Below are 60,948 nucleotides of genomic sequence, written 5' to 3'. Positions count from 1 at the left end.
GGCTGTTATCACATCAAATGTCTGTTACGTTAGTTCCTGTAAAGATTTTGGGAAATACAAGCATTCCGGCAGCTAATATGGCAAGGAACCTCCTTGCACGCTCCAAGAAGTGGACTGATTATTTTTTGGAATGTCCTGCAACTGGGAACATGTTTAAGACACTGGTATCTTCCGAATCTAGAACGAAAAAGGTATCACCAAGTAAAGGTTGTTTGAACACTTTCTGATTACGCCTTTACAGGAGAATCATATCTACAAGATAATTAAATTAATTTGCTAATAATAGTTGTTTGATTTGATGAGCTTACATATTATATTCACAAATTGTTTTGGAGTCTATTGGTTTAATTTACAGAAGCAATTACATTTACATTTACATTTAAGTCATTTAGCAGACGCTCTTATCCAGAGCGACTTACAGATTGGTGCTTTCACCTTATGACATCCAGTGGAACAGCCACTTTACAATAGTGCATCTAGGTCTTTTAAGGGGGGTGAGAAGGATTACTTTATCCTATCCTAGGTATTCCTTAAAGAGGTGGGGTTTCAGGTGTCTCCGGAAGGTGGTGATTGACTCCGCTGTCCTGGCGTCGTGAGGGAGTTTGTTCCACCATTGGGGGCCAGAGCAGCGAACAGTTTTGACTGGGCTGAGCGGGAACTGTACTTCCTCAGTGGTAGGGAGGCGAGCAGGCCAGAGGTGGATGAACGCAGTGCCCTTGTTTGGGTGTAGGGCCTGATCAGAGCCTGGAGGTACTGAGGTGCCGTTCCCCTCACAGCTCCGTAGGCAAGCACCATGGTCTTGTAGCGGATGCGAGCTTCAACTGGAAGCCAGTGGAGAGAGCGGAGGAGCGGGGTGACGTGAGAGAACTTGGGAAGGTTGAACACCAGACGGGCTGCGGCGTTCTGGATGAGTTGTAGGGGTTTAATGGCACAGGCAGGGAGCCCAGCCAACAGCGAGTTGCAGTAATCCAGACGGGAGATGACAAGTGCCTGGATTAGGACCTGCGCCGCTTCCTGTGTGAGGCAGGGTCGTACTCTGCGGATGTTGTAGAGCATGAACCTACAGGAACGGGCCACCGCCTTGATGTTATTTGAGAACGACAGGGTGTTGTCCAGGATCACGCCAAGGTTCTTAGCGCTCTGGGACGAGGACACAATGGAGTTGTCAACCGTGATGGCGAGATCATGGAACGGGCAGTCCTTCCCCGGGAGGAAGAGCAGCTCCGTCTTGCCGAGGTTCAGCTTGAGGTGATGATCCGTCATCCACACTGATATGTCTGCCAGACATGCAGAGATGCGATTCGCCACCTGGTCGTCAGAAGGGGGAAAGGAGAAGATTAATTGTGTGTCGGCTGCATAGCAATGATAGGAGAGACCATGTGAGGTTATGACAGAGCCAAGTGACTTGGTGTATAGCGAGAATAGGAGAGGGCCTAGAACAGAGCCCTGGGGACACCAGTGGTGAGAGCACGTGGTGAGGAGACGGATTCTCGCCACGCCACCTGGTAGGAGCGACCTGTCAGGTAGGACGCAATCCAAGCGTGGGCCGCGCCGGAGATGCCCAACTCGGAGAGGGTGGAGAGGAGGATCTGATGGTTCACAGTATCGAAGGCAGCCGATAGGTCTAGAAGGATGAGAGCAGAGGAGAGAGAGTTAGCTTTAGCAGTGCGGAGCGCCTCCGTGATACAGAGAAGAGCAGTCTCAGTTGAATGACTAGTCTTGAAACCTGACTGATTTGGATCAAGAAGGTCATTCTGAGAGAGATAGCGGGAGAGCTGGCCAAGGACGGCACGTTCAAGAGTTTTGGAGAGAAAAGAAAGAAGGGATACTGGTCTGTAGTTGTTGACATCGGAGGGATCGAGTGTAGGTTTTTTCAGAAGGGGTGCAACTCTCGCTCTCTTGAAGACGGGAGGGACGTAGCCAGCGGTCAGGGATGAGTTGATGAGCGAGGTGAGGTAAGGGAGAAGGTCACCGGAGATGGTCTGGAGAAGAGAGGAGGGGATAGGGTCAAGCGGGCAGGTTGTTGGGCGGCCGGCCGTCACAAGACGCGAGATGTCATCTGGAGAGAGGGGGAGAAAGAGGTCAGAGCACAGGGTAGGGCAGTGTGAGCAGAACCAGCGGTGTCGTTTGACTTAGCAAACGAGGATCGGATGTCGTCGACCTTCTTTTCAAAATGGTTGACGAAGTCATCTGCAGAGAGGGAGGAGGGGGGAGGGGGAGGAGGATTCAAGAGGGAGGAGAAGGTGGCAAAGAGCTTCCTAGGGTTAGAGGCAGATGCTTGGAATTTAGAGTGGTAGAAAGTGGCTTTAGCAGCAGAGACAGAGGAGGAAAATGTAGAGAGGAGGGAGTGAAAGGATGCCAGGTCCGCAGGGAGGCGAGTTTTCCTCCATTTCCGCTCGGCTGCCCGGAGCCCTGTTCTGTGAGCTCGCAATGAGTCGTCGAGCCACGGAGCGGGAGGGGAGGACCGAGCCGGCCTGGAGGATAGGGGACATAGAGAGTCAAAGGATGCAGAAAGGGAGGAGAGGAGGGTTGAGGAGGCAGAATCAGGAGATAGGTTGGAGAAGGTTTGAGCAGAGGGAAGAGATGATAGGATGGAAGAGGAGAGAGTAGCGGGGGAGAGAGAGCGAAGGTTGGGACGGCGCGATACCATCCGAGTAGGGGCAGTGTGGGAAGTGTTGGATGAGAGCGAGAGGGAAAAGGATACAAGGTAGTGGTCGGAGACTTGGAGGGGAGTTGCAATGAGGTTAGTGGAGGAACAGCATCTAGTAAAGATGAGGTTGAGCGTATTGCCTGCCTTGTGAGTAGGGGGAAGGTGAGAGGGTGAGGTCAAAAGAGGAGAGGAGTGGAAAGAAGGAGGCAGAGAGGAATGAGTCAAAGGTAGACGTGGGGAGGTTAAAGTCGCCCAGAACTGTGAGAGGTGAGCCGTCCTCAGGAAAGGAGCTTATCAAGGCATCAAGCTCATTGATGAACTCTCCGAGGGAACCTGGAGGGCGATAAATGATAAGGATGTTAAGCTTGAAAGGGCTGGTAACTGTGACAGCATGGAATTCAAAGGAGGCGATAGACAGATGGGTAAGGGGAGAAAGAGAGAATGACCACTTGGGAGAGATGAGGATCCCGGTGCCACCACCCCGCTGACCAGAAGCTCTCGGGGTGTGCGAGAGCACGTGGGCGGACGAAGAGAGAGCAGTAGGAGTAGCGGTGTTGTCTGTGGTGATCCATGTTTCCGTCAGAGCCAAGAAGTCGAGGGACTGGAGGGAGGCATAGGCTGAGATGAACTCTGCCTTGTTGGCCGCAGATCGGCAGTTCCAGAGGCTACCGGAGACCTGGAACTCCACGTGGGTCGTGCGCGCTGGGACCACCAGATTAGGGTGGCCGCGGCCATGCGGTGTGGAGCGTTTGTATGGTCTGTGCAGAGAGGAGAGAACAGGGATAGACAGACACATAGTTGACAGGCTAGAGAAGAGGCTACGCTAATGCAGAGGAGATTGGAATGACAAGTGGACTACACGTCTCGAATGTTCTGAAAGTTAAGCTTACGTAGCAAGAATCTAATTGACTAAAATGATTCAAATGATACAGTACTGCTGGGGTAGGCTAGCTGCGTTGTTGACACTACCCTAATCAAGTCGTACCGTTGAGTGTGAAGTTTCTACAATGCTGCTTTTCGGGAGCTAGCTGGCTAGCTAGCAGTGTTGGTTACGTTACGTTGCGTTAGGAGAACGACAATAGCTGGCTAGCTAACCTAGAAAATCGCTCTAGACTACACAATTATCTTTGAAACAAAGACGGCTATGTAGCTAGCTATGTAGCTAGCTACGATCAAACAAATCACACCGTCGGGACTGTAATGAAATGAAATGAAAATGTGATACTACCTGTGGAGCGAAGCGGAATGCGACCGGAATGCGAAAGTTCTATTCAGTAGACGTTGGCTGGCTATTGGCTAGCTAGGAGTGTCTCCTACGTTAAGGACGACAAAATAGCTGGCTAGCTAACCTCGGTGAATTAAGATAATCACTCTAAGACTACACACTCTAAACTACACAATTATCTTGGATACGAAGACAGCAAAGACAACTATGTAGCTAGCTAATACTACACTAATCAAGTCGTTCAGTTGAGTGTGATAGTTACTACAGTGCTACGGTAGCAGGTGAACGTATGCTAGCTGGCTAGCTGCTAGGCAGATAGGAGGACGACGAAATACGATAACAATGGCGGTTCTAGCTTGTATGCCTCCATGGGCGATTATCTAATTCATTAGATAATTCTGTAGTCAAGGTATCAATTTAACCATAAATTCTTACTGATCATAAAGTTATATTCTTATCTTTAAATATGAATGGATCTGAAGTTAAACCGAATCGGAGTTATTGGAAACTCAATAGAAGCCTGTTGGAAGATGATAATTTCAAGATGGATGCCAAAGATATTATACAAGACAATTGGAGGAAAGCCCAACTATGTAAGTCTTATGGGAAACATTGGGAATTAATGAAGCATGAAATAAGACAAAGAGCCGTGATCATAACAACATACAGGTACTCAAGTCCTTCTGTTCACCTGATTTAGAATTCCTCACAATCAAATGTCAACCGCATTATCTACCAAGGGAATTCTCTTCGATTATAATCACAGCCGTATATATTCCCCCCCAAGCAGACACATCGATGGCTCTGAACGAACTTTATTTGACTCTTTGCAAACTGGAATCCATTTATCCGGAGGCTGAATACATTGTAGCTGGGGATTTTAACAAGGCTCATCTGAAAACAAGACTCCCTCAATTTTATCAGCATATCGATTGCGCAACCAGGGCTGGAAACACCTTGGATCACTGCTATTCTAACTTCCGCGACGCATATAAGGCCCTGTCCCGCCCTCCTTTCGGAAAAGCTGACCACGACTCCATTTTGTTGATCCCTGCCTACAGACAGAAACTAAAACAAGAAGCTCCCGCGCTGAGGTCTGTTCAACGCTGGTCCGACCAATCTGATTCCACACTCCAAGACTGCTTCCATCACGTGGACTGCGTCAGACAACAACATCGACGAATACGCTGATTCGGTGAGCGAGTTCATTAGAAGTGCGTTGAAGATGTCGTTCCCATAGCAACGATTAAAACATTCCCAAACCAGAAACCGTGGATTGATGGCAGCATTCGCGTGAAACTGAAAGCCCGAACCACTGCTTTTAATCAGGGCAAGGTGACCAGAAACATGACCGAATACAAACAGTGTAACTATTCCCTCCGCAAGGCAATCAAACAAGCTAAGCATCAGTATAGAGACAAAGTAGAATCTCAATTCAACGGCTCAGACACAAGAGGTATGTGGCAGGGTCTACAGTCAATCACGGATTACAAAAAGAAAACCAGCCCAGTCACGGACCAGGATGTCTTGCTCCCAGGCAGACTAAATAACTTTTTTGCCCGCTTTGAGGACAATACAGTGCCACTGACACGGCCCGCAACTAAAACATGCGGACTCTCCTTCACTGCAGCCAACGTGAGGAAAACAGTTAAACGTGTCAACCCTCGCAAGGCTGCAGGCCCAGACGGCATCCCCAGCCGCGCCCTCAGAGCATGCGCAGACCAGCTGGCTGGTGTGTTTACGGACATATTCAATCATTCCCTATCCCAGTCTGATGTTCCCACATGCTTCAAGAGGGCCACCATTGTTCCTGTTCCCAAGAAAGCTAAGGTAACTGAGCTAAACGACTACCGCCCCGTAGCACTCACTTCCGTCATCATGAAGTGCTTTGAGAGACTAGCCAAGGACCATATCACCTCCACCCTACCTGACACCCTAGACCCACTCCAATTTGCTTACCGCCCAAATAGGTCCACAGACGATGCAATCTCAACCACACTGCACACTGCCCTAACCCATCTGGACAAGAGGAATACCTATGTGAGAATGCTGTTCATCGACTACAGCTTGGCATTTAACACCATAGTGCCCTCCAAGCTCGAGACCCTTGGTCTCGACCCCGCCCTGTGCAACTGGGCACTGGACTTCCTGACGGGCCGCCCCCAGGTGGTGAGGGTAGGCAACAACATTTCCACCCTGCTGATCCTCAACACTGGGGCCCCACAAGGGTGCGTTCTGAGCCCTCTCCTGTACTCCCTGTTCACCCACGACTGCGTGGCCACGCACGCCTCCAACTCAATCATCAAGTTTGCGGACGACACAACAGTGGTAGGCTTGATTACCAACAACGACGAGACGGCCTACAGGGAGGAGGTGAGGGCCCTCGGAGTGTGGTGTCAGGAAAATAACCTCACACTCAACGTCAACAAAACTAAGGAGATGATTGTGGACTTCAGGAAACACTAGAGGGAACACCCCCCTATCCACATTGATGGAACAGTAGTGGAGAGGGTAGTAAGTTTTAAGTTCCTCGGCGTACACATCACAGACAAACTGAATTGGTCCACCCACACAGACAGCATCGTTAAGAAGGCGCAGCAGCGCCTCTTCAACCTCAGGAGGCTGAAGAAATTTGGCTTGTCACCAAAAGCACTCACAAACTTCTACAGATGCACAATCGAGAGCATCCTGTCAGGCTGTATCACCGCCTGGTACGGCAACTGCTCCGCTCACAAACGTAAGGCTCTCCAGAGGGTAGTGAGGTCTGCACAACGCATCACCGGGGGCAAACTACCTGCCCTCCAGGACACCTACACCACCCGATGTCACAGGAAGGCCATAAAGATCATCAAGGACAACAACCACCCGAGCCACTGCCTGTTCACCCCGCTATCATCCAGAAGGCAAGGTCAGTACAGGTGCATCAAAGCTGGGACCGAGAGACTGAAAAACAGCTTCTATCTCAAGGCCATCAGACTGTTAAACAGCCACCACTAACATTGAGTGGCTGCTGCCAACACACTGACTCAACTCCAGCCACTTTAATAATGGGAATTGATGGGAAATGATGTAAAATATATCACTAGCCACTTTAAACAATGCTACCTAATATAATGTTTACATACCCTACATTATTCATCTCATATGTATATGTATATACTGTACTCTATATCATCTACTGCATCTTTATGTAATACATGTATCACTAGCCACTTTGTTTACATGCTCATCTCATATGTATATACTGCACTCAATACCATCTACTGTATCTTGCCTATGCCGCTCTGTACCATCACTCACTCATATATCTTTATGTACATATTCTTATCCCCTTACACTTGTGTCTATAAGGTAGTAGTTTTGGAATTGTTAGCTAGATTACTTGTTGGTTATTACTGCATTGTCGGAACTAGAAGCACAAGCATTTCGCTACACTCGCATTAACATCTGCTAACCATGTGTATGTGACAAATACAATTTGATTTGATTTGAAAAGAGGTAAAGAAATTGCTGAACATAAAAGATTGAGGGAAGATAAACTTGTTAAGGAAATACTTTCTCTAATCTCTATTGAAGACCTTGATGAAGAAGAAAGGGTCAGTTATTCTCTTTACAACTAGACATGGACCGGATGTATGAAGAGAAGGCAAAAGGAACATTTGTAAGATCAAGGAGATGGTTGGAGGAAGGTGGAAAAAATACTAAATACTTTTACAATTTAGAAAGAAAGAATTCTGAATTCACACCAATTCATAAGCTCAATATAGATAGCAAAGAAAATGAAAACCCCAAAGATATTTCAAAACATGTTTCAGAATTCTATGGTAATCTTTATACCAGTAATGCCTGTCCTACTAGTGACATATCTACCTTTCTAGACTGTCAGAGACAGTGCAACATTTATAGATGAAGACTTCCAAAAGTCTTGTGATGAAATTATTTATATTAATGAAATAAAAAAATGTATCAGCAAGTTAAGAGACCAAAATCTCCAGGGAATGATGGCATTATCAGTAAATTCTATAAATATTTTCAGGAGGATATTATTGAATTTATATTTAATGCTTTTAAAGAGGCAATTGATTTAGGGATCCTGTCTGTTTCTATGACACATTGCCTAATTTCTGTAATACCCAAATCAAACAAAGATTATATTATGTTAGAAAATTGGAGACCAATCACATTAATGAACAATGATTGATACTGATGCAGGTACCCTTTGCAGATGGTCGCATGCGGTTGGACACATGGAATCATTTTCGCAGTATCCTCAAAACCGTGTCTTTTTGAAAACTGCTACAGGGACATAAACACAAAAAATGCTGCTTGGAGACAAGTGTCCACGAGAGTAGGATTGCCAGGTCAGTTTGGTAATGAGCTTGTGCTAGATGTGGCTAGTTAGCTAACCTAGCTTGCTAACCTAGCCAATGAGGTGTGTGTGAAAGAAATAGTCAAATAAATTATGCTAGTTACTACCCCTGATAACTTTAGCAAATAATCATGTTTGAAAGAGTGTGAATGCTAGATAAATAGTAATAGAAATGGTAGATACTACTGTACCCCTGATAATTTGGTCAGATAGCCATGTGTGTGTCTATGTGTACAGTAGGTGACATGTCCATGATAGCTATCTAATAACTATAGTTATGCTAGGTAATAGTTTGGCTTATCATGTTCATGTCTATGTAGAAGAAGACTAGGAGGAAGTGGAGAGGACTCAGGGAAAGGTATCAGAGAGAGAAGGGCAGAGAATGAGAAGAAGAGGTCAGCAGCTTCAGGTCAGCAGCCTTGCTGCTTCTGCCACATTCTTTCTTTTCTGGATCCATTTATTGTGCCTATGGCAACGAGTGGCAATTTTACAGCCAGACCCTCTACTACGTCATCCACAAGTGTTGTCGCCACCGGTGCATCAAGACCCTCAATGTCACCTACAAGTGCAACCATCGCCTCCACCGGTGCAGCGAGACCCTCTACAACGTCTACATCATCCACGAGTATGACTACCACCGGTGCAGCCATGGAAGATGATGAAATGTAGGAAGCACCTCTGGATCTAGGACCACATGAGATTATTATGAACCTCACGGAAGTGACCACTGAGGACCTCGTTGAACAGGATGTAGCCATGGAGAGAAACGAAGAGGAACAGGCGTCACCAGGTGTCATCGGAGGTACCAGCCCCCAGATCCACTCAACTCATTTCAGCAGAGGCTCCTCCAAGCCGTCGAGAGGGATGCAGCCCAACCTGATGCTCACAGGAAGGAGGATGAAGAGACCCTCTTTGCCATGAGCCTGTTGCCAACACCAAAGAGGCTGCCTCAGCAAAGAAAAGCAGCAGCCAAGGTTCAAATGTATTAGCTGCTTTTCGAAGCCGAGTTCAAGGGTACTTCTTTTTTTCTCTCCACATCACAGGTAGTGTCATAAGTGTTGCGACAGTGAAGTTAAGTAGGTCCTTTGGTATTTCAGAACAAAGTATTAATGAGGCAAATGTATAGTTGTTGTTTCTGGGTTAGAAAATATCCTAAAACAACAACAGTTTACTGTCTAAATATTTGCCTGTCATATTCATCTTTTGATCTGAAATAAATTCCATGAGTAAACAGCAAGTATTACCAACTTTACCACACTGTTCCTATATTTATGCCACTAACTACACTATACAAGCAGTATTTAGTTAACATAAATCTCACATTTTATGGTCTCATATTATGTTAAGCTTGTATGTGTTGTTTTTCTCTCCCCTTTCAGAAATGAAGTCAATTTAGCCGACCAGCTCACAGGAAGGACAGGACGAGGAGGAGTTGTCTGGTTGTTTTGACCTCACTCATTGTACCTTTCTTTTCACACACGTCAGTTCTGTTTGAATTCAGTCAATTCATAAAATCATTTGTTTATAAAGTCTTAGGATAGCATTCATTAGTGTTACATAGATTTCTAAATTGAAACTCATACAACGGAGAATACACAGATGCTCTTGTTGGTCTCTTACGAGACTAAAGTTGAATATATTTCTTTCATTTAAAACCACTTGAAAACCAGGGTGTTGAAACTGTTTGTGAAATTATGTTCCATCGATTGGTCCATGACGTCCAGGAGCCATTTGTTTGTTCAGCTGTGTTATGGCTACACATTATTTACATTTTTCCAGAGACACACACCTCTTCTCCACTCCTCTCTGTCCCTCAGATCTCCAGTGCCCTGCCCTCTCTCTTTATGGCCATGTCTGAAGTTCCCCTACTACGTCTAGGCTTTGAGTAGTCCCTGTATCGGTCTGCAGATGTGCCAAAAATATATGCTCTTGTTGTTCTCTTACAGATTACAGGCTACACATTCATAATTTTTTTATACACATACCTCTTTCAATAGTTCTATTAAAAAAACAAAAAACGTTTTTACAACACACATACCTGTCATGTTCTTTCCTGTACTTGAATACTTATTAAATTGTTGTTTTCATAGTCAGTTGTTTATTAATATCTCATTTAGACTTAATCTGCTTATTTCTTCCCTACACCTTTGCAGATCTAAGACAAGATGAAAGTAAAAACACATTCTCTTTCTAATTATTATTATTATTTTTTCCACCTGTATTTTGTCAGGCCAGTGAACATGGTGGTAAACTGTACTATTTGTATGGACCCTAGGTTACCCTTTCCAATTTATCATACTAACTGTATGTCGTATAACCTTAATTAGTGCTCCCGCTCACCTGGTGTACCATGCCAGGTGTGTATAATACTTACGTTAATGGGAGAGGGAAGGGGTTAAGGTGTGGTCTTTACTCCCAAATTTCACTTAAATATAACTTCTAAATGAAGAGAGACGATGATACATAAATCTGGGGGAAAAATGCAACTTTATGGACAACGGCGGATGGTTCTTAAAATAACCTGTGTGTTAGGGGGCTCTTAAAAGAGCCGTTTCACTCCACGGCATACTGCCATTGGACTTCACCTGCCGGCGATGAAAAGTAGGTGGTCAGCTTCTCCCTCACCTGGAGTGCCTGTCTGGGGGCGTTGTTGGCACCTGCCCTGGTGACATCAGGTAGGTGACCACTTGGCGTGCCCATCTCCATCCGGAGCGGCTCCTGGAATGACCTTATAGTTATAGAGAACACATGTGGCCTTCACGCAGGCATCAACATTTGAGGGGCTGAGACCAAGCACTCTCCAATACATTATCCATCGGGCTGCCAGGATCCCAAAGGCGCATTCAAAAACTAACCTTGCCCTGAACAATCGTTTGTTAAAGTTCCTTACAGGCTTTGGCAATGGCAGCTGGCGTCCAGTGTAGGGCCTCACGAGGTTGGGCCTAAAAGGGAAGGCCTCGTCACCGACGAAGACGTGGGGAACAGGTCCCAGGTCTTCAGCTCCAGGGAGTGATGCAGGTGGTGGAATCTCCAGGGTGCCATCCTGAAGTGCCTGGCCGAAGGCAAGAGTCCCGGAGGGTCACGCCATCACTTCCCTTGCCGTAAGCACCAACATCGACAACATGGAAACAGTAGATGGCATCTACTACTGAATATGTAACCTTGTAGTTGTAGAACTGTGAACCTGAGCACGGTGGAACCTGGATTACTACATGTCTCCCGTCAATGGAGCCAAGACAGTTGGGGAAATTCCACCTCTCCAGGAACTCTGCAGCGATGGCCCTCCAGTCTTCCTCCTTTGGGACAGGCATGTATTCACCAACCAGACCAGACAGTCCCAAATGGCTTGAGCCACAGAGGGGACAATGTCCGCCACCGTGGACCGTCCAACTCGGAAGCGGAATCCAATGGTCCTGTAGGAGTACCAAGAATCTAAAATATAATTCAAAATAATTATCAATATTGTGTGTAACTTGAATTCCACCCACATATTATATACCTCATTACTGTTTATTATGCTCTACTAATTATATTGTAATAACAATGCCTTCAGTCAATAAACTGTAGCCCTGGCCAACTCCACATTTAGAAAGAATGGTACTATCTAGTTGGGTACTGGAGAAGACTAGCCTACCTTCATCAGGGCAGAAGGCACCTCAACTTTCTTTTCATTTGGTAACATTGCATAATTAAAAAAGGATTATAAACCAGCTTTGGGAAAAGTTATAGTCCTAATGAACATTCTGTAAAAGTACATCTGATATCAAATATGGGCTATTAACTAGAGAGCCCTCTAGGTTGCACATAAAAAAACAATGTTTCAATCAATTATGATATCAAAGGCTTTAAAAATTTACTAGAATGTAGCTTACCGGAGACAAATCGTCAGGCGTTCAACTGGGCTGATGGACTCCCGGTAGTTGGTATTCATCCGGGAGATCCTGGCTCCAACCATCTGGAGCAGGAGATCGAACTGGCTTTGGTCCAGACGACAGTAACTTCGGAATTCCTCTCCAAACATTCGAAGCTCTTGAATGAGACGGTAGAACTCCCCTGCCTGCTTTTGAGACTTCAACCATCTCTGGAACCACACAGACCTGCGCTTTCTGCGGGGCTGGTCCCGGCCCAACAGCGCGATCAAGACCACCTTCCTCTGATTGTTGAAAGAGCCTACGCTGCTATCTTGACTATTTATTATTGCATTTCGCTCCAAAACTGCATTTGAGGGAAATTATATTATATAAATAAATAAATGAATAAAACATGTAAAGAAATTCTCCAGTCAAACTGTTTTTATTATGTAATCCCACTTTTTTTTACTGGATATGTGTTCAACAAAAATTCAATATTCACATTTTGCTACTTTCTGTCAAGTCTACGCATACAATTTGATGCATATGTTCGACCAATAAATTCTTATGGCTGCAGGGGCAGTATTGGGTAGCTTGGATGAAAAGGTGCCCAGAGTCAACTGCCTGCTCCTCAGCCCCAGTTGCTAATATATGCATATTATTATTGGTATTGGATAGAAAACACCCTGAAGTTTCTAAAACTGTTTGAATGATGTCTGTGAGTATAACAGAACTCATATGGCAGGCAAAAACCTGAGAAGAAATCCAAACAGGAAGTGGAAAATCTGAGGTTGGTCGATTTTCAACCCAGCCCTTATTGAATACAGTGGGATATGGATAAAGTTGCACTTCCTATGGCTTCCACTAGATGTCAACTGTCTTTAGAAACTTGAATGAGGCTTCTACTGTGTTGTGGAGCCGGATGGGAGCTCTTTGAGTCAGTGTTCTGGCAGAGAACCAGGTCCTGGTCACGCGCATTTCACATGACAGCGACCTGCGTTCCATGGCTTCTCTACAGACATAGGAATTCTCCGGTTGGAACTTTATTGAAGATTTATGATAACAACATCCTAAAGATTGATTCTATACTTAGTTTGACAAGTTTCTTCGACCAGTAATGTAACTTTTTGAAGTTTTCATCCGACGTTCGTATGGACCTGCACGAGCGTTTGGATTTGTGTACTAAACGCGCTAACAAAAGTAGCTACTTGGACATAAATAATGGACATTATCGAACAAATAAAGCATTTATTGTGGAACTAGGATTCCTGGGAGTGTATTCTGTCAAACATGGCAAATAATTGTATTTATTTTCTGAGCGCCGTCTCAGATTATTGCATGGTTTGCTTTTTCTGTAAAAAAATGTTTTAATCTGACAGAGGTTGCATTAAGGAGAGGTATATCTATATTTCCATGTCTAACAATTGTATTTATCTGCATTTATAATGAGTATTTCTGTAATTGTGCTTTTTGTGACTCCTCTCTTTGGCTGGAAAAATGGCTGATTTATTCTGTGAGTTTGTGGTGCTTTCGCTGTAAAGCCTATTTGAAATCAGACACTGTGGTGGGATTAACAACAAGGTTACCTTTAAAACGGTATAAGATACCTGTATGTTTGAGGAATTTTAATTATGAGATTTCTGTTGTTTTGAATTTGGCGCCCTACACTTTCACTGGCTGTTGTCATATCGATCCCGTTAACGGGATTGCAGCCCTAAGATAATGCAGTCGGTGTGTTCGAAGCGTAATGCCCCGAAAGCCCGGCTCTGGTGACATCAATGCTAGAAAAATCAATTCCAGTCGAGTGACCGTTTGGTAAATATTGGTGCGTAAGCAGTTTATAAGCCTACAGAAGAAGGTTCCCTGAAGTGCCACCAACAAATGCTGAGCTGCTACAACGTCGAGGTGCCATGCAACACAGGATGCAGTTAGCAAACCTTGGAGCAGGGACGGATCTGGGCTTTCCATGTTGTCAGTCTTTGTTGCTCACAAAAGTGTACATGTAAAACATGTAAATAAGGGAAGTTTGTGTGGGCAACAAACCTGTGAGAAACTGAAATTTCTGCATTTCTGACCAAGCATATAGGCATCATAATTGTACATTTGGAATGGTTTTAGTACATCCTGAACATCTATGCTCCTGAAAATACAGTCTGGTCTATAGACTGGACGTAACCTAGTAAATGTAAATCGGAGACACTCAAATTAGTATGATTTGGTATGGTTACAGAAGACTGATGGTTACTTATGGCAAAAACTAAAGTAGGGTGGTTGGGTGGGCGTATAACACGAATGTGTTGCAAGTTTGATTCTCATCACGGAAAACTTTAGCATATTAGCAACTTTTCAACTACTTAGCATGTTCGCTAACCATTCCCCTAACTCGAACCTTAACCCAACTCCTAAATTTAACTCTAACCCCTAGGCAAAGTTAGCTGGATAAAGTTAACTCACGTTAGCCACCTACTGTAGCTAGCATTCGTAACAGATCATGTTTTGCAAATTCATAACAGTGCGTTTTGCAAATTTGTAACATAATACTAATTGTAATTCGTAACATATTACATCAAATAGGTGTTGACATTGACAAATAAATACATACCATAGGAAACGTAACCTATCATTCTAAATGTTAACCCACTGTTACCCGGGCGCCGAAGACGGGATTATGGCATCCCCCCACACCTCTGATTCAGAGGGGTTGGGTTAAATGCGTACATTTCAGTTGAATGCATTCAGTTGTACAACTGACTAGGTATCCCTCTTTCCTTTCCCTTTAAATGGAGGTTCTTGGATTTAAGAGAATAATATTAAATGCTGAGACCAAGTTGGAAAACATAGTGCAGTACTGAACTGATCACACAGACCATGGAGAGAAGAAAAAAAACAGTACTTAAAAAAGATACCTTTTTCCCCCTTATTGGAATCCAAATGAATAAAGTAGTCTAGTCGAGGAAAGAGTTATAAACATACAGGACCAGTCAAAAGTTTGGACACACCTACTAATTTAACCTTTTTTTATTTATTTAACTAGGCAAATCAGCCAAGAACATATAATTACTTACAATGACGGCCAAACCCGGACAACGCTGGGCCAATTGTGCGCCGCCCTATGGGACTTCCAGCCTGGATCCGAACCAGGTACTATAGAGATGCCTCTTGCACTGAGATGCAGTGCCTTCGACCGCTGCGCCACTCGGTGCTCATTTAAAGGGTTTCTTTATTTTTTAAACTATTTTCTACATCGTAGAATAATAGTGAAGACATCAAAAACTATGAAATAACACACATGTAGTAACCAAAGTATTAAACAAATCAAAATATATTTTAGATTCTTCAAAGCACCCACCCTTTGCCTTGACAGCTTTGCACACTCTTGGCATTCTCTCAAACAGTTTCATGAGGAATGATTTTTCAACAGTCTTGAACGGGTACCCACATATGCTCAGCACTTGTTGCCTGCTTTTCCTTCACTCTGCAGTCCAACTCATCCCAAACCATCTCAATTGGGTTGAGATGAGGTGATTGTGGAAGCCAGGTTATCTGATGCAGAACATCACTTTTTTTGGTTAAATAGCCCTTACACAGCCTGGAGATGTGTTTTGAGTCATTGTCCTGTTGAAAAACAAATCATTGTCCCACTAAGTGCAAACCAGATGGGATGGCATATCGCTGCAGAATGCTGGGGTAGCCATGCTGGCTAAGAAAGAGTGCCTTGAATTCTAAATAAATCAGTGTCACCAGCATCACACCATCAGACCAAAGGACAGATTACCACCGGTCTAATGTCCATTGCTCATGTTTCTTGGCCCAAGCAAGTCACTTCTTATTTGTATCCTTTAGTAGAGGTTTCTTTAAAGCAATTCGACCACGAAGGCCTGATTCGCGCAGTCTCCTCTGAATAGATGTTGAGATGTGTCTGTTACTTGAACTCTGTGAAGCATTTATTTGGGCTGCAATTTCTGAGCTTATCTTCTGCAGCAGAGGAAACTCCGGGTCTTCCTTTCCTATGGCGGTCCTCACGAGAGCCAGTTTCATCATAGCGCTTGATGGTTTTTGCAACAGCACTTGAAACTTTTAAAGTTCTTCATTTTCCAGTCTGACTGACCATGTCTTAAAGTAACGGAATGTTGTTTCTCTTTGCTTATTTGAGCTGTTCTTGCCATAGCCCTATTTGGTAAAAGACCAAGTCCATGTTATCTTCTGTATACCACCCCTACCTTGTCACAATACAACTGGTTGGCTCAAATGCATTAAGGAAAGAAATACAACTAACAGGGAATCCTGATAATTGTAATTTATTCCGGTTGACTACCTCGTGAATCTAGTTGAGAGAATGCCAAGAGTGCAAAGCTGTCAAGGCAAAGGGTGGCTACTTTGAAGAACCTCAAATATAATGGCAGCACTTGTGTTTTAAGGTGCAGGAGTCTGCATTAAAGTATGTAGCAGTCTGAATTCAGAACTGTCTGCTGGTACTGCTGGACTATAAATAGTAGAACAGTTGCCCATGTTATAGGCTTTGTGACAGTGTCTCCTTCCATCCTGCTCACTCATCTGTACAGTCCCTGACTGCAGCACTACCTGTCAAGGTCACTGGCCATCTCCGGGCAATTGCACTTGGGAGATGTCTTCAATCTGGAATGGCTGGAGTTCCTAGGATAGCTTTATGCAAGTATCTACAGATAATACACCAGATATTGTGAAATAAGCATAGCTTCTTGGTGTCCATTACTGGACGGTACAGGAAAACTCCATACAAACTACCGCCATAGATAAAAAATAAATTTTTTAAAATTACTGTAAAATGATATTTAAAATTAGCATTATGATGCATTTACATGACACTACAACATTCTATGGCAGCCATGTTAACATTACATTGGGAATATTTAAACAATGCTTTAACTGAATTTCTAGAATTAGAACAATTATAGAAAATTCTAAAAGTTAGCCTATATGGCTCTGGATGTGGCAGGGTTAGTGGTTAGAGTGTTGGACTAGTAACCAAAAGGTTGCAAGTTCAAATCCCCGAGCTGACAAGGTACAAATCTGTCGTTCTGCCCCTGAACATACAGTTAACCCACTGTTCCTAGGCCGTCATTGAAAATAAGAATTTGTTCTTAACTGACTTGCCTAGTTAAAGAGAGGTAAAATAAAAATCTACCGAACATTAAAATAACAAAAATCATAACTATACCCATAATCACATTTCACCTGTTCTGAAGACATTGTAAATGGAATTGATTCATCTCCTTTTCAATCACATCCACTTTATCTGGCCTATTCTCATTTGGGTAAAAGTCTGTTGTCCGCCCCTCTCCATTGCCTCGCTCCTCCGTGACCCGGAAACTGATGTGGTCGAGTAGTGTCAATTCGTTAGTAATCCACCCTGTTAACATAATTTTCCTTGATGACGCATTGCGTCTAGTTTCCTTCTCCTCGTCGTCGCCACCTCTCCTCAATTACCTTTGAGGCCAGAGAGGAAGGAGGAGAGATGATTCAGGAGAGGAGCAAATCCAATTCAGTAAAAGACCTGTCTCAAATCTCCCACAGCCAGAGCAGATGTTGATGCTATGTCGTCCCAGCGTTGACTACCAATGAGAACTGGGGTTTCTGGTAAATTGTGTAAAAAATTAAATAAAAAGCATTCAAGGCCAAAGAGGTCTCCAAAAACACAAGTATACACTAGAGGAATGGTCGATTAATTAGGGACGATTTCAAGTTTATAACAATCGGTAAATCGGTATTTTTGGACACCGATTTGGCCAATTTTCTTCTTACACCTTTATTTCATCTTTATTTAACTTGGCAAGTCAGTTAAGAATATATTCTTATTTTCAATGACGGCCTAGGAATGGTGGGTTACCTGCTCGTAACCTACTCGTTCAGGGGCAGAACAACAGATTTTTACCTTGTCAGCTCGGGTGATTCAATCTTGCAACCTTACAGTTAACTAGTCCAACGCTCTAACCACCTGATTACATTGCACTCCACGAGGAGCCTGCCTGTTATGCGAATGCAGTAAGCCAAGGTAAGTTGCTAGCTAGCATTAAACTTATCTTATAAAAATCAATCATAATCACTAGTTAACTACACATGTTTGATGATATTACTAGTTTATCTAGCGTGTCCTGCATTACATATAATCGATGCGGTGCGTATCGTTGCTCCAGTGTACCGAACTGTAAACATCAATGCCTTTAAAAAAAATCAATACACAGAAGTATATAATTTTAAACCTGCATATTTAGCTAAAAGAAATCCAGGTTAGCAGGCAATATTAACCAGGTGAAATTGTGTCACTTCTCTTGCGTTCAGTGTATATGCAACAGTTTGGGACGCCTAATTTGCCAGAATTTTACGTAATTATGACATAACATTGAAGGTTGTGCAATGTAACAGGAATATTTAATTTATGGATGCCACCCGTTAGATATAATACGTAACGATTCCGTATTTCACTGAAATAATAAACGTCTTGTTTGAGATATGGTTGAATCCGGAAACTATTACTGACCTAAGGCTAGTATTTCTGTGTGTTATGTTATAACTAAGTCTATGATTTTATAGAGCAGTCTGACTGAGCGATGGTAGGCACCAGCAGGCCCGTAAGCATTAATTCAAACAGCACTTTCATGCGTATTGCCAGCAGCCCTTCGTGTGCTTCAAGCATTAAGTTGTTTATGACTTCAAGCCTATCAACTCCCGAGATTAGGCTCGTGTAACCGATGTGAGATGGCTAGCTAGTTAGCGGGGTGTGCGCTAATAGCGTTTCAAACGTCACTCGCTCTGAGACTTTTGTGGAGCAATGGGTAATGCTGCTTTGAGGGTGGCTGTTGTCGATGTGTTCCTGGTTTGAGCCCAGGTAGGAGCGAGGAGAGGGATGGAAGCTATAGTGTCACACTGGCAATACTAAAGTGCCTATAAGAACATTCAATAGTCAAAAGGTTAATGAAATACAAATGGTATAGAGAGAAATAGTGCTGTAATAACTACAACCTAAAACTTCTTACCTGGGAATATTGAAGACTTATGTTAAAAGGAACCACCAGCTTTCATATGTTCTCATGTTCTGAGCAAGGAACTTAAACGTTAGCTTTCTTACATGGCACATATTGCACTTTTACTTTCTTCTCCAACACTTTGTTTTTGCATTATTTAAACCAAATTGAACTTGTTTCATTATTTATGAGGCTAAATTTTATTGATGTATTATATTAAGTTAAAATAATCATCATTCATCATTGTTGTAATTGTCATTATTACAAATAAATCAATTGGCCGATTAATTGGTATCGTCTTTTTTGGGTCCTTCAATAATCGGTATTGAAAAATCATAATCGATTGACCTCTAGTATACACATCACTCCACAGTGCGCTTTTAACAGTTATTGGCATGGCCAGTTCTGAGGTTTTGCGTCCGGAGGCAAGTATCTGGTGCCAAAAAGGGTACCCTGTAGCCAGAAGTAATAAATGCCAACAAGTTACCTCATTGGAAAGAAAGAGATTTAGCTAACTCTAACCATATGAAACCTTAAAGGTGTATACTACAAAGTAGGATCAATGAGTTAGCCAGCTAACATTAATAAACAACCAGAAATAACTTGATTTTACGATTATACATTGTGTTTTGGATTGTTGAATCAGTTAGGCCATGCCCATTTCAAGCTTTAGCTTATATATATTTTTTTGAAACAAATATTTCAGAAAATGTGGACGTTGGCTGGCTAACTCATTGAATCTGCTTTGTCGATTACCCCTCAGCACTAGCTGGAGAGGTGAAATTGTTTACTTCTTACTGCGATGAGAGTATGGCCATATATGGTCAGATTCTCCTCAGACAGACAGCTGCTACCTATCTTGCGTCTACAATAAAGAGCCCAGCAAGTCAGAATGTTGAACAAAATCCAATTTCAACTTTGCTGGTTCATCGAGGTGTTGGAAATATAATTTAGTTCATTATTCTAAATTGCAATGCTTTTTATCTTAGGTTGAGGTATACAGTCAAAGCATACAAAAGCCAGAGCATTCGTACATTTGGGCGATTCCATGCCAGCATAGCACAAAAATAGTTTTGGTACCTCAGATTGTTCTGGCAATTCTCACATAGGAATTTTACTGGGAGGAAGGATGTTTCACATGCTTGTTAAATTTTTACAAACCATTTTTTTTTATCATGATGAAAGTGACAATCTTTAGACCACTTTTAACAAAATACATTTCACCACATATTTAGTTTAAAAAGTACAATTTCCCTCTATACATCTACAATATATAAACTCAGCATAAACAATGAACATGCACCTGTAGAAAGGTCATTAAGACACTAACAGCTTACAGACAGTAGGCAATTAAGGTCACAGTTATGAAAACTTAGGACACTAAAGAGGCCTTTCTACTGACTCTGAAAAACACCAAAAGAAAGATGCCCAGAGTCCCCGCTCATCTGCTTGAACATGCTGCAAGGAGGCATGAGAACTGTAGATGTGGCCAGGGCAATAAATTGCAATGTCCGTACTGTGAGATGCCTAAGACAGCGCTACAGGGAGACAGGACGGACAGCTGATCGTCCTCGCAGTGGCAGACCACGTGTAACAACACCTGCACAGGATCGATATATCCGAACATCACACCTGTGGGACAGGTACAGGATGGCAATAACTGCCCGAGTTACACCAGGAACGCACAATCCCTGCATCAGTGATCAGACTGTCCGCAATAGGCGGAGAGAGGCTGGACTGAGGGCTTGTAGGCCTGTTGTAAGGCAGGTCCTCACCAGACGTCACCGGCAACATCATCACCTATGGGCACAAAGCCACCGTAACTGGATCAGACAGGACTGGCAAAAAGTGCTCTTCACTGACGAGTCGTGGTTTCGTCTCACCAGGGGTGATGGTCGGATTCGCGTTTATCGTCGAAGGAATGAGCGTTACACCGAGGCCTGTACTCTGGAGCGGGATCGATTTGGAGGTGGAGGGTCCGTCATGGTCTGGGACAGTGTGTCACAGCTTCATCGGACTGAGCTTGTCGTGATTGCAGGCAATCTCAATGCTGTGTGTTACAGGGAAGACATCCTCATCCCTCATGAGGAACCCTTCCTGCAGGCTCATCCTGACATGACCATACAGCATGACAATTCCACCAGCCATACTGCTCGTTCTGTGCGTGATTTCCTGAGCACGTCTGGGACCTGTTGGATCAGAAGGTAAGGGCTAGGGCCATTCCCCCCGGAAATGTCCGGGAATTTGCAGGTGCCTTGGTGGAAGAATGGGGTAACATCTCACAGCATTGGCCAATCTGGTGCAGTCCATGAGGAGGAGATGCACTGCAGTACTTAACACAGCTGGTGGCCACACCAGATACTGACTGTTACTTTTGATTTTGACCCCCCTTTGTTCAGGGACACATTATTCCATTTCTGTTAGTCACTTGTCTGTGGAACTTATTCAGTTTATGTCCCAGTTGTTGAATCTTATGTTCATACAAATATTTACACGTTACTTTTGCTGAAAATAAACGCAGTTGACAGTGAGAGGTCATTTAATTTTTTTGCTGAGTTTAGAAAGAGGAAGTCAGCGCGTCAGTGACCCAAACAACAATTTCTCACTCGGTGCAAAAAGTAGATTTAATATGATTCTGAATATTTCTTTGTTATCGTCATCCATGCTACAACTAGAAGAAGTTAAGACACCGGTTCCTTCCAAATCGAGAATGAAGAAAGTATTGTCATGTAAAGGTGTGTCGAAATATTAGAACCAAATGCATGACCTTAGAGACCAACTTTAGATTTGCCGCTGAGGTTCCAGTTCACATGGCTACTAATATGTCATTTAAATAAATATTAGATTTGACCTAATCTAGATCTAGGTTTCTAATTGAACTGCTTAATTATAAAAACTAGATTAGTTAATCTAAGGTTAAATCTCTATGACTGTGATTAGTGACACGTGTCATAATGGATTCACCATTGCAATATGTTCTAAACAAACCAGCACTGGTCATTGCTAGTTAGCAAAGTGAGTTTTCACTTCATGCTAAGGATGAAATTAATTGCACTTTGCTGTCAAATAAGTTAGCTGGCTAGCTGAGTTTAACAAACATAAACCACAGGAGATAAAATTGTTAAATAACACCAAAAATAAAAGCACATACACTAATATTTGCTGAATTTAAACCTCCTCCAGTGGTAGTTTAGATTATACTAATTTAACATTAGTAAAATTGTTTTTAAAACAATGGAGCAACAATATTAGATTTTATCCTGGTTTAAAGTCAAAATGTAATCTAATTCTTCTAAAGTAAGTTTAAGTGGGAGTAATTTAAAAATATGATTAATGTTTGGTGCAACAAGATTAATAAATAAACCTTTATTAAACCCAGTTTAAGAGTTAATCCATGTTGGTACAACCCACCCTCAGTCTTGATATGTAAATGCTGATATACGTTATTGCACATCATGCCTACCACTAGGGGATGTTGCAAATAAGGTTGACGATATTGACTGAACAGAACTAAATAAAAACACCCCGTTTTAGATGACCTTTTATTTTTCATATATCTGAAAATGCAAAGTTCATTGCCGTCGTCAGGCTGTCTGAGAGTTTGGTAGCAATTTTGTCTGAAAAGAAAATAGTGAGAAAGGAGAAATTGTATAAACTCACAGATCAACATATCAATTACAGAAGTAATGGTAGAATAAAAACACCAAAACCATATTGAAGTTAAAAACCTCAAGGTAACAAAAGATGGTTGTCAAGTGATCTACAAACCAAGGATTTATACAACAAATTGTTTGTTTTAAAACGTGAGACATACCAGCTCTTTTCTGTTGCTTCTTCCTCTTCTTCCCAGCAGCCACGAGTGCTTGGCCCTGCTGAAGAGGGTCTACATTCCAGATATCCTTTAAATCGAGGGTCCTGGGGGCAGCAGCATCAACTGAACCACCAGTCTTTGCCCTTGGTGCTTTTATCTCCACAGTCATAGGTCCAAACTAATGTTAAATAAAAAAAAAGACAAGATGTACAAAACACTGATACCACCTTCCTAATATCGGATTCACCTGTTCAGTATGTCATGGAATGAGCAGGTGTTCTCAAATGTTTTGTACACTTAAGATGAAAGTCCTTAAGATGCATTTAAGTGGAACTCAGCAAAAGTCATAACACTGTAAAACTGGTATCATCTGGGTTGTAAGCATGAAAATGGGGAGTTGCTTCAGGGACATTGGCAACTAAGTTTAAAGCTTACATTTTTTTTTTTTCTCCCTGCTTTGGAATGGATGTGTCAATGTGTAGTCGTGGCCAAAAAGTTTTGAGAATGACAAATATACATTTTCAAAGTCTGCTGCCTCAGTTTGTATGATGGCAATTTGCATATACTCCAGAATGTTATGAAGAGTGATCGGATGAATTGTAAAGTCCCTCTTTGCCATGCAAATTAACTGAATCTCAAAAAAACATCCCCACTGCATTTCAGCCCTGCCACAAAAGGACCAGCTGACATCATGTCAGTGATTCTCTCATTAACACAGGTGTGAGTGTTGACCAGGAGAAGGCTGTAGATCACTCTGTCATGCTAATTGAGTTTGAATAACAGACTGGAAGCTTCAAAAGGAGGGTGGTGCTTGGAATCATTGTTCTTCCTCTGTCAACCATGCTTACTTGCAAGGGGAACTGTGCCATCATCATTGCTTTGCACAAAAAGGGCTTCACAGGCAAGGATATTGCTGCCAGTAAGATTGCACCGAAAATCAACCATCAACTATTGAAAAAGCGACAGTCCCGGGTGATATATTATCGATTATATATTCTAAAAACAACCTGAGGATTGAAAATGTTTGACATGTTTGTGGACATCACGGATACTATTTGGAATTTGTCTGTGATGTGGTGACCGCTCGAGCCTGTGGATTTCTGAAGATAACGTGCCAACCAAATGGGGGTATTTTGGATATAAAAATAATCTTTATGGAACAAAATAAACATTTGTGTAACTGGGAGTCTCGTGAGATGTTTTGTTCCCCGAGCCACGTAGTTATCACTTTTGCCTTATGGCAAAGTGCTCCATCATGCTGGAAAAGGTCTTGTTAGTCACCAAACTGTTCCTGGATGGTTGGGAGAAGCTGCTCTCGGAAGATGTGTTGGTACCAGTCTTTATTCATGGCTGTGTTCTTAGGCAAAATTGTGAGTGAGCCCACACCCTTGGCTGAGAAGCAACCCCACACATGAATGTTCTCAGGATGCTTTACTGTTGGCATGACACAGGACTGATGGTAGCGCTCACCTTGTCTTTTCCGGACAAGCTTTTTTCCGGATGCCCCAAACAATCTGAAAGAAAATGACTTTACCCCAGTCCTCAGCAGTCCAATCCCTGTACCTTTTGCAGAATATCAGTCTGTCCCTGAAAAGAAGTGGCTTCTTTGCTGCACTTATTGACACCAGGCCATCCTCTAAAAGTCTTCACCTCACTGTGCGTGCAGATGCTCTCACACCTGTCTGCTGCCATTCCTGAGCAAGCTCATTCTCAAAACTTTTGGCCACCACTGTAGCATTCAGCTGAGTTCTACGTAGATGTAGCATTTCACCTAAACACACCAGCAGATGGCTTTGTTCAGTTAGTCTGTCCTCAATTGAACGGTGTACCACCACGGTGGTCAAAACACTAAAGACACACCCTATCCCCCCAGCCCTCAAATTAAGTGGACACTTCTGATGATTCTTCTGAATTTTTATTAACAACAAATCAATACAGGAAGTACATGTGGGAACACAAGTATATACACTGCTCAAAAAATAAAGGGAACACTAAAATAACACATCCTAGATCTAAATGAATGAAATATTCTTATTAAATACTTTTTTCTTTACATAGTTGATTGTGCCGACAAAAATCACACAAAAATTATCAATGGAAATCAAATGTATCACCCCATGGAGGTCTGGATTTGGAGTCACACTCAAAATTAAAGTGGAAAACCACACTACAGGCTGATCCAACTTTGATGTAATGTCCTTAAAACAAGTCAAAATGAGGCTCAGTAGTGTGTGTGGCCTCCACGTGCCTGTATGACCTCCCTACAACGCCTGGGCATGCTCCTGATGAGGTGGCGGATGGTCTCCTGAGGGATCTCCTCCCAGACCTGGACTAAAGCATCCGCCAACTACTGGGAAGTCTGTGGTGCAACGGATGGAGCGAGACATGATGTCCCAGATGTGCTCAATTGGATTCAGGTCTGGGGGAACGGGCAGGCCAGTCCATAGCATCAATGCCTTCCTCTTGCAGGAACTGCTGACACACTCCAGCCACATGAGGTCTAGCATTGTCTTGCATTAGGAGGAACCCAGGGCCAACCGCACCAGCATATGGTCTCACAAGGGGTCTGAGAATCTCATCTCGGTACCTAATGGCAGTCAGGCTACCTCTGGCGAGTACATGGAGGGCTGTGCGGCCCCCAAAAGAAATACCACCCCACACCATGACTGACCCACCGCCAAACCGGTCATGCTGGAGGATGTTGCAGGCAGTAGAACGTTCTCCACGGCGTCTCCAGACTGTCACGTCTGTCCACACGTGCCATTTCTACCTTTATTTAACCAGGCAAGTCAGTTAAGAACAAATTCTTATTTTCAATGACTGCCTAGGAACAGTGGGTTAACTGCCTGTTCAAGGACAGAACGACAGATTTGTACCTTGTCAGCTCGGGGTTTTGAACTTGCAACCTTCCGGTTACTAGTCCAACGCTTTAACCACTAGGCTACCCCGCCGCTCAGTGTGAACCTGCTTTCATCAGTGAAGAGCACAGGGCGCCAGTGGCGAATTTGCCAATCTTGGTGTTTTCTGGCAAATGCCAAACGTCCTGCACGGTGTTGGGCTGTAAGCACAACCCCCACCTGTGGACGTCGGGCCCTCATACCACCCTCATGGAGTCGGTTTCTGACCATTTGAGCAGACACATGCACATTTGTGGCCTGCTGGAGGTCATTTTGCAGGGCTCTGGCAGTGCTCCACCTGCTCCTCCTTGCACAAAGGCGGAGGTAACGGTCCTGCTGCTGGGTTGTTGCCCTCCTACAGTGGGAACACAAGTATATACGTCTCCTGATGTACTGGCCTGTCTCCTGGTAGCGCCTCCATGCTCTGGACACTACGCTGACAGACACAGCAAACCTTCTTGCCACAGCTCGCATTGATGTGCCATCCTGGATGAGCTGCACTACCTGAGCCACTTGTGTGGGTTGTAGACTCCGTCTCATGCTACCACTAGAGTGAAAGCGCCGCCAGCATTCAAAAGTGACCAAAACATCAGGCAGTTAACCCACTGTTCCTAGGCAGTCATTGAAAATAAGAATTTGTTCTTAACTGACTTGCCTAGTTAAAGTTTTTTAATTTTTTTTTACTAAAAAATAAAAATAGGAACTGAGAAGTGGACTGTGGTTATCACCTGCAGAACCATTCCTTTATTGGGGGTGTCTTGCTAAATGCCTATAATTTCCACCTGTTGTCTATTCCATTTGCACAACAGCATGTGAAATGTATTGTCAGTGTTGCTTCCTAAGTGGACAGTTTGATTTCACAGAAGTGTGATTGACTTGGAGTTGCATTGTGTTGCTTAAGTGTTCTTTTTTTTTGAGCAGTGTATATTTTGATTTGTTGAACACTTTTGGTTCCTACATGATTCCATGTGTTATTTCATAGTTTTTGATGTCTTCACTATTATCCTACAATGTAGAAAATAGTAAAAATGTAAGATAAACCCTTGAATGAGTAGGCGTGTCCAAACTTTTGACTAGTACTGTATGTGGTGTTGAGTCCACTGGACCAGAGGGTTATAAAAAAGTATGGAAAAGTGTGTGTTGGTGAAAACAAGTAAAAATGATTCAAAAAGGTTTGTGGTTTGCCTTCCTCCTCCCTGGGCCTGCTGTTTCAACATAGCACCAATAACCTGTCTGTCTCCCGCTTTTCTCGCACTCTTGACCCTGTGTAGTGTGTGAAACTAATGTCTTGCGGGAACATGCAAAATGGTATTTCAACACATTGTAAAAATGCTGTATTTTACCACACCCTACCCCATCTAGGTATAAATTAGGGAAGGGAGAAAACAAATAAATAGCTTTGCATGTGTGGCTCCTTACCACAATCAATCAGTATGGCAAAAATAATATCTGCTCAGAGAGCCTTAGAAATAGTTTTTGCAGAGAGAGAAGAGACTTCGGAAAACAAAGAATTTTCAGAATTTGAGGATCATGTCACTGTCAATTCAGAGTCTGACAGTAATTTGAAAGAAGAGGTTGAGCTTGACCCAGTAGGAGAAATATGGATGTCAAAAACTTGTGAAATTGAATGGTCTTCTTGCCCAAGTAATGAGACACCCCCGCATGGCTGCCAATGTGATAAGGATGCAACCAGGGCTGACGCAGCGGTTACTTATGTGCAGGACATAAAGTCTTTTGAACTGGTCATCCCAGACACCATCCAGAAAACCATTCTGGACTGCACTAATTTGGAGAGAAGGTGTGTTTTTGGAGAGAGATGGAAGTAGATGGACCCAACTCATTTAAATTAATACTTTGGGGTTCTTATCTTTGCTGGTGTTGTCAGATTAGAGGTCTACCGATTAAGTAGGGCTGATTTCAAGTTTTCGAACTGTGCGAACTGTGTGAAGTCCATTTATTCCTAACAAAGGCTGTAGTTAATTAGCCAGAATTGTACATGATGACATAACATTGACAACATAACAGCAATATTTAGACATAGGGATGCCATCCGTTAGATAAAGTACAGAACGGTTCCGTATCTCACTGTTTTCGAAATGATAGTTTCCGGATTCTACCATTTAAATGACCAAAGGCTTGTATTTCTGCGTGTTATGTTATAATTAAGTCTGATTTGATAGAGCAGTCTGACTGAGCAATGGTAGGCACCAGCAGACTCGTAAGCATTCATTCAAACAGCACTTGTGTGTTTTGCCAGCAGCTCTTCGCTGTGCTACAAACATTGAGTTGTTTATGACTTCAAGCCGATCAACTCCTGAGATTAGGCTGGTGTAACCGATGTGAGATGGCTAGCTAGTTAGCGGGGTGACCGCTAATAGCATTTCAAACGTCACTCGCTCCGAGACTTGGAGTAGTTGTTCCCCTTGCTCTGCAAAGGTAACGCTGCTTCGAGGGTGGCTGTTTTCGTGTTCCAGGTTCGAGCCCAGGGAGGAGCGAGGAGAGGGACAAAAGCTATACTGTTACACTGGCAATACTAAAGTGCATATAAGAACATCCAATAGTCAAAGGTTAATGAAATACAAATGACAGAGAAATAGTCCTATAATAACTACAACCTAAAACTTCTTACCTGGGAATATTGACGACTAATGTTAAAAGGAACCACCAGCTTTCATATGTTCTCATGTTCTGAGTGTTGGATCCTGAGTTTTACATTATAGCCATTACCATATATATGATTGAATATTATCTGCTGTTGGCTTGTGTGGATGTATGTATGTGTTATGCAACATAGCTGACTTGAAACATTGTTAAAAGCTTCAGGGCCATGGGCCTTTCTCATGATGGAAAAAAGACAGGAACTGTGCAATGAGTTGGGGGTAGGCACATTCAGAGCGTGGTGTTGTGAGAACAAGCGGTCTTATGTTAGATAACAGGTTAAAATAAGTGTTCATTCAGTATTGTTGTAATTGTCATTAGTATAAATACATTTGAAAAAAAAATGGGGGAAAAGAATTGACCGATTAATTGGTATCGGCTTTTTTTGGTCCTCCAATAATCGGTATCTGCGTTGAAAAATCAGTCGGTCGACCTCTATTTCAGATCTAATGGAGAATCCCTGTGGGATGCAGAAACTGGCAGAGAGCTTTTCAGTGCAACAATGTCTCTGGAAAACATCCACATTATTTCCAGGATTATCCGCTTATTATCAGAGACATCAGACCAGCCCGGCGGCAGAGAGACAAGCTAGCTGCAATTAGGTGAGTGTGGGAGAAGTGAGTGGACCGCCTTCCCCTGTTTTACAACTCTGTGCCCAACGTTACTATTGTTTTGCACGCATAGAAGCAGCTACAAACAACGCTACGGTGCAGGTCTTTCAATGTAGTTATTTCTTGTCACGCTTCAGCCTTGGAAAAATATTTGTTTTTTCACAACATAAACGTTTGCAATATATTCATTCAAGAAAAGTCACGCCTTGAGACTACGGGTTGGAGCGAGCGGTTGCATCTGCACTCGGTCCGCAGGTAGTATTACATTTCATTACATTTCATTATAGTACAACGGTTTGATTTGTCTAATCTTAGCAATTTCTTCTTAGCTAGCTACACAGCCGTCTTTGTATCATAGATAATTGCGTAATTATCGTATTTCGTCGTCCTAACGCAGTCTACACTGCCCTGCAGCTAGCCAGCTAGCTAACGTCCACCGTCAGCTAGTCCACCGTCTACCGATTAGCAGCACAACTATTACACTCAACTGAACGACTTGATTAGTGTAGTGTTAGCTAGCTACATAGTTGTCTTTGCTGTCTTCGTACCCAAGATAATTGTGTAGTTTAGAGTGTGTAGTTTTATGTCGTCCTTAACATAGGAGACTCTGCTAGCTAGCCAACAGCTAGCCAACGTCTACCGAACAGAACTTCTGCACTCAACAATCCGGTCGCATTTCGCTTCGCTCCACAGGTAGTATCACATTTTTCATTTCATTTCATTACAGTACAACGGCTTGATTTGTTTGATCGTAGCTAGCTACATAGCTAGCTACATAGCCGTCTTTGTATCAAAGATAATTGTGTAGTCTAGAGCGATTTCCTAGGTTAGCTAGCCAGCTATTGTCGTTCTTTTAACGCAACGTAACGTAATCAACACTGCTAGCTAGCCAGCTAGCCCCGAATAGCAGCACAGTAGAAACTATTACACTCAACGGAACGACTTGATTAGTGTAGTGTCAACAACGCAGCCAATGCCAGCTAGCCTACTTAGTCAACAACGCAGCCTCTGCCAGCTAGCCTACTTCAGCAGTACTGTATCATTTTAATCATTTTAGTCAATAAGATTCTTGCTACGTAAGCTTAACTCTCTGAACACTCGTGACGTGTAGTCCACTTGTCATTCCAATCTCCTTTGCATTAGCGTAGCCTGTCAACTATGTGTCTGTCTATCCCTGTTCTCTCCTCTCTGCACAGACCATACAAACGCTCCACACCGCGTGGCCGCGGCCACCCTAATCTGGTGGTCCCAGCGCGCACGACCCACGTGGAGTTCCAGGTCTCCGGTAGCCTCTGGAACTGCCGATCTGCGGCCAACAAGGCAGAGTTCATCTCCGCCTATGTCTCCCTCCAGTCCCTCGACTTCTTGGCACTGACGGAAACATGGATCACCACAGACAACACTGCTACTCCTACTGCTCTCTCTTCGTCTGCCCACGTGTTCTCGCACACCCCGAGAGCTTCTGGTCAGCGGGGTGGTGGCACCGGGATCCTCATCTCTCCCAAGTGGTCATTCTCTCTTTCTCCCCTTACCCATCTGTCTATCGCCTCCTTTGAATTCCATGCTGTCACAGTTACCAGCCCTTTCAAGCTTAACATCCTTATCATTTATCGCCCTCCAGGTTCCCTCGGAGAGTTCATCAATGAGCTTGATGCCTTGATAAGCTCCTTTCCTGAGGACGGCTCACCTCTCACAGTTCTGGGCGACTTTAACCTCCCCACGCCTACCTTTGACTCATTCCTCTCTGCCTCCTTTCCACTCCTCTCCTCTTTTGACCTCACCCTCTCACCTTCCCCCCCTACTCACAAGGCAGGAAATACGCTCGACCTCATCTTTACTAGATGCTGTTCTTCCACTAACCTCGTTGCAACTCCCCTCCAAGTCTCCGACCACTACCTTGTATCCTTTTCCCTCTCGCTCTCATCCAACACTTCCCACACTGCCCCTACTCGGATGGTATCGCGCCGTCCCAACCTTCGCTCTCTCTCCCCCGCTACTCTCTCCTCTTCCATCCTATCATCTCTTCCCTCTGCTCAAACCTTCTCCAACCTATCTCCTGATTCTGCCTCCTCAACCCTCCTCTCCTCCCTTTCTGCATCCTTTGACTCTCTATGTCCCCTATCCTCCAGGCCGGCTCGGTCCTCCCCTCCCGCTCCGTGGCTCGACGACTCATTGCGAGCTCACAGAACAGGGCTCCGGGCAGCCGAGCGGAAATGGAGGAAAACTCGCCTCCCTGCGGACCTGACATCCTTTCACTCCCTCCTCTCTACATTTTCCTCTTCTCTCTCTGCTGCTAAAGCCACTTTCTACCACTCTAAATTCCAAGCATCTGCCTCTAACCCTAGGAAGCTCTTTGCAACCTTCTCCTCCCTCCTGAATCCTCCTCCCCCTCCCCCTCCTCCCTCTCTGCAGATGACTTCGTCAACCATTTTGAAAAGAAGGTCGACGACATCCGATCCTCGTTTGCTAAGTCAAACGACACCGCTGGTTCTGCTCACACTGCCCTACCCTGTGCTCTGACCTCTTTCTCCCCTCTCTCTCCAGATGAAATCTCGCGTCTTGTGACGGCCGGCCGCCCTACAACCTGCCCGCTTGACCCTATCCCCTCCTCTCTTCTCCAGACCATTTCCGGAGACCTCCTCCCTTACCTCACCTCGCTCATCAACTCATCCCTGACCGCTGGCTACGTCCCTTCCGTCTTCAAGAGAGCGAGAGTTGCACCCCTCCTGAAAAAACCTACACTCAATCCCTCCGATGTCAACAACTACAGACCAGTATCCCTTCTTTCTTTTCTCTCCAAAACTCTTGAACGTGCCGTCCTTGGCCAGCTCTCCCGCTATCTCTCTCAGAATGACCTTCTTGATCCAAATCAGTCAGGTTTCAAGACTAGTCATTCAACTGAGACTGCTCTTCTCTGTATCACGGAGGCGCTCCGCACTGCTAAAGCTAACTCTCTCTCCTCTGCTCTCATCCTTCTAGACCCATCGGCTGCCTTCGATACTGTGAACCATCAGATCCTCCTCTCCACCCTCTCCGAGTTGGGCATCTCCGGCGCAGCCCACGCTTGGATTGCGTCCTACCTGACAGGTCGCTCCTACCAGGTGGCGTGGCGAGAATCCGTCTCCACACCACGTGCTCTCACCACTGGTGTCCCCCAGGGCTCTGTTCTAGGCCCTCTCCTATTCTCGCTATACACCAAGTCACTTGGCTCTGTCATAACCTCACATGGTCTCTCCTATCATTGCTATGCAGACGACACACAATTAATCTTCTCCTTTCCCCCTTCTGATGACCAGGTGGCGAATCGCATCTCTGCATGTCTGGCAGACATATCCGTGTGGATGACGGATCACCACCTCAAGCTGAACCTCGGCAAGACGGAGCTGCTCTTCCTCCCGGGGAAGGACTGCCCGTTCCATGATCTCGCCATCACGGTTGACAACTCCATTGTGTCCTCCTCCCAGAGCGCTAAGAACCTTGGCGTGATCCTGGACAACACCCTGTCGTTCTCAACTAACATCAAGGCGGTGGCCCGTTCCTGTAGGTTCATGCTCTACAACATCCGCAGAGTACGACCCTGCCTCACACAGGAAGCGGCGCAGGTCCTAATCCAGGCACTTGTCATCTCCCGTCTGGATTACTGCAACTCGCTGTTGGCTGGGCTCCCTGCCTGTGCCATTAAACCCCTACAACTCATCCAGAACGCCGCAGCCCGTCTGGTGTTCAACCTTCCCAAGTTCTCTCACGTCACCCCGCTCCTCCGCTCCCTCCACTGGCTTCCAGTTGAAGCTCGCATCCGCTACAAGACCATGGTGCTTGCCTACGGAGCTGTGAGGGGAACGGCACCTCAGTACCTCCAGGCTCTGATCAGGCCCTACACCCAAACAAGGGCACTGCGTTCATCCACCTCTGGCCTGCTCGCCTCCCTACCACTGAGGAAGTACAGTTCCCGCTCAGCCCAGTCAAAACTGTTCGCTGCTCTGGCCCCCCAATGGTGGAACAAACTCCCTCACGACGCCAGGACAGCGGAGTCAATCACCACCTTCCGGAGACACCTGAAACCCCACCTCTTTAAGGAATACCTAGGATAGGATAAAGTAATCCCTCTCACCCCCCCTCCCCCTGAAAAGATTTAGATGCACTACTGTTCCACTGGAGGTCATAAGGTGAATGCACCAATTTGTAAGTCGCTCTGGATAAGAGCGTCTGCTAAATGACTTAAATGTAATGTAAATGTATTGATGAGCAGCTTTTGCCATTTAGGGGCCGCTGCCCCTTCAGGCAGTACATACTGTATAAACCCACAAAATATGGAATCAAGATCCAGGCTGCCTGTGCTGCTGCTTCATCATATGCGTGGAACATGCAAGTGTAAACAAGGAAGCCAGGCGGAGGAGCCCCTGAGACGAATCAGGGGATGCAAGTTGTCCTGAACTTGACACAGGAACTCCGTGGCCACAACATCACATTCGCTAACTTTTTAAAATTGTTATACTTCGCACAAGCTGGGACAGGAGCACTTGACAATGTTAGGAACAGTACAAAAAAACAAGCCAAAGCTCCCACCTCAGCTGTTGAATACACAGAACAGGCCTATCAATTCCTCTAAATTTGTGTTCAAACGACACGTCCCTAGTCTCCTACGTACCAACGGCAGGTAAAAAGGTGGTACTCATGAGTACGCTGCATAGGGATGGGAGAATCTGTGGCCAGGAACATCAAAAACCAAAAATCATAATGGATTACAATGCCACAAAAGGAGGGGAGGACAATTTAGACAAGCTGGTGACTGGCTACAACTGTGAAATTCTTCAACATCTTGGCGTGGAACGCATTTGTCATCTGGATGGCGTTGAACCCAGATTGGAACAGAGGGAAGAAGACGGCTCTTTTTAGAAGAGCTGGGCAAGGCATTGGTAAGACCTCAAATCCAGAGGCGGCAGCAGATCCCAAGGACCCCAGCTTATGCAGCCATCATGAGGGGGATTCAGGAGGAGGATGCTTGTTGCCCGCCTCGCAAAACCAACAAAGCCAATACCGAAAGTAAGTGATGTGGTTGAATGTGTGCGTCTCTCCTACCTTGGCCTGCTGTAACTATGTATGTGCGGGTGTGTGAGATGTTAGTAAAATTCCTGAACTAAGTGTTTATCATTCTAGGTTGCAGCTGGTGGCAACAAGAAGCGCTGCAATGTGTGTGGACCCAAGATGGACAGGAAGACACAGTACACAGGCATCAAGTGCAAGAAATACATTTGCAACACACACACAGTAGAGAACTCTGTCCCTCATGTGGTGTGTAGACCGGCCTTAATGTGTGTTCAATGGGGCTCATTTATCATTTACATAAAATAGAGTATGTAAAATGTATCCTTCCAAATTGTTCAGTTCAAACCAATAAACATCAAGTGATGAAAACATGATTTTTCTACCCATGTCTTGATTATAATTGATTTGTTTACAAAAATAAACATGATCTAGCAGAGGTAAATGGCAAATATTAACCATGTATCAAATATAACCATGTATTAACCATGTATGCTGTCTATATTGCTTGTAATTGATAAGTCAACATCTAAGTATTAAGTATTTGTACGGCATTGTTTTCAAAACCCAATAATGTAGTGAGTCCAACAGACCCGCGAACATTAGGTGAATAACAAAAACATGACCACCACACAAGAGTTAAGAAGTAAAAGGTCCAAAAAAAAAAAAAAAGTACCACAGAATCAGTTTAACTTGTCAAGTAAAAGCACTGAAATACCTCTGGGTCCTGATCATCATCCATGGATTCAGTTTCATCCTTGGACTCAACCCCATCCAAAGCTCCACCTTCCATTTCCAGGTCACAGGGTGGTTCTTCTTGACCACCCTGAGTCATCCCAGCAGTTACCATGCAGAAACCCATTTGGACATCAGTGCAAGACGACACTACAATAAAAACAAACATTTAGCACACTTTTTATACCAACATAACTTTTCAATTACTAGGTAACTGTCAAATATGTGCGTGTATCCTACCAGCTAGCACTTCCTGGTTTCCCTTCTCTAGTTCCTCCCAGTCGAAAGCTTTGCCCATCTCTGCCACAATCTCAGCACTGATATGAGTGGGAAGAGTGTGCGTCTCCGGAGGGTGTGTAAAGTAGCTGATCCTACCCCTACATGACAGTAAATTAAACAGAATAATGGGACTATTAGGTAGGGACGGTGTAGCTTTGAAAACCTCAGATGTAAATGATTTTTGCAGTTTTCACCCACCCTGTCCAGTCCATTAGGACACTCTTTGCCGCCTTGTCATTATCAGGCAGTCCTCCCTTCCTCAACTTGCCCTGTCGCTGTGCCAACAAAGCCAGGAATTCGAGAGCTGTGTGGAAGTCTGGAACACCATAGTGTTCCATTATCTATTGAAAAATGAAATGAAATATGAGAACATGGACGTAACATCCGTCACATCATTGCAGTGAATATGCCGTTAAATAATCTTTGGATACCTGTGTCTTATTGCAGCGTCTTAAGATGGCTTCGACTGGAGGTAGAGGGTCTACAAGCTGCTCAATCTTTACACAATTCCGAAGGATCATGGCCGCGTCCGTCGTCGAGGTTGCCATTACAATGCCGGGACAATCTAAAAGCTTGATGTGCTTGTCCAAGTGTATTTCCTGAAGGCACCTAAAAGCCATCATACAGGTCAGTCAAGCAAGGAAAGAACATGTAGACCTAGACATAAATAAAGCCAAAAGTGTTGTACTTACTTGGTTACACCGGGTGTGGCTCCAACATTGCATGCACGTGCCCGCTTCAAACTGTTTATCAGACTGCTCTTTCCAACATTGGGAAAGCCTGAAAAAAAGAAACCATTCAAAATATTGCATAACTTCAAACCTTTGCCCAATTTGAGCGTTAGGAGCGTTGGGCCAGTAAGTTAAAATTTTGTTGGTTCGAATCCCCGAGTCGACTAGGTGAAGAATTTTTTTTTTTTTTTTTAGGTGCAGTTGAGGAAGGCACTGAACCCTAATTGCTTCTGTATCAATAAGTGCATTGAGGACGTCGTCCCCAGTGATTGCACGTACATACCCCAACCAGAAGCCATGGATTTACAGGCAACCCTCACACTGATCTAAAGGTAGAGCTGCCGCTTTCAAGGACCGGGACTAACCCGGAAGCTTATAAGAAATCCTGCTATGCCCTGTGATGAACCATCAAACAGGCCAAGCGTCAACACAGGAATAAAATAGAATCGTACTACACCGGCTCCGACGCTCACCGGATGTGGCAGGACTACAAAGAAAAACACATCCGAGAACTGCCCAGTGACACGAGCCTGCTAGATAAGCTAAATAACTTCTATGCTCGTTTCGAGGCAAGTAACACCGGAACATGCATGAGAGCGTCAGTTGTTCCCAGACGACTGTATGATCACGCTCGCCACAGGCGATGTGAGTAAGACCTTTAAAAAGGTCAACATTCACAAGGCCGCAGGGCCAGACAGAGTATCAGGCCGTGTGCACAGAGCATGCGCTGACCAACTTGCAAGTGTCTTCACTGACATTTCAAACTCTCCCTGTCGGAGTCTGTAATACCAGCATGTTTCAAGCAGACCACCACAGTCCCTGTGCCCAAGAACATGAAGTTAGCCTGCCTAAATGACTACAGACCCGTAGCACTCACATCTGTAGCCATGAAATGCTTTGAAAGGCTGGTCATGGCTCAACACCATTATCCCAAAAACCCTAGACGCACTCCAATTTGCATACTACACCAACAGATCCACAAATTATGCAATCTCTATTGCACTCCACAATGCCCTTTCACACCTGAACAAAAGGAACACTTATGTAAGAATGCTGTTCATTGACTACAGCTCAGCGTTCAACACCATAGTGCCCTCAAAGCTCATCACTAAGCTAAAGACCCTGGGACGAAACACCTCCCTCTGCAACTGGATCCTGGACTTCCTGATGGGCAGGCCCCAGGTGGTAAGGGTAGATAACACATCTGCCACGCTGATCCTCAACAGGTGGGTCCCTCAGGGGTGCATGCTCAGCCCCCCTCCTGTACTCCCTGTTCACTCATGACTGCACAGCCAAGCACGACTCCGACACCATCATTACATTTTCTGATGACACAAGTGGTAGGCCTGACATGGGTCCTCAGATCCTCAAAAGGTTCTACAGCTGCACCATCGAGAACATTGTGATGGGTTGCATCACTGCCTGGTATGGCAACTGCTCGGCCCCCGACCGAGGCACTACAGAGTAGAGGTCGACTGATTATTAATTTTCATCACCGATACAGATAATTGGAGATCCCACCAAAAAAGGCGCGCACCGATTAATCTGCCGATTTATTTTTATATATAATATATATATATAATATATATATATATAATATATATATATATATAAAATAATGAATATAATACTGAATGAACAACCTGATGGGTCATTTCGCGGGACGTATTGACTGAAAGAAACTGATTTTAAGACCACAAGTAATGACATAATTGTGCACCAATGATTTGCCCGCTGTTTCGTTGATTGACTGTATTTTAACCCAATGACCACTGATCGTCTTGAAATCTAGCTGGGTAGATAGCCAATGAGCTGAGGTAAACGGCATTAGGTCATGTTTATGTGTTGCAAGACCAACCCATGTAGTAAGCTCCGGCGTAAAGAGAGTAATTCGCTATTGAAGTTTCATACCGGAAGGAGCAACACACATTACGCACAGCGTCGTTTCACATATTCAGCTGTTTAGATATCATTATGGCGACTAAGTCAGGAAAAGCGAAATCTAAGTCTAGATATACAGATGTACACAATTTTAGAATAAAGTGATGGGAAAGTGAGACAGATTGTTGTAGGACGATTCATTTAGCGATTCCCAAGTGTAGGAATATTTTTAACGGGACAGGACATCGTTTTGGACTGTTAAGTTATTCTCATGCTAATGCCCTCGTTTGAAATTAATAATATAAAATATTGGTGACTTTTTTTTTCCTTTTTAGAAGCAATATAAAAACATGTAATGTCATGAAATGTGAGATGCGCGTGTCTGCCGCCCCACCCCAACTCACATGAAATAGCCTATTTGAGGCTGTTGAGGGGAGGGCAGGCCCACAATGGCCAAAGTGAAATGGAGACAGTAGATACAGCTGGCCTAAATATTGCAGTTACATTGCACAACCTTTAATGTTAAGTCTTAATCATTTAAAATTCTGGCAAATTATTATGAATTTTTTACCTACATATTTAGTTAAAATAAATGTTAGCAGGCAATAATAACTAGGGAAATTGTCATTTCTATTGCGTTCGTTGCACGCAGAGTCAGGTTATATGCAACAGTTTGGGCCGCCTGGCTCTTTGCTATTGATTTTAAGAAAGGCATTCATGTTTATGGTTAGGTACATTCGTGCAACGATTGTGCTTTTTTTGCGAATGCGCTTTTGTTAAAACATCCCGTTTGGCGAAGTAGGCTGTGATTCGATGATAAATTAACAGGCACCACATTGATTATATACAACGCAGGACAAGCTAGTTAACCTATAAATATCATCAACCATGTGTATTTAACTAGTGATTATGTGAAGATTAATTGTTTTTTAATAAGATACGTTTAATGCTAGCGAGCAACTTACCTTGGCTCCTTGCTGCACTCACATAACAGGTGGTCAAGCCTGCCACGCAGTTTCCCCGTGGAATACAATGTAATCGGCGTCCAAAAATGCAGATTACCGATTGTTATGAAAACTTGACTAACTAATCAGTCAACCTCTACTACCAAGATTCCTGCCATCCAGGACCTCTATACCAGGCAGTGTCAGAAGAAGGCCCTAATTTTTTTTGTCAAAGACTCCAGCCACCCTAGTCAAAGACTGTTCTCTCTGCTGCCGCACGGCAAGCGGTACCGGAGAGCTAAGTCTAGGTCCAAGAGGCTTCTAAACAGCTTCTACCCCTAAGCCATAAGGATCATGAACAGCTAATCAAATGGCTACCCAGACTATTTGCATTACCCCCCCACCCTTCTACGATGCCGCTACTCTGTTAATTATCTATTCATAGTCACTTTAATAATTCTACCTACATGTACATATTACCTCAATACCGGTACCCCCTGTATATAGCCCGCTTATGTTATTTACTGCTGCTCTTTAAGGATTTGTTATACTTCCCTCTTACTTTTTGGCAGGTATTTTCTTAAATCTGCATTGTTGGTTAAGGGCTTTTAAGTAATTATTTCACTTTAAAGTCTACACCGGTTGTATTCGGCGCATGTGAAAAATACATTTTGATTTGAAGAAGCTCAGGATAACAGCGTCTGTTAAATGACAAATGTACATTTAAAATATACCCACCAACCACACCAACAGTGATGGCTGTCTTAATGTCCAGGTTGCGGCAGTAGTTCCCCAAAAGTTTCATCAGGCATTCCGCACCCACACAGGCACTGCTACCTAGGAGCTCAGCAGTGGCCTGGGTAACAGGTACATTGCTTCGCTTCTGCAAATTGAAAACATAAGTATAGTTAATAGATCCTAACTGAAAAAAGTTTCAGTTTATCTAGTACATAGATCCTTATTGCTTAACAGTAAAATATAAATATTTTATGTAACTTAAATTAATTTCGGTAAACTATCCTGTCCATGTTCTACATATGCTGTTCTGAATAGTCTGACTCACCAAATTCTTGTTCTGTTGTTGCGTTGAGGCTTTGAAAGCCACAGTGGGAAATTCATTGCGAAGATACTTGATCCATTTCTCCACAATCTCCTTGGACACCAGGTCTAAGGGTACAGTGGAAAGACATGTTTGTCAGTTAAAGATAATATGGCACAATGGTATCTAATGTATAAAACTATGCATATTAATGAATCTCTCACACACTCACCAATCTTGTTAAGCACCAGGACTATTTTCTTGTCAGTGCCGCTCTGAATTACAGCCTGCTCCACCTGAGGACAACGGCAGCCAAGAGGGTCACGGGCATCCAGAACCTCCAGAATCACATCAGAGGCCTCAACTACCTTTTATACAGAACAGGGAATACAACACATTGTTATAATATAAATTATAAGCACTACACACAGGTAACCTTCTCTAAAAGATCAGCTTACTGGTACAGAAATGTAATGTAAATAAATGGGTATCAATCAAGTGCAATACTGCAAATTGTTACACGCGTGCTACTGTGCACTCTCACAGACTATTGCACTCGATAAAGAAAAGTTACCTTTTTGAATTCCCTGTAGTACGCCTTTCTTGAATTCTCATTTTCAAAATTGACATGCTTCTCTAAACTCTGCATCTCAGTTTCCTGCAATCAGAAAACACAAAAGACACACTTTCTCATTTAATGAGAAAAACAGCATTGGGAAAGCTGCTCTTTCTATAACCTACACTAGTTAAATTACCCTCTGCTCAAACTCTCTTTGTCGCTCTAGAACATCTCTCTGAAAACCATCCAGACTTCTCCTCTTCATCTGCTCCCGTTCTCTTGACAACCTCTGCTTTTCTTGGAGCTCCTGAAGCTGACCATGGCAAAGAGAGCAACACATTTTAAATACCTATAAATCAATTGCCAATCCAGAAGAATTGTGCTATTGTCATGACATAAATTAACAGTTGTAATAAAAATAAATGTATATCATGGTTCACCCTTTTCTTCCGGATTTCTTCTGGTTTTCCATACCCTTTGGGATGGCGTGCAATGGACAGCTCTGAATGCATTTTCCCTCCTTGAGTCTGTTGTCCATCTTTCCCCTTCAATTGAAATTAAATATCCAATGAGATATGGCCACCGACGTTAACATAACATAAGTAGCTAAACTATAGTTATACTGCCTTGTTCAGGGGCAGAACGAGAGATTTCTACATTGTCAGCTCGGGGACTCGTTCCTGTAACCCGCCCCGTCTACTTCACACAGAGTCGGACAAAGGTATTATATTGGGCTGCAGAGACCTTTCTCAGGTCATTTACTATGTTTTTGTCAAAAGCGATGTTTTCTGAAGTTGTAGCAATCGACGTTGTACGCCAAAATGGGGTCAGCTGCCTGGCAGATTTGTCCAAAGTGGTTACAACAGGCTAGCTAGTCGCCGCAATTAGCATCTCTTGTGTATTGCTACTACGCTCACCAGCGACGCAAGTGAAATTCAAATGATATTGTATTCAACATTATGGCTTGCGCACTGTTCTAAAATATAATCTATTGCAAATTGTTCGACTATGAATAACATAGTTGTTTATAACGTTACAATCTAGCTAACGTTCCGAGTAGCAAGCAGGCTAGCTAAACATACCTTTTGTTTTCCTTGGAAAACTAATTTCGCTCGCTTTTGTTCTGCAAAACCCACAACAACAAAATAAGTTACACATCAACCTAGCTACAATGTTGATTAAATGTTTAAACTATCAAAGTCAAATAACATTTATGTATTTACGGACTTCTGGCCTTCGACATGATTCCACATGTGGAGTGGTTGGTGATGGATTGCGCGGATCTGACGTCAAATCACTAAATCAGGTTAACGCTCTTCAAAATAAAAGCTTAGCAAAGACAAAAACGCATGCAGCTGCCGATTACTAGCCCTGAAACCGAATGTCTGCGATGCGAATGTGTTTTTCAGCCTCTTCTGCATCTTCTTCTGTGGGGGTTTAAGGCAGACTACACCCTATGAGGTGTGTTGCCGCCACCTGCTGAGTGGGGTGAAAACTGGGAAACTTTATTGCAAAAAGGGAGGAAGGGAGGGAGGAAGGAAGGGAGGGAGGGAGGGAGGAAGGAAGGGAGGGAGGGAGGGAGGGGAAGGGAGGGAGGGAGGGAGGGAGGAAGGAAGGGAGGGAGGGAGGGAGGGAGGAAGGGAGGGAGGGAGGGAGGGGGAGGGAGGGAGGGGGGAACATACTAATTTAAAAAACGTAAACGAAAATGCTTAGACTTTTTCAAAAAATGTACGCAGATCCTTACACAGGCTCTGGGGCCTTGTGAAGGGGGAACATAGTTAGTCAGTATTCCCTGCAATGTTTAAAAAAATATATATATAATTATTCGTTTGGCCAGTACAATCTATCCCTTGGGCAAAACAAACAACAAAATTAACCTTCTTTAACACCTTCATTCTCAGGCTGCAGGGTATCCACTGCATCAGCTATTTGCACCTCCTCTGCAAAGGAGACATGCGTGACAGACCTTGATCCTTGCTACTACTCAGAAACTCTGAATCCCACCACAATTGCAGCACCATGTTGTTCTTCTTCTTGATGAGGTTTAACGGCAGTTGGCATCCAAATCAAATCACATTTTATTGGTCAAATACACATGGTTAGCAGGTTTTCAGTCCAAGATGGCGTAGCAGTGCAGACGTGTTTTGTTCGTCCTCTCGTGTACTTTTGTATTTTTTTTTTGTATGTAGTCTTTTTTGTATACATTTCAATTTTATTTTCAATCTCTTCTCCATTTTAGTTCAATTATACCTTCCGGTAACCTGCCTCACCCAATGTGATATGGAACCGCTATTATTTGTCATTTTTAGACCTTATAGAAAGAACCACAGCCATCAGACGCTAACCAGCTAATTTAGCTACAAGCTATTTAGTCATTGTTAGCCACTGCTAGCAGCCTTTACCTTCTGCACAGGTAACAGCCCTTTTTTTAAATATATATATTTTTTGCCTGGATAATACTCGCCAGCCTACCAGTAACGGACTGTCTCTCCACTACAACGCCGGATTCCTGCTGTAATCCCTGGACCATTCTCCTGATCTTCACAGCTAGCTAGCACCCACTGAGTTACCCAGTACTGAAGCTATCCCTGAGGCCCACCTCCCGGTCTACTCAGTTGTTCACCCGGACTCCACCCAAACACGGCTAGGACACACTACTCCACCGGATCCTTGCCGTAAGCTCTGGACCTTGGCACCGGATCACCGCTGCTACCGAGTGGCTATAGTGGCTACCGCCTCTGCTCGGAAGCTAGCACCAGTTAGCCGTGAGCCAGGCGCATCTCCCGGATAGAAAACTAAATTACTACAATACCTCTTTCGCCACCTGGCTTGGATCCTTAGTCGACACGGCACCCCGCTGCACCACCACGACAGGTCTGCCGACGAATACTCCATCTGCTGTGCCTTCAACCGGCCTCCGTTGGACGTCGGAGCAGACTGTTCTAGTAGCCCCGGGCTATTAACTTTAAACGCCGTGTCGACCGCGTGCTAGCGTAGTAATGACTACTTCGCGGCCTCCCTGTTCTATCTATTGCTGCCCCCTGGACCCTATGATCACTTGGCTAAATAGCTGATGTCTGCTGGACTGTCCATTAATCACGGTATTCCATTCTGTTTATGTTTACATATATATATATATAATTATATTTTTTTATAAAAAATATATAAAAAAATCTTTATCTGCCGGCCCCAGCCGCGAACTCAGGCTCTGTGTGTAGTTAACCGACCCTCTGTCCAGTCATTGCCATTTTACCTGTTGTTGTTTTAGCTGATTAGCTGTTGTTGTTGTCTTAGCTAGCTCTCCAAATCAACACCTGTGATTACTTTATGCCTCGCTGTATGTCTCTCTCATATGTCAATATGCCTTGTATACTGTTGTTTAGGTTAGTTATCATTGTTTTAGTTTACAATGGAGCCCCTAGTTCCACTCATTATACCTCTGATACCTCCTTTGTCCCACCTCCCACACATGTGGTGACCTCACCCATTATAACCAGCTTATCCAGAGATACAACCTCTCTTATCATCACTCAGTGCCTGGGCTTACCCCCGCTGTACCCGCACCCCACCATACCCCTGTCTGCACATTATGCCCTGAATCTATTCCACCACGTCCCCAACACTCTAGGCGACCAGTTTTGATAGCCTTTAGCCGTACCCTCATCCTAGTCCTCCTCTGTTCCTTGGGTGATAAAGGTAAACCCAGGCCCGCGTGTCCCCAGGCACCCTCATTTGTTGACTTCTGTGATCGAAAAAACCTTGGTTTCATGCATGTCAACATCAGAAGTCTCCTCCCTAAGTTTGTTTTACTCACTGCTTTAGCACACTCCGCCAACCCTGATGTCCTAGCCGTGTCTGAATCCTGGCTTAGGAAGGCCACCAACAATTCTGAGATTTCCATACCCAGCTACAACATTTTCCGTCAAGATAGAACTGCCAAAGGGGGAGGAGTTGCAATCTACTGCAGAGAGAGCCTGCAAAGTTCGTTCATACTTTCCAGGTCTATACCCAAACAGTTTCAACTTCTAATTTTAAAAATTAACCTCTCCAGAAATAAGTCTCTCACTGTTGCCGCCTGCTATCGACCCCCCTCCGCTCCCAGCTGTGCCCTGGACACCATTTGTAAATTCATCACCCCCATCTAGCTTCAGAGTTTGTTCTGTTAGGTGACCTAAACTGGGATATGCTTAACACCCCGGCAGTCCTACAATCTAAGCTAGATAGCCTCAATCTCACAGAAATCATCAAGGAACCCACCAGGTACAACCCTAAATCCGTAAACATGGGCACCCTCATAGACATTATCCTGACCAACTTGCCCTCCAAATACACCTCCACTGTATTCAATCAGGATCTCAGCGATCACTGCTTCATTGCCTGTATCCGCTATGGGTCCACGGTCAAACGACCACCAATAATCACTGTCAAACTCTCCCTAAAACACTTCTGCGAGCAGGCCTTTCTAATCGACCTGGCCCGGGTATCCTGGAAGGATATTGACCTCATCCCGTCAGTCGAGGATGCCTGGTCATTCTTTTATCGTAGATAAGCATGCCCCGTTCAAAAAATGCAGAACTAAGAACAGATATAGCCCTTGGTTCACTCCAGACCTGACTGCCCTTGACCAGCACAAAAACATCCTGTGGCGGACTACCATAGCATCGAATAGTCCCCACGATATGCAATTGTTCAGGGAAGTCAGGAACCAATACACGCAGTCAGTCAGGAAATCAAAGGCTAGCTTTTTCAAGCAGAAATTCGCATCCTGTAGCTCTAACTCCAAAAAGTTTTGGGACACTGTAAAGTCCATGGAGAACAGAGCACCTCCTCCCAGCTGCCCACTGCACTGAGGCTAGGTAACATGGTCACAACTGATAAATCCATGATAATCCAAAATGTCAATAAGCATACCCCCCCCCCCGCAGCTACTCACCCAAGCCTCCCCAGCTTCTCCTTCACCCATATCCAGGCAGCAGATGTTCTGAAAGAGCTGCAAAACCTGGACCAGTAAAAATCAACTGGGCTAGACAATCTGGACCCTCTCTTTCTAAAACTATCTGCCGCCATTGTTGCAACCCCTATTACCAGCCTGTTCAACCTCTCTTTAGAATTGTCCGAGATCCCTAAAGATTGGAAAGCTGCCGTGGTCTTCCCCCTCTTCAAAGGGGGTGACACCCTAGACCCAAACTGTTACAGACCTATATCCATCCTGCCCTGCCTATCTAAAGTCTTTGAAAGCCAAATTAATAAACAGATCACTGACCATTTCGAATCCCACCGTACCTTCTCCGCTGTGCAATCGGGCCTTCGAGCCGGTCACAGGTGCACCTCAGCCACGCTCAAGGTCCTAAACGATATCATAACCGCCATGGATAAAAGACAGTACTGTGCAGCCGTCTTCATCGACCTGGCCAAGGCTTTCGACTCTGTCAATCACCGTATTCTTATCGGCAGACTCAATAGCCTTGGTTTTTCTGACAACTGCTTTTCCTGGTTCACCAACTACTTTGCAGACAGAGTTCAGTGTGTCAAATCGGAGGGCCTGTTGTCCGGACCTCTGGCAGTCTCTATGGGGGTACAACAGGGTTCAATTCTCGGGCCGACTCTTTTCTCTGTATATATCAATGATGTCGCTCTTGCTGCGGGTGATTCCCTGATCCACCTATACGCAGAAGACTTCCTTGGACACTGTGCTAACTAACCTCCAAACGAGCTTCAATGCCATACAACACTCCTTCCGTGGCCTCCAACTGCACTTAAACGCTAGTAAAACCAAATGCATGCTTTTCAACCGTTCGCTGCCCACACCCGCCTGCCCGACTAGCATTACCACCCTGGACGGTTCCGACCTAGAATATGTGGACAACTATAAATACCTAGGTGTCTGGCTATACTGTAAACTCTCTTTCCAGACGCATATTAAACATCCCAAAAAATCCAAAATTAAATCTAGAATCATCTTTCTATTTCGCAACAAAGCATCCTTCACTCATGCCGCCAAAGTTACCCTAGTAAAACTGACTATCCTACCGATCCTCGACTTCGGCGATGTCATCTACAAAATAGCTTCCAACACTCTACTCAGCAAACTGGATGCAGTCTATCACAGTGCCATCCGTTTTGTTACCAAATCACCTTATACCACCCACCACTGCGACCTGTATGCTCTAGTCGGCTGGCCCTCGCTACATATTTGTCGCCAGACCCACTGGCTCCAGGTCATCTATAAGTCTATGCTAGGTAAAGCTCCGCCTTGTCTCAGTTCGCAAATACTCTATCTAACCCTACACTCATTAAAAACCCACCACCCTACTCCACTATTTAAATATATCTAGTCCTACCTCAGGCGAACAGCCTGAAAGGACGGGACACCACCACTCAGCACACCCTGTAATGCTTCAGACGTCAAGTCTTGTACACCCAAATACTTTTCTACAGCTGCCACCACAACCTACATTTTCTGCGATTTAAGTTCCATCCCTGCAGTACAGTTGATAAACATTGCTATAAATGCTAAAAATCCAAAATTACTGAAGTACATATCACTTGTTGGCCTATCCCTCTCTACTGGTACAGATCTACTACTCACACCACTCCTCTCAGGATTCCCCCACCTTGACCCATCTTCCTTTACTTTCTTCACTGCCTCAGCATACAACAACTTCTGTGCTACTCTAACCCTGGAAAGCTTAACCTGCCTCTCTCGTACCGGACATTTCTGATCCCCAGCCCCATGGGCACCCTTACGATTAACACATACCGCTACTTTCCCCAATGCTACACATTCCTTTGTTTCATGCCCTTCTGTACACTTATCACACCTAGGATCCTCCCTCCTACACACTGCTGCCACATGCCCATAAGCTTGACACCTGCAACAACATAATGTGTTCGGCACAAAAGCTTGGACGAGATGGCTTATATATCCTAACATAATTTTGTCAGGCAAAGATTCAACATCAAAACACAAAAGAACAGACAACGACTCTTCTGTTTCACTACTCACGCCACCCTGTCTGTGTCACACCGAACGACGAGCATCACAAACACCAGTAATCTTCCCCTTCAGTTGGTAAACTTTCACTTTTACCACTACCCCAGTCATCACTCCTTTCAATGGCACAATTTTCTTGAGAGCAAAACAATACACATTTCTTGCCCCCATTAGTTTGATGGACTCATCTTTATCCTGACCCTCGGTGCAAGCCTCGGGCTCTGAGAACTTTACCACACCTACCACCTCCGATCATTTGCCCTCACTCACTTCCATTTCTCATCCTGTCTTCGATCCGGCATACAACTTACACTTTCTACCATTCTTCTTCAACAAACCATCTACAAGGTTTCCCAACATTTTTAACCGATTCAAGATCACCCTCTCTCTCTTCACCCTCTCTTTCATCCACTGTATTCCAAGATGTCCACTTATGATAATATTGTTCTTCCCCTAACATACATTTCTTTCTCTCAAGGGACGCCATTCCCCTCGCTACCTGGGGAACCCCCGGATAACAAAGTTCAATCCACAAAACTTTCTGCAGCACCATGCTTCCCCAGACCTCTTCTTCTTCTTCTATTGTATATTGGTGATCGCACAATTGAATGTGAATCCCGCCACCTACTGTGCGGGATGGAAACAGGATTCCCCAAAAACGGAACAAACTACCAAAAAACTACAAAAAATGTTTGAATAAAAAATAAAATAATAATAATGTTAAAAAATCAAACAGATCTGATCCCTACAATGGCTCAAGGGGAACCTGGGAAGACATGTCTTCTGGCACCTTGCAAGTCTTCAGACGTAAAATTCTTAAGTCCCATAAACGTTTTTGCCGCAGCCACAATAATGTCCAGTTTCTTAGACTTCTTTGAATGCCACACAATTCACCTGTTTAAACACAACACAGCCAAGCCGCACAGCTTCTTGACACAATGCCCACTTAACCCGGAAGCCAACCACACCAATGTGTCAGAGGAAACACTGTACACCTGGCGACCGTGTCAGCGTGTATTGTGTCCGGGCCTACCACAGGAGTCACTAGAGCACAATGGGACAAGAACATCCTTGCCAGCAAAACCCTCCCCTAACCCGGACGGCGCTGAGCCAATTGTGCGCCGCCCCATGGGTCTCCCAGTTGCGGCCAGCTATGACAGAGCCTGGACTCAAACCAGCATCTCTAGTGGCACAGCTAGCACTGTGATGCAGTGCCTCCGCATAGGAGATTCGATTTACCACTCTAACTTTTGCCATCTCAATCTCCTTCACCCTTACAGGGCACTCCAGGAATTTGGGATCATGATCCACACTACTTTTGCAACATCGTCATCCTTCTACACATCATTCATCAGTATACTCTGCCCATCTGCGCACACTTGAAACATGGCCTCATCCTTTACAATTCTTACACTACAGTGGTTTGGGGATGAAAGCTCTTACCACGTATCTTATATAACCAAGCTTCACATGCGTAGGTATTTGCTCTTCATCAAAAAAACAACAAGACCGACAGACTTTCTTATTTTTCTCCATTCACCCAAAGGGCTGAAAATGGCTGTCAAGCAATGGTCAACAACCAACTTGACAGAGCTTGAATATTTTTTAAAGAATAATGTGCAAGTATTGTACAATCCAGGTGTACAAAGCTCTTTGAGACTTACCCAGAAAGACTCACAGCTGTAATCACTGCCAAAGGTGATTCTAACTCAGGGATGTGAATAGTTATGTAAATTAGATATTTCTGTATTTCCAAAAGCATGTTTTCACTTTGTCATTATGGAGTATTGTGTGTAGATGGGTGAGATTTTTTTTTTATTGAATCCATTTTGAATTCATGCTGTAAAACAACAACATGTGGATTAAGTCAAGGGGTATGAATACTTTCTGAAGGCACATGTGTCTGCAGAAACTCTTCATTAAATGACAGTAAAACCAATAGGCTTTCCTTCTTCTTTCCATCTACCATGTGTTTCAAGCTATGTGCATCAACTACTCCTGGCTAAACATCAACTATGTCCTGGCTAAACCGAAACCACAGTATCTAAGGAGATGCTAGAGATAACACCTTTTGTCGGTGCCCTATTCAGAAAATCATAGCAAACCACTTTCATATGTCAATATTTTTGAGAGGCACAACGCACACTCCTTTTGCTCTTCTGACACACATAAAATTAACATCATACCAGTCCTGGCCACTCTGACTGCCTCCACCTTTCCCAATGCATCCCTCACCATCTCCATGACAGCAAACGGGTCTCCCAAAGAACCATCCTTACTCTTGAATTGCTCTCCAACAAGGAACAAGCCATTAACAGCCTGAGGCTTATCTTCATTAACAACTTAAATAACAATATGGGGATGAGGTAGTTGGGTGTGCTATTTACAGATTGACTGTGTACAGGTACAGTGATCGGTAAGCTGCTCTGACACCTGATGCTTCCAGAGAACTGGAAAGAGAGGCAGCCAAAGGAAGAATTGGCTTTGGGGGTGACTAGTGAGATACGGGTGGGTGCTGCTATGGTGACCAGTGAGCTGAGATAAGGCGGGGCTTTACCTAGCAGAGACTTATAGATGACCTGGAGCCAGTGGGTTTGGCGACGAATATGTAGCGAGGGCCAGCCAACGAGAGCATACAGGTCACAGTGGTGGGTAATATATCTGGCTTTGGTGACAAAACGGATGGCACTGTGATAGACTGCATCCAATTTGTTGAGTAGTGTTGGAGGCTAATTTGTAAATGACATTGCCGAAGTCAAGGATCGGTAGGATAGTCCGTTTTACGAGGGTAAGTTTGGCAGCATGAGTGAAGGATGCTTTGTTGCGATATAGGAAGCCGATTCTAGATTTCATTTTGGATGTAATGTGTAATCCATTTAGTCTACCCCTTTTCTCTTTTTACATTTTCTGTTTGTAAAACTGAGATTATCTGGAGTTCTTCCACAGTGTCCTGCTAAAAAATACCCCAAAGAGCTACACAAGCATGAGGGAGCGGACACACCTTGTGGTTATGGAGCACATCAAGATTGTGGAACAGAAAAATCAAGACTACAGTAATGACACAACCACCTCACTCTTCTCTCTGCAGATTCTCAAAACACAACACAAAGACATGTCTACAAGACTCTTACCTCCTTCACTAGCTTTACGCACCAGCTGTCAGAGCAGCTCACAGATCACTGGACCTGTACATAGCTCATCTGTAAATAGCCCATCCAATCTACCTCATCCCCATATTGTATTTATTTATTTATCTTGCTCCTTTGCACCCCAGTATCTCTACTTGCACATTCATCTTCTGCACATTCTACCATTCCAGTGATTAATTGCTATATTGTAATTACGTCGCCACCATAGCCTATGTATTGCCTTACCTCTCTTATCCTACCTCATTTGCACATGCTGTATATAGATTTTTCTACTGTATTATTGATTGTATGTTTGTTTATTCCATGTGTAATTCTGTGTTGTTATATGTGTTGAATTGCTTTGCTTTATCTTGGCCAGGTCGCAGTTGCAAATGAGAACCAGTTCTCAACTAGCCTACCTGGTTAAATAAAGGTGAAATATATATATATTTTTAAACATGGTCTGGAAGGTACTCTGTGGTCCTCAGGCTAACTCTATCCCAATAACACAAACCCATGCAAACATGATTTGTGACATGTTTATGCCATGCTTAATGTAAATTGAGCTATTTTAGCTTGTATTGTGTTTTGCCAATGTACCTTGTGCATAGCTAGGGGTTGGAAGCACATGCTGGTGGAATCATATTCTGTACCACCTACAACAAATTACACAACAATACACAATTCAACCACCACACTATTATGTTTATCTTTATTAGACTGGCTTCCTTAGCACACCTAATATGGACATTTCAATATTGTCAGCTTGCTGTTAGCTAGCTAGCATCACTACATTGGCAGCAAGATTGCTAGCCAGTTTAGAACCAACTAACGTTAGCTACCAGTCTAGCAGTGACTACCATGGCATAGGCGAAATGGATTGACAGTGTGTATCCAAATGATAGCTAGCTATATGATTTAGCTGAATGCTTTCAGAGTTCATTACAGGACTGAAACATTAGCTAGCTAATTTACCTAGTCCAGCTAGGCTAGCAAGCTAGCTAACGTTAGATTACCTCTAAATCTTCTGTTTTGTTGTGAAGGAAAAAATCTATGGTATCGCATCACTTCTCAGCTGTCGTCCAAATGGATTACCCATCAGTTCACCCTGAAAATCCCTCTGATAGTCTTTGGTCACCACAAGCATCATCATTCTTGGATACCGCAATCCACTGGCGGTATCGGGGTAGATCTCTGGTCAGTAGAACGGTGAAAGATAACTCGTTGTCGTGCATGTAATTTACACAGCCAGGCATAGAACACCACATGGACATGATGACAAACGTTAGTGAAAAACAAATGTTCCCCCAAAAAATTGCCTGGAGAAGTTCTGCGATTACTATGTTGTTCGTTTCAAAGTAAACAACACCATCACTCAAGTTTGTGGACACGCCCCATCTACCTACCGGCGGTAGCTGTATTCATTATGAATGTCGGAATATGTGGTTCACTATGAGCAGACAAACACAAGAAGTCAAAACTTCCCGATTCTAACAGTGAAATGAAAATGCGCAACTTCTAGCTTGTGGTTTGGATCATTTTGATGTTTAGGACAAAACGTAATGTTGTTAATATAGTAATGACTATATGCTGTGGCAGAGCCAGGGTGAAATTTCCCTTTAACACCTAATCCATAGCCCAGCTAACATTAGCCACCTAGCTACCTAGCTAACATTAGCCATAACAAATTGGAATTTGTAACTTAATATCTTCAATATCAGGTATTGCAAATTGTTAACATTTTGTACAAATAGTAATTCATAACATATCATATGAATTGTAATTCGTAACATATATGAAATGGATGATGGACATCCACAAATTAATATATACCATACCAAATGTAACATGTCATACTCATTTGAGTGTCACAAATTTTCATTTAAAATATTACGTATACCCTGAGTCCAGGTTGCAGGCAGCAGGTATAAGGTCCCTAGCATACACAGTAAACTATAATCATGGCAACAACCATCCTGGACACTTCCTCCTGAGCCTTCTGTGTTGACGCAGTCTTTCTGCTGCATGGCAATCTACAGTATGGTCATTCGGAAGGAATTTTAAAGGGTTCGATTTTACCCTGTAATATGCCTTTTCAAAAGGTTAACTTGGCCATTACTGTAGTTTCTCGTCCTCTCCCACCATTGGTTTTATTGCTGTTGTTGTAGGTGAAGGAAGATTATTTAACTGTCTCTTGGTTATGTTGCCTGGCTGCAAAAGCAGCACTTCTCCAATCCTCTGCAGATTATGCAAATCAAGAAGACAACATATTATTTCCATTTCAGTCATTGAATTGTTCTAAAATATTTGCCTTGCCAGTTGTTTGTTACCACAGTTGTGTTTTTTGCCTTTACCTGTTGGACGCCTTTTCTCTATCTTGCGGTTTGGCGTCTCTTGTCTTTTCTTGCTCTTCACCTGTTGTGGTGTTAGCAACCAACAAGATGGTGTACCCCAATCTGTGGGGTTTTATACCAGCCATGTTGTCATCAAGATTAATCTAAATCAAAAACTTAAATTATGCTGACCCGGAAGAACTGAATCAAATGTTTGAATTTAAGGTTAATCCTTCTTGGATGAGAAGTGCTTTTGGGGTCATGTTACTCAGCAGTCAGGTGAAATTGCTTATCCTCGTCATGCTTAAAAAATGAAATAGTTGACTTAAAAATGATTCTAATTACTTGTACATAAAGAAAACATATTTTGACAATTCAAATAGTTTTACTACAAAAAAGTAAACAGGGAAGTATACTTTGAGGAGATAATCAGACGTTGATTTAATTTACTTCATTCTATGTTCTAGCATTTCCTCATGTCACAACTTCCACCGAAGTCAGTCCCTCTCCTTGTTCAGTCGGCGTTCGGCGGTCGATGTCACCTCGATGTCACCGGCTGTCTAGCCACCGCCGATCCACTTTTCATTTTCCATTTGTTCTGTCTTTGTCTTATCACACCTGACTTCACTCACCAATTACTTGTTTATTATTTAACCCTCTGTTCCCTATGTTGTATTTGTGAGTGATTGTTATTTGTTACGTGGATAATTGTCAGGCGTTGCACTTTTGTTTTAGACCGTGTTTTTGACACTTGTATACATTATGTGCTGTCATTTGGTAACCGGTATTAAAGTGTGCCTGTTTATTATACTCCGCTCTACTGCACTTGACTTCGCCTCCCATATACACTCAGTACAGAATCAATCACCTCAAGAAGGGAGTCAGCAGGAGCAGACGCCCTCCCAGTTGCAGTGGAGGAGCTCGTTCAGCAGAACACGACCATGTTACAACGTCTGGGCACAGCCATGGATCGCTTGCTGCAGACTATGGGAGAGAGGAGGAGGTTTTTCAGCGCCTCCACCAGCTCCACTACAACAGGTCCCACTATCCACCCCTCTTTCACCTGGTCCCAGCGGGATTCGACTCGTGCTCCCGAGGGAGTATGATGGGACGGCTGCCAGATGCCAGGGGTTTCTACTACAGCTGGAGCTCTACCTGGGGACCATCCACCCGGCTCCTTGGGGCGTGAGAGTGTGTCCACCCTCGTCTCCTGCCTCTCAGGCAAAGTACTGGAGTGGACTTTGCGTAATGGTCCCATGAACTCTGCGTAATGGTCCCATGCCGCGTCTACCTCACTCCATACGGCGTTGGCCCACTCCAGGACTTTTCCACCTGAGGCAGGGGACAAGGAGCGTGCAGGATTTCACCTTGGACTTCCGGACCCTGTCCACCAGCGAGGGATGGAACGACAGGCCCCCGATCGATCACTACAGGTGCAGTCTGCGTGAGGACGTCCGTCAGGAGTTGGCTTGCCCGAGACACCACCCTCACATTGGACCAGCTGGTGGACCTGTCTATCCGGCTGGACAACCTGCTGACTACCCGCGGATGTCTGGATCGGGACCTGTCAGTTCCATCCCCCAGCACCTCCGCTCTGAAACCCATGGAGCTGGGAGGTGCTGCACTTAGGGCGACAGGAGGAGGGGTCATTCCCTGCATCATCTGTGGCCGTAGAGGGTACACTGCTGGTCGGTGCTGGGGAGGGTTCCTAATGGAAACGAGGCAGCAGGCAGGGCACTATCGTGTCACCTCAGGTGAGTCGGCAACAGGCTCACCCAGAGCCTCCTGCTGCTCACATGCATGTGTTTATTTCACATGCATGTGTTTTCCCCACATTCTCAGCATAAGGCGCTAGTAGATTCAGGCGCAGCTGGGAATTTTATTGACTGTTCATTTGCTCATAGTTTAGGGACCACCTCATCGACGGGGGGATTGTGCGATAAATCTCCTGGTAGACGCAGCACTTCCCAGGAGTCACGTGTATCCTCTGTCACAGGTTGAGACGGTGGCTATGGAAACATATGTCTCCGAATCCCTGGGGCAGGGATACATTCGGCCCTCCACTTCCCCTGCCTCCTCGAGTTTCTTTTTTGTGAAGAAGAAGGATGGGGGTCTGCGCCCATGTATTGACTATCGAGGTATCAATCAGATCACTGTGAGGTACAGCTACCCGCTGCCTCTCATCGCCAGTGCGATCGAGTCAATGCACGGGGCGCGCTTCTTCACAAAATTGGATCTCAGTAGCGCTTACAACCTGGTGCGTATCCGGGAGGGGGACGAGTGGAAGACGGCATTTAATACCACCTCAGGGCACTATGAGTACCTCGTCATGCCGTACAGGTTGATGAATGCTCAATCAGTCTTCCAGGCCTTTGTTGACGAGATTGTCCAGGACCTGCACGGGCAGGGTGTAGTGGTGTATATCTACGACATTCTGATATACTCCGCTACACGCGTCGAGCATGTGTCCCTGGTGCGCAGGGTGCTTGGTCGACTGTTGGAGCATGACCTGTATGTCAAGGCTGAGAAATGTCTGTTCTTCCAACAGTCCGTCTCCTTCTTAGGGTACCGCATTTCCACGTCAGGGGTGGAGAAGGAGAGTGACCGCATTTCAGCAGTGCGTAATTGGCCGACTCCCACCATGGTAAAGGAAGTGCAGCGGTTTCTGGGGTTTGCCAACTACCACCAGAGGTTTAGCCGGGGTTTTGGTCAAGTAGCAGCTCCCATTACCTCACTGGCAACATGACCGAATACAAACAGTGCAGCTATTCCCTCCGCAAGGCTATTAAACAAGCTAAGCGTCAGTACAGAGACAAAGTAGAATCTCAATTCAACGGCTCAGACACAAGAGGCATGTGGCAGGGTCTACAGTCAATCACGGACTACAAGAAGAAACCCAGCCCAGTCACGGACCAGGATGTCTTGCTCCCAGGCAGACTAAATAACATTTTTGCCCGCTTTGAGGACAATACAGTGCCACTGACACAGCCTGCAACGAAAACATGCGGTCTCTCCTTCACTGCAGCCGGGGTGAGTAAGACATTTAACCTGTTGCTCCTACCCTCTACTTTTTTGAACATTTTGTTAAAAATCGCGCAACATTTCAGCGCCCTGCTACTCATGCCAGGAATATAGTACGTTCATATGGTTAGAATGTGTGGATAGGAAACCCTCGGACGTTTTTAAAACTGGTTAAATCACGACTGTGGCTATTACATAACGTGCGTTACATCGGAAAGCGCAGGAAAACCTGATCACAGAAAATGGAAATAAATATCCTTGCGCCACTTCAAGCAATTGTTAACAGTGAGCCGAATTAGATAAGACCGAGCATTCAACTCCCACAGCATCCCCATGTTGTCTAGAGTCTTGTGAATTGAATCCTCTTTGATTCTTGGTTGAACCGAAAGAGGGGCACGACTTACCTCCGTTCTCCGCCCAGATCATTCCGGAAGAGCTCTCTCCTGAAATTTTTTCCAAGACGACAGCTAATGATATTTACATCGTCTACGGATGATTTTTATCGCTTATTAACGTTTACTAATACCTAAAGTAGCATTACAAACGTATTTCGAAGTGTTTTGTGAAAGTTTATCGTCTACTTTTTGAATTTAAAAAAATGACGTTACGTTGTGAAATCGCTGTTTTTTTCGTTTATCACACAGTCTACATATAACGATATCTTGGCTTTATATGGCCCGATTTAATCGAAATAAAGACCCAATAGTGTTTATGGGACATCTAGGAGTGCCAACAAAGAAGATGGTGAAAGGTAATGACTGTTTTCTATTTTATTGTGCGGTTTGTGTAATGCCGAAATGCTAATTATTTTGTTTACGTCCCCTGCTGTGCTTTTCTGTTGTAGTGTATTGGTGCATGCTATCAGATAATAGCTTCTCATGCTGTCGCCGAAAAGCATTTTAAAAATCTGACTTGTTGCCTGGATTCACAACGAGTGTAGCTTTAATTTGATACCCTGCATGTGTATTTTAATGAACTTTTGAGTTTTAACTAATACTATTAGCATTTAGCGTAGCACATTTGCATTTCCAGAGCTCTAGTTGGGACGCAAGCGTCCCAACTAGAGGCAAGAGGTTAAACGTGTTAACCCTCGCAAGGCTGCAGGCCCAGACGGCATCCCCAGCCGCGCCCTCAGAGCATGCGCAGACCAGCTGGCCGGTGTGTTTACGGACATATTCAATCAATCCCTATACCAGTCTGCTGTTCCCACATGCTTCAAGAGGGCCACCATTGTTCCTGTTCCCAAGAAAGCTAAGGTAACTGAGCTAAACTACTACCGCCCCGTAGCACTCACTTCCGTCATCATGAAGTGCTTTGAGAGACTAGTCAAGGACCATATCACCTCCACCCTACCTGACACCCTAGACCCACTCCAATTTGCGTACCGCCCAAATAGGTCCACAGACGATGCAATCTCAACCACACTGCACACTGCCCTAACCCACCTGGACAAGAGGAATACCTATGTGAGAATGCTGTTCATCGACTACAGCTCGGCATTCAACACCATAGTACCCTCCAAGCTCGTCATAAAGCTCGAGACCCTGGGTCTCGACCCCGCCCTGTGCAACTGGGTACTGGACTTCCTGACGGGCCGCCCCCAGGTGGTGAGGGTAGGCAACAACATCTCCTCCCCGCTGATCCTCAACACTGGGGCCCCACAAGGGTGCGTTCTGAGCCCTCTCCTGTACTCCCTGTTCACCCACGACTGCGTGGCCACGCACGCCTCCAACTCAATCATCAAGTTTGCGGACGACACAACAGTGGTAGGCTTGATTACCAACAACGACGAGAGGGAGGAGGTGAGGGCCCTCGGAGTGTGGTGTCAGGAAAATAACCTCACACTCAACGTCAACAAAACTAAGGAGATGATTGTGGACTTCAGGAAACAGCAGAGGGAACACCCCCCTATCCACATCGATGGAACAGTATTGGAGAGGGTAGCAAGTTTTAAGTTCCTCGGCATACACATCACAGACAAACTGAATTGGTCCACTCACACTGACAGCGTCGTGAAGAAGGCGCAGCAGCGCCTCTTCAACCTCAGGAGGCTGAAGAAATTCGGCTTGTCACCAAAAGCACTCACAAACTTCTACAGATGCACAATCGAGAGCATCCTGGCGGGCTGTATCACCGCCTGGTACGGCAACTGCTCCGCCCTCAACCGTAAGGCTCTCCAGAGGGTAGTGAGGTCTGCACAACGCATCACCGGGGGCAAACTACCTGCCCTCCAGGACACCTACACCACCCGATGTTACAGGAAGGCCATAAAGATCATCAAGGACATCAACCACCCGAACCACTGCCTGTTCACCCCGCTATCATCCAGAAGGCGAGGTCAGTACAGGTGCATCAAAGCTGGGACCGAGAGACTGAAAAACAGCTTCTATCTCAAGGCCATCAGACTGTTAAACAGCCACCACTAACATTGAGTGGCTGCTGCCAACACACTGTCATTGACACTGACCCAACTCCAGCCACCTTAATAATGGGAATTGATGGGAAATTATGTAAATATATCACTAGCCACTTTAAACAATGCTACCTTATATAATGTTACTTACCCTACATTATTCATCTCATATGCATACGTATATACTGTACTCTACATCATCGACTGCATCCTTATGTAATACATGTATCACTAGCCACTTTAACTATGCCACTTTGTTTACTTTGTCTACATACTCATCTCATATGTATATACTGTACTCGATATCATCTACTGTATGCTGCTCTGTACCATCACTCATTCATATATCCTTATGTACATATTCTTTATCCCCTTACACTGTGTATAAGACAGTAGTTTTGGAATTGTTAGTTAGATTACTTGTTGGTTATCACTGCATTGTCGGAACTAGAAGCACAAGCATTTCGCTACACTCGCATTAACATCTGCTAACCATGTGTATGTGACAAATACGATTTGATTTGATTTGCTGAAGGGGGGACCGGTGCGGCTGCAGTGGTCGGCTGAGGCGGACAGGGCTTTTGGTCACCTGAAGGCTCTGTTTACCTCGGCTCCCGTGCTGGCTCATCCGGATCCCTCTTTGGCGTTCATAGTGGAGGTGGACGAGTCCGAGGCTGGGATAGGAGCCGTGCTCTCTCAGCGCTCAGACACGCCACCAAAGCTCTGCCCCTGTGCTTTCTTTTCGAAGAAGCTCAGCCCGGCAGAGCGAAACTATGATGTGGGGGACCGGGAGATGTTGGCTGTTGTCAAGGCTCTGAAGGCGTGGAGACATTGGCTTGAGGGGGCTACACACCCTTTTCACATCTTGACTGACCTCCGCAATCTGGAGTACATCCAGGCGCCGAGGAGACTGAACCCTCGCCAGGCAAGGTGGGCTATGTTCTTTACCCGTTTAGTTTTCACTCTATCCTACAGACCAGGTTCCCAGAACGCTAAGGCAGACGTACTGTCCCGGATATATGACACAGAAGAGCGGTCCATGGACCACACTCCCATACTTCTTGCCTGGTGGCACCGGTGGTGTGGGAGCTGGACACGGACATCAAGCGGGCGTTACACACAGAGCCCACTTCCCCCCAGTGTCCAGCTGGGCGCCGGTACGTTCCGTCTGCTGTCCGCAACCGTTTGTCCTATTGGGCCCATACGTCACTCTCCTCTGGTCATCCTGGCATCAGTCGGACATGCCTTACCTTAGTGGGAAGTACTGGTGGCCCACCTTGGCCAAGGACGTGAGGGTTTATGTTTCCTCCTGCGCAGTGTGTGCCCAGAGCAAGGCTCCCAGGCACCTGCCCAGAGGGAAATTACAACCCCTACCCGTTCCACAACGGCCGTGGTCGCACCTGTCGGTGGACTTCCTGACAGATCTTCCTCCCTCACAGGGCAACACCACAATCCTGGTCGTTGTGGATCGGTTTTCTAAGTCCTGTCGTCTCCTCCCTCTGCCCAGTCTCCCTACGGCCCTACAGACTGCGGAGGCCCTGTTCACTCACGTCTTCTGGCACTACGGGTTGCCTGAGGATATAGTCTCTGATCGGGGTCCCCAGTTCACATCCAGGGTCTGGAGAACGTTTATGGAATGTCTGGGGGTCTCGGGCAGCCTTACCTCAGATTTTCACCCCGTAACGGGCAGGTGAAGAGAGTAAATCAGGATGTGGGTAGGTTTCTGAGGTCATATTGCCAGGACCGGCCGGGGGAGTGGGCGACGTTCATCCCCTGGGTCCGCGGTTTGTGGGACCATTTAAAGTCATGAGGAGACTGAATGAGGTGTGCTATAGATTACAGCTTCCCCCAGATTATCGCATTAATCCCTCGTTCCATGTGTCTCAGGCCGGTGTTGGCTGGTCCACTCCAGGAATCTGATGTGCGGGAGGTTCCTCCGCCCCCTCTGGACATCGAGGGGGCCCTGGCGTATGCTGTTCGAGCCATCCTGGACTCGAGGCGTCGGGCGAGGGGCCTTCAGTACCTCGTGGAGTGGGAGGGGTACGGTCCGGAGGAGAGATGCTTGGTGCCGGTGGAGGACGTCCTGGACCCTTCGTTGCTGTGGAATTTCCACCGTCTCCATCCGGATCACCCTGTGCCTCGTCCTCCGGGTCGTCCCCGAGGTCGGTGTCGGCGCACTGCTGGAACCGTGTGTCAAAGTGGGAGGTACTATCACGACTTCCGCTGAAGTCGTTCCCTCTCCTTGTTCGGGCGGCGTTCGGTGGTCGACGTCCCCGGCTTTCTAGCCACCGCCGATCCACTTTTCATTTTCCATTTGTTCTGTCTTTGTCTTATGACACCTGGCTTCACTCACCAATCACTTGTTTATTATTTAACCCTCTGTTCCCCATGTTGTATTTGTGAGTGATTGTTATGTGGATGATTGTCAGGCGTTGCACTTTTGTTTTAGACTGTGTTTTTGGCACTTGTATGCGTTATGTGCTGTCATTTGGTAACCGGTATTAAAGTGTGCCTGTTTTTTATACTCCGCTCTCCTGCACTTGACTTCGCCTCTCATATACATGCATTACACCTCATGTAAATACAAACCAATCATGAGGAAAGTGAATCACTTCGATCTTTTGGGCTGATTGGGGAGAACCTCTATCCTATCCGCTTTACCAGACAGTTCATATTGGGTGTGGCATGTGAGTTTGGTCATTTATAACAGGTAGCAGTGAATAAACATGGAATGAACAGTGTATAAACATAGAAAGTGAGACCAGAGGGTATTTT

At 44.7% G+C, this 60,948-nt stretch overlaps 2 protein-coding genes across 2 annotated transcripts in view; both read right to left on the bottom strand.

Annotated features, from left to right (window-relative positions):
* Positions 1-22,624: 22,624 nt before the first annotated feature.
* On the bottom strand, positions 22,625-41,661 carry gnl3l (G protein nucleolar 3 like). Its single transcript, XM_029683739.2, has 15 exons — positions 41,512-41,661; positions 41,367-41,407; positions 40,725-40,829; positions 40,481-40,597; positions 40,300-40,383; positions 39,958-40,093; positions 39,750-39,853; positions 39,425-39,569; positions 35,823-35,910; positions 35,562-35,739; positions 35,329-35,471; positions 35,092-35,228; positions 34,835-35,001; positions 22,911-23,085; positions 22,625-22,713 (listed from the first exon to the last, which is right to left on the bottom strand). Exons 1-15 carry the CDS (start codon positions 41,525-41,527, stop codon positions 22,646-22,648), a joined length of 1,704 nt encoding a protein of 567 aa, XP_029539599.1. The 5' UTR covers positions 41,528-41,661; the 3' UTR covers positions 22,625-22,645.
* Positions 41,662-60,942: 19,281 nt separating this feature from the next.
* LOC115143381 (red-sensitive opsin) overlaps positions 60,943-60,948 on the bottom strand; it is a 2,908-nt gene continuing 2,902 nt past the window's right edge. The window contains exon 7 of the mRNA XM_029683738.2: positions 60,943-60,948. This exon is cut by the window's right edge and continues 754 nt beyond it. The gene's annotated coding sequence lies outside the window, so the exon portion shown is untranslated.

This window comes from Oncorhynchus nerka, linkage group LG15 (assembly GCF_034236695.1).
Source record: "Oncorhynchus nerka isolate Pitt River linkage group LG15, Oner_Uvic_2.0, whole genome shotgun sequence".
Taxonomy (NCBI): Eukaryota; Metazoa; Chordata; class Actinopteri; order Salmoniformes; family Salmonidae; genus Oncorhynchus; species Oncorhynchus nerka.
The sequence above is the reverse complement of the archived record's forward strand: the minus strand, read 5'-3'. Positions and strand labels throughout refer to the sequence as shown.

Coding starts and splice junctions, on each gene's coding strand:
- gnl3l (XM_029683739.2), bottom strand. Junction 40,384..40,480: donor AAAGAGAGTTTGAGCAGAGG/GTAATTTAACTA, acceptor TTCTGATTGCAG/GAAACTGAGATGCAGAGTTT. Junction 35,911..39,424: donor CATCACTGTTGGTGTGGTTG/GTGGGTATATTT, acceptor TCTTTTTTTCAG/GCTTTCCCAATGTTGGAAAG.